General features: G+C 36.1%; 1 non-coding gene across 1 annotated transcript; it reads right to left on the bottom strand.

The window, feature by feature from the left end:
• Positions 1-36,795: 36,795 nt before the first annotated feature.
• On the bottom strand, positions 36,796-36,902 carry LOC128290949 (small nucleolar RNA R71). The gene has a single exon (XR_008280728.1). It is a non-coding gene; the product is annotated as a small nucleolar RNA R71 (small nucleolar RNA).
• Between the last annotated feature and the right edge of the window lie 35,187 nt (positions 36,903-72,089).

The raw sequence follows: 72,089 nt of genomic DNA, 5'->3' as shown, positions 1-72,089 counted from the left end.
AAATTTAGGTCTAATCAGTAATCTTGTTAAATTTTTTAATTTATTAATGTGATATTTTGAAATAAAATAACATTCACTTTACATTCATGTAATTAAAAATAATTATAATGAACTTAAATTTAACAAAATATTTTAAATAAAAACATAAAAATTAATATTCAATTCTTAAAATTAAAAATATACGGATTAAATTTTAAATGTAAGGAAAATATAGAAACTTATGATATTTTTAATCTTCATTAAATCTATACCTATAATTTAAAAGCATTCTCAAGTGGGGTCTCTTTTGATAAAGTTGCCGAGATTAGAAAATTATATCTTTAGGTTGAAAGTTTGAATTTCACCCTATATTATTTGTTTAATTACAAAGATCACCCTATCAATACTAGGCTTCTACAAGTTAAAGATGAAGTGTCTAATGATACAACACATGAAAAACTAAAGCGCACAACTATTGAAGAATTACTGATGATAGAACATAGGATGTCAAAGGTTAACTCTTTCGCATTATGTTGATATACAAATTCCAAGTTAAAAATACATAATATAACCTTTTATGTTATAATTTAGGATATAACGAAAGGCTAAATAATTGTTCTTGATCCAAGTAATAAATGGTGCTTGCAACGAATGTAAAAATCCACTTCAGTTGTGTGCAGAAAATTTTTGGTGTTTGAACCATTCCAACACCTCTGCTCAAATAAGTATATAGCTAAATATTATATTAAATAAAATAGTACATTGATTAATGATGTGATATACTTCTTGAAATAGCCATCGGTTTTTTGGTTGTTTGAAATAGTAGTCGTAACTGATATATTTTTTTTTCTCAGTTAAAATAAAAAATTATATTATGCATGGGTAAAAAACATTAATTTAATGCATGCAGAGAAGTTATAAAGATTAATTACGATTTAAATCACCATAGTTTAAAATAAATTATGTTGAAACTTCAAATTTTTCTTTTTTTTTTTTAAACGAAGGGTACGAACAGCTAGAAAGATTATCATATTGTTAAGTTATCAATTATTAAAGCTAACAACTTAGATTCTTCCCTTCATGCAAACTGCTTCTTAATTTTCTTTTCTTACAAAATGAACCAAAAAAGAATATGAAAGAAAGAAAATAAATAGTAGAATGAAAGAATCATATGCTTATATATTCTTTTACCATTGCTTCCCTTAGTCCCCAAGTCAGTCAGTACTATTAATACCCTTAATCATAATGTATCTCACTAACAGAAAATCCTTAGGTTTTATGTAACGTGACTAAACTTAAACAAAAAAATTTCTATTTAAATACTCATAAATTTCATTATATCAAACCTTTAACATTTTTAGGAGTGACATGGGTGGTGGTGTGACATGGGTGGTTGTGTGACTACTTGTATTCAAAAGGAAGTGGGTGAGCAACAGCAAGAACTCTCTAAGTTGCAAACAAATTTGGCTAGGAAGTTGGAAACTCGGTTCGTAAGTTTTCACGATGATTTTTGAGCAAAACTTAAATATGAGATTAAGGCTCTCTATGAGCAATATTTGGGCAAAGCAAATCTTGCTGATGGGTTCTGGTCCTCAGCACAAGGTTAAAGGCATTTTTAGGGTTGCTCCATCATGATTTCCTCCTCTTGGCCCTATTGCTCATGTTTCTTTCCTTCTTTTAGATGTGGTGGCATCTGGTTCAATTCAAAAGAGGCATAGTAGCTAGTAGTCCTCGTGTTTTCAAGTTGGATTGTCCCAAGTTCGACGATTCTAATTTTCAAGGTTGGTAGGCCAAGATAGAGCAATTATTTGAAGGAGATAGGTTCATTGATACTGCTAAAGCCCGAACAATCATGCTACATTTGGAAGGAAGTATTGGATATGGTGCCCTAAATGTAGTATATTCATTTTGTATACTTGTATTTTTTTTAAACAAGTTGAATTAATAGTAATATCCATTAATTACAATAATACCCTTCGTATATTGTCCTTAATGGTTTTGCATGCAAAGCAAAATGAAAGCAAATATTGGCTTACTGGTTATCTAGCGTTTAACTAATACTAAGTGGTATTATGTCGTCAGATCGTAATATGAAAAAATAGCTTGTATTAGTAGATGAACCAAAACATATTTTTAGTTTAATAGAAAATGAACAAACCGATTGAAAGATTGATATGTCGTCTATCAAGTCCAATTGGGGAGATGCTTTTTCTTAAGTACTGGAGTAGATGACTCCCAAAAGATAGAGACATAGATATGATTGATTGGACTGATAGTACATTGGATATGACCCAAGAAGAATAGATCCTAAATCCGTTTATGAATTTATGCACTTGTAACGTTCATAGTGTGGCATACCTTAATCATGAGTGATGATGAAACATGTATGTATGACTTGTATACTTTGACATAAGTAAAAGCCTAAGTTTAAATAGATAAGGAACCAAAAGCTGGTGCGTTGGGTATACGAATTCTACAGTATGTAGCATCATTTACAATAGTGGAATTCATAGTCCAACTATTGGGTAAATGAGATTCTCTCATCAATATTTCATGATAGATGAAAAGTAAACATGGCCACGGGTCGCTTATCTTTGTGATAAATGACTTGATTATTATTTGAAAGTAATTGACTCTTCGTGAAGGAAAATGTAATGGTTACCATAAGATCAAATAAAATCTTATTGGGAGTACATGTTTATCCCAAAGATATTAAGGATATCCTATGCGAGTAACACACTTATGAAAAAGTTATTGGACGAGCACTGATTGATTAACTTTAGTAATGAGATGTAATTAAAGGAGAGTTTAGTCACAATATTATAGTGGAATGACTTCGTGACTAAATGAGTTAATAATTAATAAGAAAAAAAGTTGGAACTTAATTATAAATCATTTGAGCTCTAATTATATATGTCCAATCAATCCTTCCACTAGCTCGTTCAAATTGAAAATAGATTGCATGTAGAACTAAATTAATAGAAATATTTGGAAATTATAAAGTTAAAGAAATTAGTCATATTCAAAAATTAATATGTTTTCTCACTAAGTATAGAAATAACTAGAGAATTAATTTAAGGTTTTCAAATTATTATTGAAATTCAAAAATTTAATTAAATTAATTCGTCATTTTAAATTAGTTGAATATGAAAATTAAATATATTTCCTCGATTATTTTACAAAGAAATTGTTATGACTTTAATAGAATTAGAATTGAGTTGAGAAAATTATTTAATTAGAAAGATCAATTTATCGAATTAAATTAAATAATAAGTAATATTTATATTAGGAAATAGAGAAACATGTATTGAGTTGGATTAAATTATAAAGTGTTAGGTTAAAAGTCTCAGAAGCACGTATAATTGGACCAAATACAAATGAAGCTTAATTCTACTCGTATTATATATGTGAGGGGCGACAACCTTAGTGCATTTTACTAGGGTGTCCCGCCCCATATTCTAGTTAGACAAAAAGACCAGTTTTTATATTAAATAAATATTATTTGTGTTTTACTAATTCAACTAGGATTCTTTTATCTCTCCCTATAAATAGATGCCACTGGTAGAGCTTTTTACACAAGTTCCATACAAATTTGAGATATTGTTATTCTGCTAGAAAGTAGAGAGAATTTATTTTCTAAAGTATAAATTCTATTTTCTAGGAATCACAATTGTATTGATTTCTATTGAGAAAGAATTACTTTCCTACTGAAAATAATAAATCATTTCTGGTTCGTGATTGCTCGAGCCCACACTTGAAGCAATTTGTGGTACGAGAATAGAGAAAATGGTCATTTAGTTAAAAGTTAGGAACGTCTAGGATCTGTCTTGCTCAAAACACAGGTACTTTTTAGGAAAAGTTTATTACTATAAATATCACAAACCAGCTTGATTTTCAAATTTTTAATTTTCACAGTGATAGGAAACCAGCTTTTAAATAGGATTTTTTCGATAAAAAGAGCTTTAGATTATTTTTCACTCAACAGCAAGGAGAGTTTCATCTCCTAACATGTGATCCCTATTTCAAAAACATGAGGGATCATTTTGGATCATATGATTTTCAAGACCCCATGGATAATCTTGTTTCCTTTAAACAAAAGGGATTTGTTGATTCCTACCATGATGCTTTTGTAAGTCTTTTGAATTAACTACAACTCTTAGAATCTTATGCATTTAGCAGTTTTTTCCAGTAATCTTAAGCCTGAAATTGGTCAGTATTTGAGGTTGTTTAAACCCAAACCAATTGTTTAAGGGTTTTTGTTAACTAGACAAGTAGAAAGTATTGTTTCCAATGGTCAGGGAAGGAGTTTTCCTTTTGTCCCTACTTTTTTTGCTAAAGTTCCCAAGTTGTTCCCTGCTCCCATACTTTTTCCAAAAAAATTAGCTACTTTAACTGGAAGTCAGACTTCTAGTGTGGCACTAATGTCTATAGTCACTTCTAACACTTCTAAAGCTGCTACTAAGTTGCCTTTTTCTGTTGAGATTGAGGAAAGGAAGAAGAAAGGGTTGTGTTTCTGGTGTAGTGCCAAGTACACTCATGGTCATAAGTGTCATGAACAGTTGAAAGATATCCCTTCTAATTTTGAACATGTTGATACTCCTATCCTTTCTTTGCATGCAATGCAAGGTTCTCAAAGGCTTTACACTATGTGTTTTATTTCTCAATTTGGCAAGAAAAAAGTTGTAACACCTTCTAACCCCAAACCGTAGCCGAAACAGGGTTCAGAACATTACCGAACCTATCGGAAAATTTAAATAAAATACCTATATTCAACCAATATAAACACATTTAAATATGCTCAAAACTTGCTAAATTTACACATTTTATATATTGTCCAATACTCAATTCTAATTACTTATCAAATATTGTCACTATTCAAAATGACACACATAAGACACCTTAGGTACATGCCATTATCAACAATTAACACGCTTTACCTCATTGAATTCGAGATCGGCCTGGGATGCTGATTCAACGTTCTAGCTTTAACTTATCCTGCACACGGAAACAAATCGTATGCTGAGTATGGATATACTCAATGATATTTCTATAATCTGAACACCAAATAAAATGAAAATATAACAAACATTTGAAATCATATAACAATTAGAATTATTCAATTATTTAATTTGTAGATAAATTCTTTATAACTTATTTCATTCTTTTTACTTACTAACCTGTATAGCTTTCCGTAATCCGTTCACACGTTATTTTAAAACAATAATATTATTCATTTCTCAACCACCGTTCTTTACTTATTCATTTTATTAACAGTCATTATTATTCATATTATATCATTATCTTGCTATTCCCGATAACTTCCACTATATACATTCGATTCATACATCTCAATTCACATTTCAATTCATCAAGGGGCATCAAATATCATCAATTCGAACTTCAATCATTTCATGTTCATATTTCAATCTCATATCCCAATTTCAATTATCATTTCATTTCAATAGCTCAATCAATCAAATTTATTCGATTTATCTCTTTATTTATTTACCCCTATTAACAAGACTCGGACCTTGACGGATACATGGATCCAACCAAACACACCAGATTGGCACCCAGTGCCTCATCGGATAGTTCGAAGCAATAGTTGACACCCAGTGTCTCATCGGCCTAGCCGAAGTAAAGTTGGTACCCAATACCTTATTGAATCTATCCGAAGAAATATAGTGACACCTAGTGTCTCATCGACTCGAGGTCGAAGTATCCCTGAACACTTCCAATCCTATGGCATGCCAACTATATCCGACCTAGCCCGAAAATGTTAATAGGGTATCTAAATCTCATTTAATCTTATTTCAATCACAATTTCTCACATTTTCAATTCAACCATTTTTCCACCTTTCAATCAATATTCAATCCATTTATTTACACATTTTTCACAATAATCATTTCAATTTCATCATATTCTCAATCATTAAATTTTTCAACATAACATACATTCAATATTAAATTTTTACCTCACTCACGTATATCATATAAATTCAATATAAATTAAATCAATAGAAATCCAAGAAATTCATTATATATCAAATCAATCCATTTCAATTATAAAACACAATAATTCTAACACTAACAATTTCTATATGCATTAAATAAAAATACAACAATTAAAGACTAAGTTCGATTATAGAAATACAAACCGTAATTTCCAAGTTAACTCTCGTCGTCTTTGCCTTTTTCCTTGCTTAGCCGAGGCTTCCAGCACAATGTTAGCTACAGTAATTAAAATAATTTTACTATTAATTACAGTATTAATTATAATAAATAATTAAATTTCTAATTAATTCTCACCTTATTCCCAATTTAATCCTTACAAGTTTACTCACTTTCCTAATTAAATTCACTCTTTATTTCCATTCAAATTTTATCCAAACTCAAATTTAACTATTAAATTTCTAGGATATTTTCATAATTTCAAATTTATTTCCATTTAATCCCTAAAACTCAAAACTTATAGCTCAGTTTACAATTCAATCCTTTATTCAATTCCAATCAAAATTTCTATCAAATAAATCCTCAATTCCATCATTCTATTCAACATGAACCATACTTAAAAATCTAATAACTTTCAAAATTTCCACTTAAAACAAGTAGTATTTATCTATAGGATTCCAAAACTCAAAATCATAAGAAAATGAGCTAAATTGACTTACCAAATTAACTTAAAACCTTTAAAACCTTATTTTTCCTTTTTTCTTTTCTTTCTTTCTCCTTCTCTATTTCGTCCCCTGCTATTATGTTTCTTTCATTCTTTTTATTCTTTTGTTTCTTTTATATATATAATAACTATAATAACTCTAATAAAATCTATTTAATAATAAATATTTATTTAACAATTGTACCAATCATCTTTTCTTTTATATATATATATATATATATATATAATAACTTAATAATATACTTATATAATAAATAAACATACATGTATTTTACAAATGTATGTATATTAATATACACATGTCATTATACATACCATACATTTGTCATTTTTTCTTTATTTATCATATAAATATCTTTTATAAATAATAATTATCTTTTAATAATTAAACACATGTATTACAATTGTATGTATTTTCATTAATACACTTGTATCCAATCATTACCATACATTTGTCTTTATTTAATTTATTTCATAATATAATATCAATTAAATAATGATAAATACATTAATATTTACTTAAATAATAAGTAAATACATGCATGTATTATAATTGTATGTATAATATTTATTACACATGTATTTTATTTTTACCATACACTTATCTTTCTTTTATTTATTTAATTTAGTAAGTATCTTTAACTTAATAATAATACCTATTAAATAATAATAATAATAATAATAATAATAATAGTTTAATATAAAACCATAATAATAATAATAATAACAATTATAACATTTAATATACATAATTCAAGAAAAATCTTGATTTTTCTTCCATTTTGATCCTTTTTATTTTCTATTACTTCAGAACTAAACTTTCACACTATATTCAATTTAATCCTTTTATCCAATTATCCTTAATTAAGCTAAATTTACTTAATTAAACTTTAATTAACCACTCACTTAACTTCGTAAATATTTTAATAAATATTTACGAATCTATTTTTCAGAAACGGTGACCCGAAAATGCACTTTTCCTATAATTGTAAAATTCAGGTTATTACAATTTTTCCCCGCTTAATAAATTTCGTCCTCGAAATTTTCCTTAAAAGAGGTGGGGATACAGAGATCTCACTATTTCTTTCGGTTCCCGTATTGCTTCCTCAATATTATGACTTCACTTCTCAAGCTAGTATCTCAATCGGTTCTTCTTTTTCATACTATAAATCAACTCAAATTCCAATATCCCTTGTCGAAATAACATGTGAATTATCTGATCTGCATCTTCTGAACGCCAAATCTTGGAAAGAAAACCCCATAAATTTCCTGTAACTTTGGAGGCAAATCTAATAAATATGTCAGCGATCTGAATTTTCTATAATTTTACATAGCCCAACAGAATGAGAATTTAATTCCCTTTTTTAACCTGATCTCAAAATTTTCTTCCAATGTAGAACTTTTTAAAAAATACTTATTGTCAACAGAATACTCGATATTCCGACATTTCAAGTTCACATATAATTTTTGTCTGTCAGAAGCTGCTTTCAATCTATCTCGATCACTTTCACTTTTCTTCGATTTTTTGAATCAAACAACTATGCATTTTTTTTCACCATATTCAATCAAATACTATGCAGTTTTTCATTCATAATCATATGAAGCTTCATACAGTGCTAAAAATTGTTATCGCGTACCCAGAACTTCTTCAACTTGTTCTAGAATCAGAATGTAAACCATGTATCTCAATCAGAAATAATAAAAACTGACATATCATGAAATTTGACAATTTCAGAAACCTATATTTCAGAAAATTATTAAGTAGAAAACTTATTCATACTGAGATAAAATATGCAGATTTTGCCATACCTTCGATGATTCTTCAGATATTATCTTTCCTTTTTCGCAAATAAAGATAATTCCAATTCAAATCTATAAGAATTCTATCCCATTTCCATTCTGATATCATTACTGACTGTAACAGTTCTGAATTCTTCAGTACAACTTCTATTTTTTAAATAGCAGACAATCATCAAATTCAATCTGAAATTTTCAATCAAAGTCATTTGTTCACTATATCCATTTAACCAGTAACTCATTATCACATTTCTGAACTTTGCAGACTTACTGTAGAGAAGTCAATTTAACTTTCATCTCAACTAGAATTGAGCCACCATCAGATGATAGCACTTGAATATTCATAGCTCATATCACAAATCAAAACTTTCAATTTTGAATATACATATCTTCATTTGTCTTTCTCAGATGATAATTAATTATCATATCTTGATCTTTTAATGCAAGAACAATAACTACCACTTTCGAATCAGGTATCAAATAATTCTTCCCATGTGATTCTAACCTTTCGTAACATAAACCATTAGTTCACTTTCTTGTATCAAAACACTGCTATCCTTGTAAATTACAACTTTCTTCACTGGATTTCAGGCTAAACCAGAAGTAGTGCTTCAGTTAACTGAGCTCTCAACTAATCAAAACCTTACTGACATTTATCAAATTATTCCAATGTCATATCTTTCTATAGAAAGGCTACAAGAAATCCTGAGTATGAGACTGAGTTGACTTGTAATCTTGAGAAAAAAGTGGTAGTAACTTGTGAAAGTTGAAAGCAAATTCTTCTGGTAAGATTTTCGGGGACGAAAATTCCTAAGCGGGGAGAATTGTAATAGCCCGATTTTGGGCCTAGTTGGAATAGTGGTTTCGGAACCACTATTTTGAGGCCAGAGAAAATTATTTTTATGCTATTTTATGTGTTATAATATGATTTTATAAGTGCATGTTAATTTTAGTAAACTAATTTTGCGATTTCTGGCTTAATTTCGAAAAATGGCTAAATCGCGAAAAGGGTAGAAGTTGTATTTTAGTACCTAAATGTGTTAAATAGCTAGATAAATAAAATTGAGGGCCTTTAAAAGGAAATTAGAACCTTTTTAAGAGTGTTGTCCAGACATAAGTGATAGAAAAATCAAATGGTCAAAAATATTAGGTGGATGATGTCATTTTTGGTGATAAAAATAATGTCTATGCCTAGCCTTCATCTTTTTCTCTCCATTCTCTTCTTCTTAGCCTAATTTTCCATCAAAAACAAGGGTTTTGAGCTTCAAAAACTTCCAGCCACTTTGAGCCCTCTCAAGTAAGTGATCTTTGGTTTTTCTTGATGATTTTTACATTTTTTGGAACCCCTAAAGCATAAGCTTTCAAATGAGAAGTCTAGTTTGCAAAATGATAAAGAGTCTAGGGTTTTTCCATGAATGTATATGTGTTGTTGCTGAGTTTTTATGGAAGAATATGAGTTTTAGTTGTCTAATAAACAACTTTTGTAAAGGAAATTTGCATGAAAATACCTTAAAAATGTTATTATGCAAAGTTGTAAAATGGGTTGCTAATGTGTGTAATAATGAATTTTATGAGTTGCCATAGTTATGAAAATGGTTTATCTAGGCTTAAAGAGTAAAGAAATTGAATAAAAATCTTGTTTCGAGCCTAGGGACAATTTGGTAATTTTGGCAAAATAGAAGGGCAAAATTGTAAATTTTTCCAAAGTGTGTCAATGGACTAATTTGATTAGTATATTGTTTTAATTAGCTAAATGTGATGTTTTAGTTGTTGAAAAATACGATTTGGGCCTAGAACGGGGAAAATCAATTTATGGACGATTACGTCTTTTTCACCTTTGTGGTATCGAGGGAAGTTCGTATGTAAATAATACCATGTTATACATGTATTTAAATGTTATCATCACATGATTTTACAAATACTAATGTGTTTGTGATTAATATAAATATGATGAGACAAAGCCTCGATAAGCGAGGAAAAATCCCATTTGAACCTTAGGAATAAAATAGGATACGAGTGACATGTCACTTGGAATTATGAGTCTAGATTACTAGCTCGAGAGTGAGTATTTAAATTTCATGAGATATGAGGTAGCTTTAGTTATAGTTGAGGCACTTATGTGAAAAGGTTTTTTTGAGTATCCAATTAGTATTCCAAGTGTTCAACGGGTAATCTGAGAAAAGAGTTGATGATGGTCCCAATGAGGTAAGTCATTGGTGAGTATGCACTTGAGTTATGTCACGAGTTGTGCAGGTATGTACAATAAGCCTATGAGAATGCCTTGGTATGTGATGATCTATGATGCATAAATATGTGTTCTTACCATGTTGGATGAAATGATGTTGTATTAAATTTGTGAACAATGATCATGAATGAGTAACTTAGCCTTGACAGATTTGAGTTACTGCAATAGTGTAAATTTGAAAAGACACTAAAAATAGTGGAAAATGAATTAGAAGCTGAATAAAATATGTAAATAAAAATTATTGAGTCTAGTTTCTTATAAAAGAAACCATGTAAGCAAAAGAATTTCCTATAATGAGATATTTGAAGTTGCATGGGACAGAGTTAGAATGACTTTGAAATCCCCTGTTCTTATTTAAGAAAATCATTATAAATTGTAAAAAAAATGGTTATGAGTTATTATTTATATTTTTAGAATCCTTAATAAGTCTAGTTTCAGGAGAAATATACGAGAACATTATTTGAGTCTTGTGCTATGATATAATTGAACTTTAGTGCAAAAGGGTCTGAACATCAGACAATGAATTAGGGGTAACTTTGAGGAATAAACTGTACTAATTGGATAAACCAAAAAAATCTGTAAATTTTATGGTAGAAATATACATGAGTCTAGTTGAAAGGAAAATTAAAAAAAATTAATTTGGAGTTTTTTAGCTCCATATATAAATAATTTAGTGACTGTTTCTCAGGAAGACAACTTGTCGTGAATTTGAGAATATGTTGTAAACATTGATAAACATGTTAATGAATTGCTTATTGTTTTCATATGAACTTACTAAGCGTAATGCTTACCCCCCTTTCTTTCCCATGTTCCCTAGGGTTGCCAGGTTAGCTCGGGTTAGAGGCCGTCAGAGATATTATCACACTGTCGAGTTAACGCTATCGACGTAAGTAAATCCTAGTGTTTTGAGTCTATGGCATGTATAGGGTTTTAATGTTGAGTATGTGATATTATGATTTAGCCAAAGGCATTGTCTTGTTATTAAGGTAGTATATAGTCATGTGAATTGGCCTATGTCAGCTAATGACGTTATGGGCCTATATGATTATTCTTATGCATGTTTGTTATTATCTCTTGTGATGTAGCTTACAACATGTATGCCTAGAGATTGAATTGAGATTCATTGATGAGTTAGTAACTGTTGCAAGATTAAGTGATTGGTAAATAGTTAATAATACCTTATGAATGGTTTTGAGATATGATTATGCATGCCTAGTGATGGACATGAGGTTTGTGATTTAATGATACTTATGGCAAGTATGTGGTAATGATGTGAGTAAATTCTATGATATTTATTGCATAAGAAATTGACATGAGCATAACATGTTTGTAGATGTTTAAGAGCTCATTTATGCCATGTTGTATGTTATTGGATAAGTATGTGTGCATATCTTGTGAATGTGACAAATGGCTTGGAAAATAGCCTTGAAATTTGTCTACACGGGTAGACAAACGAGCATGTGTCTAGACCATGTGTGACACACGGTCTGCCCCCATGGGCGTGTGTCATGGCCATGTTTTAAAGTTAGTATTGCACACGGGCTAAGGGCATGGGCGTGTCCCAAGCCTCACGAGCGTGTGTGACTACAGGTTTATATCCACACGGGCGTGTGGAGCCTTAAAGCATGATATTTTTCAAGTTTTTCTGAAGTTCTTGGTTTAGCCCCGAACAGCCTCTAATGCATGTTTTGGGCCTCGTGAGCCCGTTTAAGGGACAAAATGTATGTGAAATGAAAAATTTTAAATTGATCAAAATTTTACGGCCCAGTTTTATATAGTTGGTTAAGTTTAAGTTCGGTATCACTTCGAACCTTGTCCCGGCGTTGGATACGGGTGAGGGGTGTTACATGAATACCTTAATATCAAACACACAAGCAAAGTAAGTATCATAACCCTTTTCCAGCACATTTCTGTTTTGACATGATCAATATTTCAATAGGTAAATCATCCAATCTTCTCTGATTAAAAATAAAACATTTCATCATCCTAACTTTGCAATATAATATACTTTTGCTTGTAATTTACCACAGCAACATGCAAAATTAACCATTCCATTCTCAGAATCACATCAAACAATAATAACATCAAATCGATAAAAAAAAATAGTACTCTAGTGTCATTATCAAACTGTTCCTACAGATTTTATCAGCCAATAAATACTGTCCGGAAAATTTGCTTCTACCATAATTTAGTAAACTCAACAGCCAAGTCTTTAGCAAATACTGAATTCATGCAATCATAGGAATAAGTCAAACCAAGATCAATTTAAAATAATCATATCAGTGTCAATAAAAGAAGATAGTACCTGTAATGACATCCAGTAGAGATAAATCTTCTTATATACAATTAACATATGCCCTGGCTGATGTTCATTCTCCAGATTTTTCAGTGAAGTCCTTTGTCACGCTTTGACTATCACTCGTATGTTCGTAGTTACAGAGTAACCTACCTCTAATAGCTGTGTTACTCAGTCTTGAAATCTGAATAATATCTTTTTCAACTTTCTTCAAACAATCACTAAGATAATAATAAAAAGAATTATATTCAGCACATATTCCACTCTTTACTCTATATTTTTTGGCTTTATGTCTTCATTTAAACCGTCTTCAACCCATTTGTATTTCATAGTTTCTGTCAGAATACACCCTCTGGTATATTCATTCAACCAGACAAATTCCCTTCATACACAATTACAGTCATATAACTCTGTTTAAGCTTCAAGAATTCTTCACATCTCTAATCAAGAAATATCTGGCTGATATATATATATTTCTTTCAGAACTCATTTCGGAAAATTTCCAAATATCCCTTTTATAGTCACAACATAAATCAATATTTCCACCACCGGTAAGCTGAATCTTTTAACAGAAATATTATACATTTCTAACATTTATTCGATCAACAAAACAATTCATTTAAGACCTTGGTAATGTTCTTTAACCAAATTTCAGTTCTTTTAAGATCATTTTCAGCTGAAATTCTCAATTGTTCCACCCTATATTTACGGAGTATTAACAACAGATAACTTACCTGTTCAGACAGGCTCTGTACCTTGAAGCACTTCGGGAACTGATTGAGAAATAGGAGGGGTAGATGTCGTAGCAGGTATAGTTTCTTTCTACTCACTGAAAAGCATGAGTTATAGTTCTAAATAATTGTGTATCATTTCTTTCTCTATTATTTCATCAGTCAACATTCAATAATTAATTACTTATTGAGTTAATACTCGATATTATTGATTCAGTTTTCATCTAATTCACGAGACTATTCATCTCTAGTATACATTTCGTAATTAAAACCATCAGTATGTTCATCTAGCATTTTCAACTATAAAACAATACCAAACAAATATATCAGCATTCGATCTCGACTTAATTTCGACTCAACTATGGCATGTACATCTAGACTCAATTTTGAGCTTGATTTAGTCTGAGAATCGGCTAAACCTGATAGCTCTGATACCAACAAATGTAACACTCCCAATCCCAAACCGTAGCCAGAATATGGTTACAGAGCATTATCGAACCTATCGGACAATTTACATAAAATACCTATGTTCAACCAATCTAAACACATTTAAATATGCTCAAAACTTGCTAAATTTACACATTTTATATATTATCAAATACTCAATTCTAATTAATAAATCAAATTCATACTAAATTAACCAAGTCCTATTATATACCATTACCAAAATCTAAATCTACTTATTTCACTTTTACATTCACCATTCAAAATTACACACATAAGACACCCTAGGTACATGCCATTATCAACAATTAACACGCTTTACATCGTTGAATTTGGGATCGGCCTAGGATGCTGATTCAACGTTCTAGCTTTAACTTATCCTGCGCACGGAAACAAACCATACGCTGAGTAAGGATATACTCAATGGTATTTCTATAATCCGAACACTAAATAAAATGAAAATATAACAAACACTTAAAATCATATAACAATTAGAATTATTCAATTATTTAATTTGTAGATAAATTCTTTATAACTTATTTCATTCTTTTTACTTACCAACCTGTATAGCTTTCCGTAATCCGTTCACATGTCATTTTAAAACAATAATATTATTCACTTCTCAACCACCGTTCTTTACTTATTCATTTTATTAACAGTCATTATTATTCATATTATATCATTATCTTGCTATTCCAGATAACTTCCACTATATACATTCGATTCATATATCTCAATTCACATTTTAATTCATCAAATGGCATCAAATATCATCAATTCAAACTTTAATCATTTCATGAACCTTTGGTTCATGTTTCAATCTCATATCTCAATTTCAATTCTCAATTCAATTTCTCATTTCATTTCAATAGCTCAATCAATCAAATTTATTCGATTTATCTCTTCATTTATTTACCCGTATCAACAAGACTCGGACCTTGGCGGATACACGGATCCAACCAAACACACCAGATTGGAACCCAGTACCTCATCGGATAGTTCGAAGCAATAGTTGACACCCAGTGTCTCATCGGCCTAGCCGAAGTAAAGTTGGTACCTAGTACCTTACCGAATCTATCCGAAGAAATATAGTGACACCTACTGTCTCATTGACTCGAGGTTGAAGTATCCCTGAACACTTCCAATCCTATGGCATGCTAACTATATCCGACCTAGCCCGATACTGTTAATAGGGTATCTAAATCTCATTTAATCTTATTTCAATCACAATTTCTCACATTTTCAATTCAATCATTTTTCCACCTTTCAATATTCAATCCATTTATTTACACATTTTCCATAATAATCATATCAATTTCATCATATTCTCAATCATTAAAATTTTCAATATAACATACATTCAATATTAAATTTGTACCTCACTCACATATATCATATAAATTCAAGTATAAATTCAATCAATATAAATTCAATAAATTCATTATATATCAAATCAATCCATTTCAATTATAAAACACAATAATTCTAACACTAACAATTTATATATGCATTAAATAAAAATACAACAATTAAAGACTAAGTTCGGATTATAGAAATACAAGCCGCAATTTCCAAGCTAACTCCCGTTGTCTTTGCCTTTTTCCTTGCTTAGCCGAGGCTTCTGGCACAATGTTAGCTACGGTAATTAAAATAATTGTACTATTAATTACAGTTTTAATTATAATAAATAATTAAATTTCTAATCAATTCTCACCTTATTCCCAATTTAATCCTTACTAAGTTTACTCACTTTCCTAATTAAATTCACTCTTTATTTCCATTCAAATTTTATCCAAACTCAAATTTAACTATTAAATTTCCAGTATATTTTCATAATTTCGAATTTATTTCCATTTAATCCTTAAAACTCAAAACTTATAGCTTAGTTTACAATTCAATCCTTTATTCAATTCCAATCAAAATTTCTATCAAATAAACCCCCAATTCCATCAATTTATTCAACATGAACCATACTTAGAAATCTAATAACTTTCAAAATTTCTACTTAAAACAGGTAGTATGTATCTCTAGGATTCCAAAAACTCAAAAATCATAAGAAAATGAGCTAATTTGACTTACCAAATTAACTTGAAACCTTTAAAACCTTATTTTTCCCTTTTTGTTTTCTTTCTTTCTCCCTTTTCTATTTTATCCCCTCATTGTTTGCTTTCTTTCCTTCTTTTATTCTTTTGTTTCTTATATATATATAATAACAATAATAACTATAATAAAAATCTATTTAATAATAAATATTTATTTACCACTTGTGCCAATCATTTTTATACACTTGTTTTTCTTTTTTATATATATATATATAATAACTTAATAATATACTTATATAATAAGTAAACATACATGTATTTTACAAATGTATGTATACTAATATTACACATGTCATTATACATACCATACGTTTGTCAGCTTTTTCTTTATTTATCATATAAATATCTTTTATAAATAATAATTATCTTTTAATAATTAAAGACATGTATTACAATTGTATGTATTTTCATTAATACACTTGTATCCAATCATTACCGCACATTTGTCTTTATTTAATTTATTTCATAATATAATATCAATTAAATAATAATAAATACATTAATATTTACTTAAATAATAAGTAAAACATACATGCATTATAATTATATGTATAATATTTGTTACACATGTATTTTATTTTTACCATACACTTGTCTTTCTTTTATTTATTTAATTTAGTAAATATCTTTATCTTAATAATAATACCTATTAAATAATAATAATAATAATAATAATAATAATAGTTTAGTATAAAACCACAATAATAAGAATAACAACAATTATAACATTCAATATATATAATTCAAGAAAAATCTTGATTTTTCTTCCATTTACCGCCTCATTTCATGGGTATGGCTTAATTTCCATTTTGATCCTTTTTATTTTCTATTACTTTAGAACTAAACTTTAACACTATATTCAATTTAATCCTTTTATCCAATTATCCTTAATTAAGCTAAATTTACTTAATTAAACTTTAATTAACCACTCACTTAACTTCGTAAATATTTTTAATAAATATTTACGAATCTATTTTTCAGAAATGGAGACCCGAAAATGCGCTTTTTCGATAACTGTAAAATTTGGGTTATTACAAAAGTAGTGGTTCTTTTGGATTCTAGGTACATATACAACTTCATTGACAGTGTTTTGGCTTGTAGCTTGGCCTTTCTAAACTGGCAATAATTTAGACTAAGAGTGACTATGGTTGATGGAAGAATAGTGTTCATTAGTGGACTATGTAGAGATATGGTATAGGAGATTTAGGTACTCATTTCAACACTGACTTCATGATCCTTCCCTCGAAAAATATGATGTGGTCTTTATCATCCCGTGGTTGTTGGCTTTAGAACCTATAGTGTGGGATTTTTCTACTTTAACCATGCAATTCTAACACAATAGCAGCACCTATTTTCTTCAAGGTATTGCTTCTGGTGCTATCCAATTGTTAAAAGGGAAACAAGCTTTATGTTGCTTACCTTTGGTAATGAAGGAGATGAGACCTTGCTCTTTGGTTATGGCTATCAAGGATCAAGCTACCTTGAAAGTTCCAACTGTTTCTCTTCAATCAGATTTGAAGCTCCTCTTAACAGAATTTAATGATGTTTTTCAAGAACCTATAGGCTTGCCCCCTTCAAGATTGCAAGATCACAAGATCCCTTAGAAAGCTGAAACTCAAGTAGTGAAGGTAAATCCTTACAAATATCCTGTTGTTTAGAAGACTAAGATTGAAAAGAAGATTCGAGAGATGTTGCAAGTTGGCATCATTTGAAACAACAACAACTCATTTTCCTTTTCGATTGTTATGGTTAAGAAGGATAGCTTATGGAGATTATGTGTTGATTAAATAGACAACTGAACCAACTCACTTACAAAGATAAATTCCCTATTCTTGTGATAGAAGAGTTGTTGGATGAATTGGGGCAAGCTACTTATTTTTCAAAACTTGGTCTAAGGTTATGTTATCATTAAATAAGAATGTGGGAGCTAGATATTCACAAAACAAATTTTAGAACTTATGAAGGCCACTATGAATTCTTTGTGATGCCCTTTGGTTTCACTAATGCTCCCTCTAGTTTTCAAGGCCATATGAATGTTGTTTTTAAGCCACTCCTAAGGAAGTCTATATTGGTATTTTTTATGACATTCTAGTTTATTCTACCAATTGGGAGGATCACTTTTCTCATTTAAGGAAGGTCATTAAACTGTTGAGGACACACCGATTGTATGCAAAGCTGAGCAAATGTAGCTTCGAGGCTTGTGAGGTTGAGTTTTTAGGCCATGTCATTTTCAAAGGTACTATGGCCATAGACAACTCCAAAGGAAATTGTATTGCTCATTGGCCTATTCTAAAATCCATCAAGGAACTAAGAGCCTTATTAGGAATATCAGGCTATTGTCGAAGATTTGTTAAACACTATGGTACATTGACCAAATCTTTGATAAATTTGCTCAAAAAAAATTAGTGGAGGTGGACTGAACAGGCCACTCATGCCTTTCAATAATTGAAGAAGGCAGTTTGTGCAACCCTTGTGCTGGCTTTACCTAATTTTCTATTTGAATTCTATGTAGATACAGATGATGTGCTTTTCAAGGATGAGATGTTTTGCATTAAGGAGAAAGACCTATTACCTTTTTTCAATAAAGCTTTAGCCTCTAAACATCTATCATTATCCATATATGTAACACCCCAAACTCGGCCTAGACGTTATGACCGGATCCGACGTGCCACATCAAAACGTTAAAACATTTTTTCATTCTACATCCAGATAATCGTACTTGATGTTCAAAGGATTAATTCATTAAGGGTTAAAGTGAATGGAAGCTGTGCACCAGGTAGGAAACCGAAAAAGAGGAGGTGAGTCCATCGGACAGCTTAAGTACCAAGCTCTTTCGGATCCAATCCTAGACATGCACACCGCCATTGCCATAGTCTAACATCGCGTATATTTTTAGGTTACCATTGTAATTATGTCTATTTTAGAATAAAACATATTTAAATTTGGAAAACGTTATCATAGCAGAAGCCTTGTTTGTAATCGTGTTACTTTGAAATCAATTTATGTTTTTGGAAAACGAACCCAAGATCTAGCCCATTTTGATAGTTAATATAATTTAAGATCATTATGATAAGTTATAAATCAAAACCCAAAAAAAATAATCATAAGCGGCCTTATTACATAACAAAACCCAAATCATCAAAGTAAAGAAAATTGAAGTCCAAATCACCGAAGAAATCCATATTGCGTAAGCAGTGGCCACTCCAATCCTCGCGACTCCAAGCCCACTATGGTTAGGGATTACTGCATGGATGAAAATAGGGATGAGTTTGGGGAAACTCAGTGTGTAAAATTAACCCAACCATAGCCCATATCGGTTCAAACCACGTAAATGTAATAAATTGGCCTTAGCCGAGCATGAATATAGAATTAAGCCCATAGGCCCATAATGAATCGATCGATATTTGATGTATATGCAAAACCCAACACATAACCAACCACATACACCCCTTACCAACCTTTCACCATGTGGGAGACTACTCGACCCACCCAACCGCTACACGCCACGTAATTATGCAGCATGGTCGCTGGAATGAATAATGTGACAGAGTCACCAGATCTGTATAATCGTGGCGTAACCACGAATAGATATATGTGGCAGAGCCACCAGATCAGATAATTGTGGCATAGCCACCAGAACGCTTCCTTCATAATATAACCCATGCCCCCATGCAATAAATATTCATTCATGGCATACATCATACAGATTTAAATCAACATGTTTTTCAGACAAAAGTAACCCTAGGGGCATATTGGTCATTTACACCTAGGGGTATCATGGTAATTTTCCATACATAAGGGTATTGTAGTAATTTAGCTACTTTTAGGGTTTTCATGCATATCCTATCCATTTACGTACTATCGAATACTTTCACAAGATACTTACCAAATTGAGCCCGTTGGCCCATGAACCTGATTTTTGGCCCATTAAGCCCAAGTTATCAAAATGCACGAATTGCACGTACTGTAGTGTATTACCTTCAGAATACCAAATATACAAACCCAACTATCTTACGAGCATTCGGACACTCGTAAATTCCCAAAATACCAACTTTTCGGCATTTCAGCTTTTCGGCTTTTGCCGATCTAGTCTATGAGAGGGTGTCAGTTACACACCTGTTTTATGACGATTCGTTGACGAGATCCAGGCACGAACTGCCCACAATTATAATACTACCACGTTAATCTTACTACTGAAATGAACTACATATTAACTTCTTACCATATTCGGCCAACAACACCTTAGGCCTTAGCGTTCTTACCTTTGCCGAAAATAGCGTCTCGATCCAGATCCGTTCGCTCCACTTGTCCAAGCCCTTGATCAACAGCCTCTTAATCACACTATTACCAAAATAATACTATTATCACAACCCCTTATGGCTACAAATCCAAAAACGACAACCTCCTTAACCTTTTAGAGATTCTGACTTTTCTTAAAATACGAAAGATAGACTAAGTTGGAAAGACTTACCACCGATTCTTTCAGTCAACGTTCCCCCTTAGTTCCTACTTGATTCTAATGCAGTTCTAAGCCCTCAAATGATAACAAAAGTCGACCCTTCAATGATCTCAGTATTCGGCTATGTCTCTAGGATAGTGTGAGAGTTTCGGCTTTTTGCAAAAGTGTAGAGAAAGATAAAATATGAGGGTTTTTACTTGTGGTATTATCGACAGAAACCTGGGGTTTAGAGGTTGAGAGAATCGGCCAAAGATAATGAGAAAAATAAGAGATTTGGCTAGGGAAAAATCGGTACAAAAGGAGTCAACTTTTCAGGATTTCGGGATTTGAGGCAATCAGCTATAGTCTTAAAAATAATGGAATGAAGGTGGTATAGAGTAGGGTGGTTGAAGGATTTGGCTATGGGGAAAAGAAGAAGAAAAGAATAAGTGGATGGAGAGAAGAGAAAAAGAAAATAATAGGAGAATAGTAAGGAAACGACACCACTTACCACTAATGTCAAATTTATACTGGCACTAACCCTAGCCGAAATTTGCCCCCCTAAAGCATCCCTTGGCCGGCCAACTCTTGCTCTTCAAGAGTCCACCATTCGGCCAACACAGTTCACCCTAATCAGCTCCTAAATCCTCTCCCTAATCAGCACCTAAATCCTCTCCCTTATCAGCTCCTAAATCTTCTCCAGACAGACTTTTACTTCAGTTCCACTGCTTACCTTTTCTGTACATAAAAATTAATATCATTAATTTGCTTACCTTGTGACTCGAACCTTAGCCCTCCTTGGTCATCCACATGCCACCTCTAAAGCCCCTAAGTAGCGTCACATGCCAACTTACCACAGGCTTCCTTGTGTCCTCTTTTACCCAGTTAATACTTAAAAGCCCAGTTAACTAGAACCCCTTTTTCCCTATGGATTAAAATCACCTAAAATTACTGGATTTTAACCTAAGCTTGGGCCTTCTAGAGGCCCCCTATCATAATTAAACCTTCATCAAGCAGACAGAACACAAAATTTTAAATTTTACCAATCATTCACAGAATTCTCGAAAATTGGGGCGTTACAATTCTACCCTTCTTAAAGAAATTTCGTCCTCGAAATTTACTTGGTCCAAACAGATGAGGGTATTGCTGCTGCATCGCCTCTTCTGGCTCCCAAGTAGCTTCCTCTCTGCCATGGTTACGCCAAAGCGCCTTCACTAAGGGGACAGATTTCCTTCTCAGAACTGTAACATCTTGATTCAATATTTGCACCAGCTCTTCCTCGAATGTCAAATCAGTTTGAACGTCAATTTCTGCGACTGGCACGACACGAGCAGGATCAGAATGATAACACCTTAACATGGAGACATGAAAAACATCGTGAATCCTGTCTAGTTCTAGAGGAAATTCCAATTGATAAGCCACTAGGCCTACTCACTTCAAAACCCGATAAGGCCCAATGAACCGCGGACTCAACTTGCCTTTCTTACCAAACTTCAATATCTTCTTCCAATGAGAAACCTTTAAAAAGACCATATCCCCTACTGAGTACTCAATCTCCTTACGTTTCAAATCTGCATACGATTTTTGCCTATCAGATGCTTCTTTCAAATGGTCCCTAATTATTCTGACCTTAGCCTCAGTATCAGCCACCAATTCCGGTCCAAGAACTTGTCGCTTCCCTAGCTCCGTCCAACAACTAGGTGTACGACACCTTCGACCATACAGTGCTTCATACGGTGCCATTCGAATACTCGCTTGATAACTGTTATTGTATGCAAATTCTGCCAATGGTAAGTAGTCCTCCCAACTACCTCGAAAGTCAATCACGTATCCCCTTAACATGTCCTCCAGAATCTGAATGACCCTTTCTGATTGACTATCAGTTTGGGGATGGAAAGCCGTACTGAAGTTCAACCGCGTCCCCAATGCCTCATGCAACTTTTTCCAAAACCGAGATGTGAATCTGGGATCCCGGTCAGAGATAATCGAAACTGGGACTCCATGAAGTCGCACAATCTCTGCCACATACAGTTTGGCTAACTTTTGAAGTGAAAAGTCAAGACGATCGGTATGAAATGGGCCGATTTGGTCAACCTATCCACAATCACCCATACCGAGTCTTTCTTCAATGGTGTCAATGGCAACCCACTCACAAAGTCCATGGTTACCCTTTCCCACTTCCAAAGTGGTATCTTCACCTACCGTAATAAATCCGTAAGGTAATTGATGCTCACTTTCACTTGTTGGCATGTCGACATTTTCCTACAAACTCCGTTACTTCTCGCTAAGTCCAGCCACCAAGACAATTCTCGCAAGTCGTGATACAACTTATTCCCTCCAGGATGCATGGCACATAGTCCCCCGTGAGCTTCCTTCAATATTGTCTGCCTTAGATCAAAGTCCTTCGGAACACAAATTCTTCCTCGGAAACACAGAACTCCATCACCATTTAAACTGAACTCAAAAGTTTCCCCTTCCTTAACTTGTTGAAAACGAGCGACCAAAGACTCATCTTTCAACTGCTTTTCCTTAATCTGGTCCACCCAGGTTAGCCTTACTTGCAATTCAGCCAACAAACTGCCATCATCATACAGACTCAAACGAGCAAACATTGCTCTCAGATCAGATACGGTTCTATGACTCAAAGCATCGGCTACCACATTAGCCTTTCCTGGGTGATACTCGATTGAATAGTCATAATCCTTAAGCAACTCAATCCATCTCCTTTGCCTAAGGTTCAGCTCCTTCTAAGTCAACAAATACTTAAGACTCTTATGGTTTGTGTATATAATACACCTTTCTCCGTACAAGTAATGTCTCCAAATCTTAAGTGCAAAGACCACTGCTGCTAATTCCAAATCATGAGTAGGATAGTTCCCCTCGTGAGGCTTAAGTCGCCGTGGACGATATGCAACCACCTTACCTCCCGCATTAACACGCAGCCCAAACCTACATATGATGCGTCATCAGACACAAGAAAATCCTTCCCAGACTCTGACTGAATTAACAAAGGTGCTTCAGTCAAAACTTTCTTCAACTTTTCAAAAACTTCCTGCTGGGTCTCAGTCCATACAAACGGTACCCCTTTCCTTATGAGTCTAGTCAGAGGTGCAGCCAACACCGAAAAACCTTCCACAAACCTTCTGTAGTATCCTGCCAATCCTAGGAAACTCCGTATATCTCGATATCGACCTAGGCGGCTTCCACTCCAAAATCGCTTCAATTTTTCGAGGATCCACCTTAATCCCCTCAAAGAGACCACATGTCCTAAGAAAGTTACCTCCCTCAACCAGAATTCACACTTGCTGAACTTTGCATAAAGTTCCTTCTCCCTTAACACTTGTAGTACTATACGGAGATGCTAATCATGCTTTGCTTCCGTTTCAGAATATACCAGAATATCGTCAATAAAGACGACTACGAATTGATCTAGAAATGGTTGAAACACCCAATTCATCAGATCCATAAATGTCGCAGGAGCGTTCGTCAGCCTAAATGGCATACCCAGAAACTCGTAATGACCATACCGAGTCCTGAATGCCGTCTTATGGATATCTGTCTCCTTGACCCTTAACTGATGATATCCAGATCGAAGGTCGATCTTAGAAAATATAGAAGCCCCCCCTAAGCTGGTCAAATAGATCGTCAATCCTTGGCAGTGGATACTTATTGTTAATTGTCAGTTTGTTCAACTGGCGATAATCAATGCACATCCGCTTTGTACCATCCTTCTTCTTCACGAATAACACCGGTGCTCCCCATGGAGACACGCTTGGCCTAATAAAGCCCCTATCCAACAACTCTTGAATTTGTGCCTTTAGCTCCACCAACTCCTTCGGTGCCATCCTATACGGTGCGATAGACACCGGCGCCGTTCCAGCAACAAGTCGATTCCAAACTCCACTTCTCGGTTGGAGGTAATCCCTAAGCTCCTCGAAAAACATCTTGAAACTCCCTGCACGGCCCCGACCTTATCCACTGTCAATCCTTTCTCTTCCGACTGGCTTACAAATGCCAAATAGGCCTCACAACCTTTTCGAATCCACTTTTCAGCCCTCAATGCGACACCACATTAGACAAATAATCCCTTCTCTCACGGTGAGCCACCACTGGTAAGCCTCATCCCATAGCAACGATACGGCTCCCTTCAGTTTCTATTCCACAGAGCAATCCAAGTCATCCATAATTCGTTCTGTGGCCTCCAACCAATATTCTGCCACATTCAGGGCGATACCAGACACACCCCTAAAAATCTCCGCTCCGTTGGCCCGGAGTCATTCCGAAATGGACCCTTGAACTCCGTTGCCCGTACTTGCCCCGACAACCCTTTTCAGAACACGAAGCATTGCCTGGGACAGGGCGTCATCCCCGGCACCACGATCATGTGACTCTACTTCCGTTGCTGATGGTACCGGTGCATCTGTCGCCAGCATATGTCCCGAAGATGAAGATACCGCTCGAGCCCCTCCTCGGCCACGTCCACGGCCTCTTCCACGAGTGGCTCTTGTACTCATATCGTATTATCTGTTTACGAATTTTATGCATTAACCCGGTATTCTAGTGATTATTACAGATGTTTTATGAATCAGACAGTATTTCAGAGATTGTTCTCGCAGAATCGAAGTCTAACACGGTTTCAGTCTCTTATCAAATTTTCCTAGGGTTTTAGTATCATTCTATCTAGAGCATCCTAGCAGAGTTTCAGTACAGATAAATAATCCAGAAAAATATTCAGAGAAATTCAGAATGATACTTACAGGCTTGGGCCGGAGATTCGGAATGCCACCTTTAGAAGTCTAGATTTTAAAAACCGATTTTTTTTTAAAAATCTTCGTTTTTGTAAACCCATTCCACAGCCGAGTTGTTGTAACTTGGCTCTGATATCACTAAATGTTACACCCCAAACTCGGCCTAAACGTTATGACCGGATCCGACGTGCCACATCAAAACGTTAAAACATTTTTTTATTCTAAGTCCAGATAATCGTACTTGATGTTCACAGGATTAATTCATTAAGGGTTAAAGTGAATGGAAGTTGTGCACCAGGTAGGAAACCGAAAAAGAGGAGGTGAGTCCATCGGACTGCTTAAGTACCAAGCTCTTTCGGATCCAATCCTAGACATGCACACTGCCATTGCCACACTCTAACATCACGTATATTTTTAGGTTACCATTGTAATTATGTCTATTTTAGAATAAAACATATTTAAATTTGGAAAACATTATCATAGCAGAAGCCTTGTTTGTAATCGTGTTACTTTGAAATCAGTTTATGTTTTTGGAAAACGAACCCTAGATTTAGCCCATTTTGATAGTTAATATAATTTAAGATCATCATGATAAGTTATAAATCAAAACCCAAAAAAAAAATAATCATAAGCGGCCTTATTACATAACAAAACCCAAATCATCAAAGTAAAGAAAATTGAAGTCCAAATCACCAGAAGCAATCCATATTACAGAACGAGTGGCCACTCCGAATCCCTCGCGGCTCTAAGCCTATTATGGTTGGGGATTACCTGCATGGATAAAAAGAGGGGATGAGTTTGGGGAAACTCAGTATGTAAAATTAACCCAACCATAGCCCATATCAGTTCAAACCACAGAAACAGAATAAATTGGCCTTAGCTCAGAACAAAATACAGAATTAAGCCCATAGGCCCATAACAGATCAGATCAGATATTTCATGTATATGCAAAACCCAACACATAACCAACCACATACACCCCCTTACCAACCTTTCACCATGTGGGGAGACTACTCGACCCACCCAACCGCTACACGCCACAGAATTATGCATCATGGCTGCCAGAACTGATAATGTGATAGAGTCACCGATACAGATAATCGTGGCAGAACCACCAGAACAAATATATGTGGCAGAGCCACCAGATCAGATAATTGTGGCATAGCCACCAGGACGCTTCCTTCATAATATAACCCATGTCCCCATGCAACAAATATTCATTCATGGCATACATCATACAGATTTAAATCAACATGCTTTTCAGACAAAATTAACCCTAAGAAGATATTGGTCATTTACACCTAGGGGTATCATGGTAATTTTCCATACATAAGGGTATTGTAGTAATTTAGCTACTTTTAGGGTTTTCATGCATATCCTATCTATTTACGTACTATCAGAATACTTACCGCGTATACTTACCAAATTGAGCCCGTTGGCCCATGAACCCGATTTTTGGCCCATTAAGCCTAAGTTATCAAAATGCATGAAATCGCACGTACTGCAGTTTATTACCATCAGAATACCAAACATACAAACCCAACTATCTTACGAGCATTCGCACACTCGCAAATTCCCAAAATACCAACTTTCTGGCATTTCGGCTTTTCGGCTTTTGCCGATCTAATCTATGAGAGAGTGTTAGTTACACACCTATTTTATGACAATTCGCTGACGAGATCCACGCACAAACTGCCTACAATTATAATACTACCACGTTAATCTTACTACCGATAACTACATATTAACTTCTTACCATATTCTGCCAACAACACCTTAGGCCTTAGCGTTCCTACCTTTGCCGAAAATAGCGTCTCGATCCAGATCCGTTCGCTCCACTTGTCCAAGCCCTTGATCAACAGCCTTTTAATCACACTATTACCAAAATAATACTATTATAACAACCCCTTAGGGCTACAAGTCCAAAAACGACAACCTCCCTAACCTTTTAGGGATTCCGGCTTTTCTTAAAATATGAAAGATAGACTAAGTTGGAAAGACTTACTACCGATTCTTTCAGTCAACGTTCCCCCTTAGTTCCTACTTGATTCTGATGCAGTTTTAAGCCCTCAAACAATAACAAAATTCGAGCCTTCAGTGATCTCAGTATTCGGCTATGTCCCTAAGATAGTGTGGGAGTTTCGGCTTTTTGCAAAAGTGTAAAGAAAGATAAAATATGAGGGTTTTTACTTGTGGTATTGTCGACAGAAACCTGGGGTTTAGAGGTTCAGAGAATCAGCCAAAGATGATGAGAAAAATAAGAGATTTGGCTAGGGAAAAATTGGTACAAAAGGAGTCAAGTTTTCAGGATTTCGGGATTTGAGGCAATCGGCTATAGTCTTAAAAATAATGAAAGGAAGGTGGTATAGAGTAGGGTGGCTGAAGGATTCGGCTATGGGGAAAAGAAGAAGAAAAGAATAAGTGGATGGAGAGAAGAGAAAAAGAAAAGAAGAGGAGAATAGTCAGGAAACAACACCACTTACCACTAATGCCGAATTTATACTAGCACTAACTCTAGCCGAAATTTGCCCCCCTAAAGCATCCCTTGGCCGGCCAACTCTTGCTCTTCAAGAGTCCACCATTTGGCCAACACAGTTCACCCTAATCAGCTCCTAAATCCTCTCCTTGATCAGCTCCTAAATCCTCTCTCTTATCAGCTCCTAAATCTTCTCCAGATAGACTTTCACTTCAGTTCCACTGCTTACCTTTTCTATACATAAAAATTAATATCATTAATTTGCTTACCTTGTGACTCGAACCTTAGCCCTCCTTGGTCATCCACACGCCACCTCTAAAGCCCCGAAGTGGCGTCACATGCCAACTTACCACAGGCTTCCTTGTGTCCTCTTTTACCCAATTAATACTTAAAAGCCTAGTTAACCAGAACCCTTTTTTCCCTATGGATTAAAATCACCTAAAATTACTGGATTTTAACCTAAGCTTGGGCCTTCTAGAGGCCCCCTATCATAATTAAACCTTCATCAAATAGACAGAACACAAAATTTTAAATTTTACCAATCATTCATAGAATTCCCGAAAATTAGGGCGTTACAATATATGATAAGGAGATGTTGGTTATTCTATTAGTAGTGAAAAATTGGAGTGCTTATATGGTGGGGAAGCATTTCAAGATTAGAACAGATCATCAAAGCTTAAGATTTTTGTCAGAGAAGAAAGTTATCACCTCTTTTCAATAAAAATGGGTGGCTAAGATGTTGAGATATGACTATGAAATTGTCTATAGAAAATATATTCACAATGTTGTTGTTGATGCCTTGTTCAAGAAGGCAATCGGTCATTGTGTGCAATTGAACCAGATGAGTGAGAGTTCATTAGTATCTGAGTTGCTATCCAAATTCCAAGGTTCTCTACAATTAGATGCTAAGCTAACAAAGATTTGTACTGATTTGCATATGAATCCCACTTTGCATCCAAAGTATTCTTGGGATGGGAAGCTCCTAAGTAGAAAAGGGAATATCATTGTAGTAGCCAACGAGGAATTGAGGAAGGAGCTTTTTGACCACTTCCACAAAGTGCCTAGGGGTTCATTTTGCATTTCATTTCACAAGAAGTTGTTTATCTAGTTTACTTTATTAGAAAGACATCTCCAATTATGTGAAGGAATGGGTGAAGGAATGTATGGTGTGCCAATGATGCAAAAGTGATCATATTGCCAAACCTAGATTGTTTCAACCTTTTCCAATTCTTGAATGAGGTTAGGTTGAAATCAACATGGATTTTGTAGAGGTCCTGCTAGTTTCAAAGGGCAAAGACAAATTTTGGCTGTAGTTGATAGATTGACCAAATATGCTCACTTTGTGGCTCTCTGACATCCTTTCATAGCAGTAAGAATTGCTTAGGAATACCTTACCCATGTCTACAAATTGTATGGAGCACCAAAATCAATTATATTAGATAGGGGCAAGATATTTTTGTCAACATTTTGGCATGAGCTTTTCAGAAGATTGAAGACTCGGTTGAAGCTTTCTATAAATTATCATTTTGAGACTAATGGTCAGACAGAAGTTTTGAATTAGTGTTTAGAAGGTTAATTGAGATGTATGTCAAGAGAGAAGCCTGATGATTAGGTTTTCTGATTTCTTTTGGTCGAATGGTGGTACAATACTTCTCAACATTAAGAAATTGTAACTACCTTATAGGAAGCTCTATATGGGCAAGCTCCTTCTATACATCTTCCTTATCTAGTTGGCATGTGTAGCATAGACATTTTAGATAGGAGGCTTCAACATCGAGAAGTAGTTAAACAGATGCTTAACTTTCACTTTCAGAGGCCATAAGATTGAATGAAGCATTTGGTTGATCGAAGAAGAAGTAGCAGGGTCTTTGAGGTGGGGACATGGTGTACCTCAAGCTTCAACCATACAGGCAACATACTTTGAGGAAAACTTGGAAGTAAAAACTTGCTCCTAAGTTATTTTGGTCCTTTTTGTGTGGAAGCTAAGGTAGGGAAAGTGGCCTATAGGTTAAATTTACCTGTAGGATCTCTTATTCATCCAACTTTCCATGTGAGCCAACTTAAGAAACATGTGGGGAACTTGGTGGTGAAATTTGATTTACCTATTGTGGGTACTAAGAGGACCATGATTAAGGAGCCTGCTCGGATTATCGATCCTCGAATGGTGAAGAAAGGCAACAGGATAGTGAATGAGGTTTTACTTAAATAGATGAACGCCTTTCTAAATGATGCTACCTAGAAGAGCTGCAGAGGAGATTTTCTTCTTTTCATCATTGAGGATAAGGATGTATGAATGGAGGGATAATTTTTACAGGATTAAAAGTTAGTTAAAATTCTATTAATAATAAGTTAGTGAAATGATGAGTTTTGATTTATTTAATGAAACGATGAGTTTTAAGTTAAATGAAACATGGCGTTTCATTGGGTTGTTAAGATTAAATGATATGGTGCATATAACTTGTTACACATAATAACCATTAGTAACAACTTAGGGGAGTCTGTTGTCACTCCCTTCTTTGATTGGTTTCTTAAAACCAATTTGGTAAAAGGCTATGGGAATTAAGAAACTACTAAGTCAAATACCAGTTTTCTCTTCTCTTTCTCTCTTGTTTTCTCCTCTCTCTTTTTTCTCTGAAAATTCTTATTTTTGTATCATATCTCATCTGAAGATCTTGATTTTGGAAATCTATTTTTGCATTTTCTTCCTCTATAACACTCCAAACCCGGCCTAGATGTTAAGGCTAGATCTAGAGATGTTACCATAAATGGTTGAAAATCTAGATTTTGTATTTTCAAAATATCATAAACACTTATCAAACAAAAACCCAAATTATGAAAAGCCTAACTTACTTTGTTGTTTTATTGAAAACGTTGTTTATTTATGTTCTCTAAAATCATACAACTTAGCAGCAGAAATTCTTAGAAAGTTGATTTTTTGGAAAAACACTGTTTGTTGTTCAAAATCCATTATTTTTGTAGAAAAGTGAATTTTGTTGATAAAATTTTTAAATGGTATTATATAAAATATAGAAATAAAGTCCAAAACCCAAAACAGTCCAAAATGTCCAAATAGTCCAAAATTTACAAAACTCTTAACCCAAATTTAATTAAGTCAAATATACAAAAATGTGGTTATAATTAGCTCTCGATCTTCACCTGACAACACAACAAAAATATTAAACAAACTAAAACCCCAATTCCAAAGGAAAGATCTTAACACACTCGTAAAACCCTAACACTTTGAAAAATTCATAACTTACCAAAAATTCAATTGCAACAACCACCACCCAAAAACATAGATGGAAGATAAAAGATGCAAGTAATGGCAAATTAATCCAAGGAATTTAATCAATAAACAAAGTATAGGCAAAAATTACGGATTGAAAGAAAAAGAAAAAGAAACTAAGAAATAGAATAATAAAACATGGAAAGAAGCTGAAGGTGTGAATATGGGGTTTTGGGAAAAACAAACATGAAAATATTGAAGTGATTTTAAGGGGAAAATAAAATAAAACAAATTTAATTTAATTAAAAATTATTTATTTTATCTAAAAAACAAAATAAACAAGTCATATCCTACTAATAAATTAGAATATTTTTATGTAATTGAATTTCATAAAAACTTAACCACTTGAACAGCACAAGGCATACAAAATTTTCCACTTGCTCACATTGGAGATCGAACACGAGACCTCTATCATGTAATTAAGGCCTTTAACCACTGAAACATACATTTTTTAATGGCAAGAATCAACAAATAGAAATTCATATTTTTAGGGTGTTACAACTCCCCCAGTAAAAGAAATTTTGGCCTTGAAATTTACCTAATTCGAATAAATGTGTATATTACAGATGAATTGAACCCTCAAGTTCCCAATTGACTTCCTTAGTGCCATGATTCTGCCACAGAATCTTAAACAAAGGAACAGATATCCTCATCAAGACTTTAACATTTCTATCCAAAATTTGAATCGGTTCCTCTTCAAAAGTTAAATCTAGTCTAACCTCAATCTCCTCGACAGACACAATGTAAGATGAATCTGACATACCGCCTCAACATGGAGACAAGGAACACATCTTGAATACGGTCCAACTCTGGAGGTATCTCCAGTTGATAGGCGACCGATACCACAAGTTTCACATTTTGAAATGACCTAATGAACCTAGGGTTCAACTTGCCCTTAAGTTCGAACCGTACAACCTTCTTCTATGGAGACACCTTCAGAAGGATAAAATCACCTATAGAATATTTGATATCCTTCATTTTCAGAACCGAATATGACTTCTGTCTATTAGAAGTCACCTTAAGATGATCCCAAATCACTCTAACATTATCTTTAGTCTTAAAAACCAATTCGGGACCCAAAACCTGACAGTCACACAAACCAGTCCAACACAATAGAGTACGACACTTACAACCATATGGAGCCTTGTAAGGTGCCATCAGAATGCAAACTTGACTAATGGGAGAAGCTCCTCCCAACTATCTCAGAAGTCGATCACACAACTCCATAACATATTCTCCAATATCTGAATCACCCTCTTAGATTGTCCATTTGTTTAAGGATGGAACGCAGTACTGAAGTCCTAGGACCCAGAGTTTCATGAAGCTTCCCCCAAAATTGAGAAGTAAACTTGTATCCCTATCAGAAATAATCCATTCCAGAACCCTATGAAGTGTAATGATCTAAAAAACATAAAACTTAGCCAGTTTCTGAAGGGAGTTGTATGTCCTGAAAGGAATAAAATGGGTAGACTTGGTCAAACGATCTACGATGACCCACACAAAATGCTTCTTAGTGGGTGTTAAGAGAAACCCACTAACAAAGTCCATAGTTATTCACTTTCATTTCCAAAAGGCAATCTTAATTGGTTGAAGCAAACTCGAAGGCAGTTGGTGCTCAGCCTTAACTTGCTGGCACGTCAGATATCAAGAGACGAAGTCCATTACCTCCCGTCTCAAACCAAGCCACCATTACAACTTTCAGAGATTCTGATACATTTTATTTTCATTGGGATGCATAGCATAAGGGCTACTATGCACTTTTCAGAGAATAGATTGCCCAACTCAGAATCATTAGGCATACAAACCCGACCTCAAAAGCACAAAACCCTATAACCTTCCTCAACCTTACAAAATCGATGAATAAGAGAATTATCCCACAACTGTTTACCCTGAATCTGATCAATTCAAGTTAGCTTATCTTGAAACTTGGCTAACAGGCTCCCATCATCAAACAGAATTAGGCGAGCAAATATCACCCTCAAATCAAACATTACTCTATGACTAAAAGCATCGGCCACTACATTGGCCTTACCAGGATCATACCTAATAATACAGTCATAGTCCTTAAGCAACACAATCCATCTACGTTGCTTATGGTTCAAATACTTCTGAATAAAGAGATCTTTGAGGCTATTGTGATCAATGAAAATGATACACCTCTCACCATATAGATAATGCCTCTAGATTTTTAAGGCGAACACAACCGCAACTAACTTAAGATCGTGCGTGGGATAGTTGCCTTCATTTGACTTAAGCTGTCGAGATGCATAAGCCATTACCTTACCGTCTTGTATCAGAACACAACCCAATCCAACGTGTGGTGCATCACTATAAACTAAGAACTCCTTATGGATTCAAGCTATATCAATACAAGAGCCTGAATGAAAACAAAATTGAGCTTTGTAAAGCTTGATTGCTGCTCATCAATCCAGATAAATAGTACATTCTTACGCAACAACCTAGTTAGAGGAGCTGCGATAAGTAAGAACCCTTCAACAAACCTCTGATAATAACCTGTTAACCCAAGAAAGATGCGAATCTCATACATATTTCTAGGCTATTTCCACTCAACCACAGCCTCAGTTTTCTTATGATCAACTTGGATCCTCTCGATAGAAACCACATGGCTTAGAAAGTGACTTCCTTAAGCCAAAACTCACATTTGCTCAACTTAACATAGAGCTATTTCTCACGAAGTATTTGAAGAACTACTCTAAGATGTTCATCATGATCATTTCCAGTCTTAGAGTATACCAGAATATCATCGATGAAAACCACGAAGCTTTGATCTAGATATGGCTGAAAGACCTGATTCATAAGGTCTATGAATGCAGCTGGAGCATTCATCAAATCGATGCACATGACTAGGAACTCATATTGTCCATAACGACTCCTAAAAGCAATCTTATAAACATCGACCTCTTTAACCTTAAGTTGATGGTACCCAGAATAGAGACCTATCTTGGAGAATACAGAAGCCCCAATAAATTGATTAAGCAAATCATTGATCCCAAAAGTGGGTACTTATTCTTTACTGTCAATTTATTCATCTGATAGTAATCAACACACATTCTCATTGTACTATTTTTTTTCTTTACAAAGTTCCTGAAATTGAGCTTTCAATTCCATAAGCTCCTTCGGTGCCACGCGATAGAAAGAAATAAAAACCAGAGTTGCACCCGGTAGAATCTCGATACAAAATTCAACTTCCCTATCTTAAGCAATCTTAGAAAATTCTTAGGAAAGACATCCAAATATCCCCATCAAAAGAACTCACGAAAGTTGAATCATACACAAAGGCAAAAAATGTCTCACAACTGTTACGAACCAACTTTTCAGCCATAAGAGCAGAGATCACATTGGATAGGTAACCTTGACACTCGTCGATCATAACCACCTCCAAATCATCCATAGACCTCAGAATCACTCTCTTAGTCGCATAGTCTAGGCTGACTCGATGCTCCACAAGCTAGTCTATTCTCAGAATTAAATTAAATTTTCTCAATGGCAATTCTATCAAATTAGCTAGAGATACCTCTTGTATCTCTATTAGTACCCTCCTATAAATTTTATTAACTCGAACAATCTAACCAAGTGGACTAATCACAATAACCTCACCAGAAGTACTCTCAACAAAAATACCCAAGTTCACAGCAGAACTAGCTAAATAGGAGTGTGTTGATCCTATATCTATCAATGCAAAGTATGGAGCAGTATTAATAAAAAATGTACTATCAATAATGTCTACGATGTCTTGCCACATATACCAGTGTAAGCTACCTAGCTTTAATCTGATTAACACCTCTGCCCAGTGCTCTCTGACCTCGACCTATACCATTACCACCCCTAGCAGGACCACGGCCACTAAGTGGCTACTGAACTACACGCTAAAGCTGAACTAAACCAGGTTCTGGAGCTTGGAAATTTTTTTATGCGATGTTTCATCGACCCACATTGTAAGCAAGCTCCCAACCTCCGCCAAAATTCGCCCGGATAATGCCTATCACAATCTCCATATGTTTGAACCATAGTGGAAACAACAATAGCCTATACCTTCAGAGGTCCGTCAAATTTTGCCCATTTCTTAGGCCTCTTAACAGAATTGGAGGGCTCCGAATCCCCCTTATTCCTACCCCTCTCATGGACCTGTTTTCGCACTCAGTGCGCTTAACCTCCTCAAAAATTCTCTTATTGTCCACCAAGATGTCAAAAACCTACTCCCTCTACGGAGCTATCAGAACCTTGAGGTCATACCTCAACTCTTCCTTGAAGGGGACACATTTAACATAATCATTCGACACCAACCCACGAGTATATCTACTCAGTCTTAGAAATCTGACCTCATACTCGACCATAGTTGGGTAATAAAAGTGAGTGTTGAGTGCAATGCCCATGTAAACTCTAGACATATAGCCTAACCTTTTATGATTTAGAGGTTGGGCCTTAGTAGTAGTTGCTAATCCTGAGCCTATAGTCATAGAATGTCTTAGGGGATAGTAACCCTAGGTCTTGCTTTCGAAAGAGGTAAACCACATTAGTACCCAACCGAATACCAAGTTTGCCATAGTTTTGCCACAACATTGCACACAGGTTAGAACAAATCCCTTAGTAATCCTAGTATTTACGACTAATATTCCAACCTTGCTAAAATCCTTAGTACTCTTATTTGATTTGTTACAATGGTAACCTCTGCTAGTATCCTTCATTACTCTCACTTCAATGTGTTAATCCTATTTTAATTTCATTAAACATCATTCTATACGTTTATCTTTTCTATCCAATTATAATAACTTAGAGAAAGAGCATTCATCCAATCATCATAGGAACAATACTCATCACTTTATTACTTGATTCAACATGTACACTTGCATAATTCGCACATCATATTCACATGCGACAAGTTTTTGGTGTCGTTGTCAGGGATTGGCGATTGGTAACTTTGGTTTTTGTTATTATAATTTTTATAGTTTTAGTTGCTAATTTGTTTGTTTCGTGACCTTAACAGGTCTTTTACTAGTTGTATGCATAGAGGCACTCTTGCTGAAGGACTCTATCTCTTAGATCCAGAAATTGAAAGGACCTTGCTAAGAAGGAGAAGAGAACAAAGAGTAATAAATCAAGAAGGTAACAATCCACCTAGTATGAATAAGTAACTTAATCACGAGCTTTGAATATTATTCCTATTGTTGCTCAAATGTTTGATGACTGAGATAGGCCAATTTGAAAGCATGTAGTGCCTATCTTAGATAACCTGAGTCCTGGAATAGTCAGGCCACAAATTCAAGCTTCCCACTTTGAACTGAAACCTGTAATGTGTCAGATGCTTCAATCAATTTCTCAATTTGGTGGTTTGCCAACTGAAGGTCCCAAATTGCACTTGAGACTTTTCTTGGAGGTCTGTGATTCTTTCAAATAGCAAGGTATCCCTAAAGATGCCTTAAAACTCAAATTGTATCTCTATTCTTTAAGAGATCCTACTAGAACATGGCTCAATGCTTTACCATCTGGAATAATAGAATCATGGAATGATCTCTGTCAAGATTTTTACTACAATATAACCCACCCAATATGAATGTCAAACTTAGAAATGACATAACATCCTTCAAGCAACTAGAGGATGAAATACTGTTTGAAGTATGGGAAAGGTTCAAAGATTTTCTTAAAAAATGTCTTATGCATGGATTTCAGCATTGGACCCAAATAGATATGTTCTATAACGGTTTGAATGTACAAATACAAATGGTGGTTAATGCTTCAGCTAATAGAACTTCGTTGGATAAGTCGTACAGTGAAGCCTACGAGATTTTAAAGAGAATCACCAATAATGATTATCAATGCCCCACAACAACAGCTAGAAGTGGTAGGAGAGTGGTTGAATCATTTGAACTTGATGTTATTTCCTCATTTACTGCTCAGCTATCTTCTTTAGCTAACATGATAAAGACCATGCAGAACCCTAGCGAGGAGAAAGAACTGAAAGCAGCTGAGTTATCTTGTGTTTATTATGGTGAGGATCACATGTTTGAAAAGTGTCTCTCAAACCCAACATATGTCTGCTATATAGGCAACCTCAATAGGAACAACAATCCTTATTCCAATACATATAACCCTGGTTGGAAACAACACCCAAATTTTGGGTGGAGTAATTGATGAGCTAGAAATTCCAACATGGCTATTAGACCTAATGCCATGAATGTTTTACCTGGTTTCAATCAGTCTATACTGCCTCAACAACAAGTTCAAACAGGATAGACATCATCTTCTTCCTCATCTATTAAGTCTCTACTGAAGAAGTATATAACCAAGAACTATGTAGTGATCCAGAGCTAAGCATCACCATTACGAGTTTTAAAGAATCAAGTAGGATAGATAGCTAATGCTTTGAACTCAAGAACACAAGGAACTTTACCTAGTGATACCGAGAATGCAAGACCACATGGGAAAGAACATTGTAAAGTAATCACTCTTAGAAGTGGCATACAACTAGATAGAGTTGTCAAGAATTTTGATCCTAAATCAGTGAATTCAGAAATAATTACAACCAAAACCCTTGAACAACATGGGAAGAGCACCACAACTGAGAAAACTAGACCGAGCAATGTCGAAGCAAACTCAAACAGCACTGTTGAACACAATTCCCCGAAAAAATAATCATTACAACCTAAAGTTCACCTACCCCAACCATTTCCCCAATGTTTTCAAAATCACAAACAAGACCAACATTTCAAGCGATTCTTGGATGTCCTTAAGCAACTTCACATCAATTCACCTTTAGTGGAAGCCTTGGAGCAAATGCCTAACTATGTCAAGTTTATGAAAGACATACTTTCAAATAAGAGGCAATTGGGAGAATTTGAAACAGTCACACTCACTGAAGGGTACACTGCTATGTTGACAAATAAATTGCCTTCACAGTTGAAGGACCTAGGAAGCTTCACAATACCTTACTCAATTAGCAACTAGTATGTTGGGAAGGCCTTATATGATTTAGGACCGAGCATAAATCTTATGACCATGTATGTGTTCAAAAAGCTAGGAATTTGTGAAGTAAGACCTACCACTATAACCTTACAATTAGCAGATCGGTTATATGCATACCTAGAAGGTAAAATCAAAGATGTCCTAGTAAGGGTAGATAAATTCATTTTTCCTATTGATTTCATTGTGTTAGACTGTAAAGTTGATAAAAATGTGCCTATTATTGTTGGTAGACCTTTCCTTGTAACAAGTAGGATTGTAATTAATGTTTAAAAAGCAGAATTAACTATGATGGTGAACTATCAACAGATCATTTTTAATGTTTCCAAGGCTCTAAAATTACTAATGATATCGAAGAGTGTCATGCTGTCAATTTATTTAGATTCACTGTGAAAGAGGAATTTGAGAAAGAATACCATGAAAAAGAGCATAGTGAATCAGATTAAGTCGATATTGATGATGAATAGCCATTAAGACACCACAATAAGTTAATGGAATCCAAACTAATTGTCGATATACTTAGAAAGAGGTTTGACAAATTAGATTTATCTCCTCAAACTTTTAGCCCTTCTAAATTGTCCATAGAAGAACCACCTACCTTAGAGTTAAAACCTCTACCTTCACAATTAAAATGCGCATATTTATGAAAGGATAACATGCTACTCATGGTTGTGTTTGCTAAGCTGGCTGATGAGCAAGAGGTTAAGTTGTTAACCGCACTTAAGAAATTCAAAAAGGCATTAGGTTGGGCAATCGATGATATTAAAGGAATCAACCCCGCACTCTACATGCACAAAATTCTATTGAAAGAGTGCCATAGAAATTTTATTGAATAGCAAAAGAGGTTAAACCCTATTATGAAAGAGATGGTGAAGAAGGAGGTAGTCAAATGGTTGGATGCTGGTATTGTCTACCCAATCTCTTATAGCTCTTGGGCGAGTCCAGTCCAATATGTGCCAAAGAAGGGAGGTGTAACCATGGTCAATAATGTCAATAATGAGCTTATACCTACATAAACTGTCAAGGGATGGCGAGTCTGTATGGACTATCGCAAGCTTAACAAAACCACAAGGAAGGACTATTTTCCACTATCCTTCATTGATCAAATGTTAGATCGATTAGCTGGAAAGAACTTCTAATTTTTCTTAGATGGATACTCTGGGTACAATCATATTGCAATTGCCTTAGAAGATCAAGAAAAGACAACATTCATCTGTTCATATGGTATATTCGCCTTCAGAAGAATACCCTTTTCTCTGTGTAATGCGCCAACAACATTCCAATGTTGCATGATTTCTATATTCTCAAATATGGTTGAGAATTTTCTCAAAGTATTTATGGATGACTTCTTGGTATTTGGGAATGCTTTCGAAGGTTATTTGTACAACTTATAATTTCAACTTTAACACTGTGAGGAAACTAACCTCATCCTAAAATGGGAGAAGTTTCATTTTATGGTAAGAGAAGGAATTTTCTTAGGGCATAAAGTTTTCCATAAAGGAATCGAAGTTAATAAGGAAAAATTGAAGTGATTTAGAAACTGCCACCTCCAATGAGTGTTAAGGGAATTAGAAGTTTCTTAGGGTATTGTTGGATTCTATAAGAGATTTATCAAAGACTTTTCCAAGATCTCTAAGCCCTTATATGCCTTGTTGGAACAAAATAAATCTTTCATCTTTTATGAACCTTGTTTGTTAGATTTCAAGGAGTTAAAAAAGCAACTGGTGGTTGCACCAATTGTAATAGCTCTTAAGTGGATATTGTCTATCGAGCTCATGTGTGATGCCAGTGATTATGCCATGGGAGTAGTATTGGGCAAAGGAAAGACAAACTATTTCATGCAATCTATTATTCCAGTCAGACTCTAACTGATGCACAACTTAATTACACCACCACCAAAAAGGAATTATTGGTTGTGGTATTTGCTGTAACGCCCCAAAATTTGAGTTTTATTACTAAGTCATGTCAATAAATATGTGTCTGCTTCTGTGGTTGTGTGTCATGTTTGTTCACTTGAGATTGGAGAGTTAAGTCGTATAAATTTTAGAATTTTGTTAATTTCTTTATTGAACTCTTAAGTGAGGATTTCTTGTTTATGTTTACTTCTGTGCCATTTTGTGTCAAGAATGAGCCTGTTGGTTCAATGGTTAAGCATTTGTTTGTGTCAGTGGTTCCGTGTTCGAGTCTCCTTAGGTGCAACAAGGATTTATTTTTTCACTTTTCCATAAAACTGATCTAAATTTTAAATGCCCTTTCCTTTAATGTTTGGATATTTCTTTTTTTTTTCATTTTCTTCTCAATGTTCTTCTTCCTTTCTTTTCTTCTACTCTATTTGTTTTACATCTTCTTGGAATCTCTTTTCATTCTGTCCATTCTGTGATACTGCTTACTCTACTGTGCTTTACGATAAATTTTGGCCAATTGTTTTGTTATATTATGTTGTTGAGTGAATTAGGAAAACCGTCAAAATCTTAAGTTGTGGTTAATTTGTTGTTGTTGTGTTCCACTACGCTAGGGGGCTCAAGAGATGCCTAACACTTCTCGTTTTACTTGGAAACTGGGTGTGTAGTAGGAATTCACGATAAATAGACTCTCATTCATTTGTGTAGTGAGTCGAAGGTTTCGATAAGAAATTAATTGTTTTCAATTGCATTTTTATGAATGTTTTATTGAATTGGATGTTCAGAACATATTTTAGGCTTGGAATTGGCATTGGGGTGTTTCTACAGTGTTGCATAATAGGTGGGTATTGAAACCCTTTCTTTTTCTGCATTTTTTTATAAGAAATGGGGCTTTCGACGGTACACGGCTGCTAAACGGGGTTGTCGATGACACACAAGCTGCCACACGGGTGTGTGTATGTGTAGGCCGTGTACGTCACACAGCCAAATGAGAGCCCGTGTGGTGAACCGTACAACTCCTTGAGTTAGAATTTAGGGTCACACGGGTAAGACACACGAGCGTATGTTAGACTATGTGTGAGAAGCAAAGTGCAGGGTTCACATGAACATGTGTCCAGGCCGTGTAACTCTCAGAGTTAGGATTTAAAGTCATATGGGTAAGACACATCGACGTGTTTCCAAGTCGTGTAACTCTCTGAGTTTGTATTTGGAGACACACGAGCAAGAGACACTAGCGTGTGTCTAGGCCGTGCAACTCATTGACTTCAGATTTAAGGCATAGGGGCATGTGTTAGGCCGTGTGTAGCCACACGAGCATGTGGGCCAACAATACAGAATTTTGTTAGTGTTGAAATTGATGTGCAAGGCAAAAGTAAGCCGTCCATCAGATGTGTTTGAATTGAACTGAATGATATGGGCTAATTATCATGATTTCTAGTGGATTCTACATATCGGTATGAGTTAGATACTAATGATATCGACACCTTGTTATATTAGAAATGTGTGATCATATCTGCAATTGCATTACTTATATATAAATGTTTGTTATCTATTCTGCAGCAACATAGGGTGGAAGTTATGAATTTGTGGGAGTATTCTGTAGTGAACTAGTGGTCAAACCACCCATGATATTATTTGATCTGGCAGTGAGATTGTAAACACTACTATTCATCATGCCGACACTATGAGGTATGTAGGATGGATGGGTATTATATACCTATTGGTGTATAGGGTGGATGGAGATGGAGTGTAGTGAATGGAATAGGAAATTGCGTTTGTATCTATACCGTATGACATATGCATCTGATCGTATTTGTGTTATATGTGTATTTGTACTAATATGCTACTGTAACATTTCGAATTAGGGCCTAGTCAGAATAGTGGTTTCGAGACCCCAAATCTAAAATAGAAATAATTATTTTATGATTCTCATGAGGTCTATGATATGGTTGCATACTTGTGTGAAAGTTTCATGAAGAAATTCTATGCATAAAATGTCTAATTGAATTTTAAGGACCAAATTGAATATAATGTAAAACTTGCATTCTAGAAGCTTTAAGCATGAAATTGCTTTAGATTATGAATTAGATGGTCCTAATTAGTAATTTGACCAATTTCTATAATTTTGGACAAAAATGGACATTTATAGGAAAAATTTGAAAGAAAGACCCTAAGGGCATTTTGGTCATTTGGTAATTAAAAGAATAAAAAGGGAAAATCAAAGCAAAAATGTGTTCATCTTCTCCAAGTGCTAGTTGAATTTCTCAATAGCCATAGCTAGGGTTTTGTTCAACATTTCCGAGCTTGATTGTAAGTGCTCCCTAGCCCTGTTTTTAATGTTCTTTGTATTTTCGAAGTCTTTGAAGCATGATCTACCCATTTCTAGCTATATTTTGAGCTAGGGTTCATGTATGAAAATTTGACCCATGTGTAACATGCATGTATTTTTTTTGATTAATGGAGGAATATGAATGTTTGATGCATGATAAACATCTTTTACTAGGTGATTTTTAGTGAAAACACCTAAAAAGGGGACTTCTTTGTAAAAGTGTAAAAGTGGGTAGTAAAAATGTGAAATAAAGGCAATTTTACCAAAGTATGAATTATGGATTTATTTGAATAATGAGATTAATAAACAAGTTAAATTTGGCATTATAGATCAAGAAAAAGGTGATACGGGTCTTGATCGAGGGAAGAATAAAGTATATGACGATTAGGCTCGATTACTATCAGTTTGTACCGAGGTAAGTTCATGTGTAAATATTGCAATGATATATCATGTTTTTAATATTTTGTTAATGTATGAGTTTATATGATTACTTATTATGTCAAGTGTGTGAATGATGTTGTAATCTATGAGCACGGGATTGTGAATGGATTCGACGAAAATGAGATATCGAGAAAACCCTGTTTGAACCTTAAGAATAATTTAGGACACAATGTGACATGTCACTAGGAACTATATGGATATGAGCTCATGAACATATGTGTAAATGTGATATATGAATCCGGGTGCTGGTCTTGTACGTCCTACCAATAGCTGGGTAGCGCGACATGTGTTGTGCGTACCCGTCAGCTTGTGTGAGCAGCCCGAGTAGTTACGTCCTGACTATCATCTTGTGTGAGCAGGACTGTGATTAGCTCGTGAGCGAGCAATATGTGATTGTGATATGGGGTAGCACGTGGCTACGTTTGAAGCACTATGTGCAAGTCTTCCGTATATCCAATAATATTTCGAGTGCTCAACATGTAAACTTGTGAATCAATCGACAAGTAAATCAATGAAGAGAGAATATGACATTATGATTTGAGTTGGTATAGGTATGTATCATAAATTGTAACACCCCGAATTTGGGCCTAGAAGTATTGGGCCTTGAGTGTGGGTCCGTAAGGAGGTTTTATATAGGTATTTAATTGTGTAATGAAATGACACAATTAAATGTCCGCTTTGGTGGTTAATGGCCCTGAGAAGTGTTAGAGAAATCTTGGGTTCAAACTTGGGCTTTAACAAAAATTTTGGTATTAAGTGAAAAAAAAAACCTGGATGCTTGGATGAGGGTTTTTAAATTATTGTGTTAAATAAATGACACAAGGAAGCTTGTAGTCTAGTGGTTGTGGTGTCATTAAGGTTGTATGGGAGCCTGGGTTCAAGCCTTGGCTCTTGCAATTTATTTTGTTTTTTTAAAAGGAACACGGACTTTGGCCTTTAGACCTTATAATTAATTGGGGATAAAATATGACACAAAAAGCCTTGTGGCTTAGTGGCAAGTAGCGTGTGGAGCATTTAAGGGAGGCATAGGTTGAATCCCATGGCAAGCAAAGAGCATTTATTTTGCTAACAGTGGCAAGAGTTGGTGTTGAATTTAAACTCTAATATTGGAGGGATCCCACATCGAAGCTAATATAAGAGTGGTTGTGAAGCTGGCTTTAAATAGAGGGAAAATCGGCAGGGGGATTATGAGGGTAGTATTTCGCACTTAGGGTATTGTTGGTGCCGCTTTTCTTCGCTTTTACACCTTAGGATTGTTCTTTTCTCTCTTTTCCTCTCTAGCCAAAACTACCACCTCCCTACTCTTCTTCTTCTATTTTTCTTCTTCAAACTATTCATCATACCTACTATTCATCAATCACTGCCGAATCCATAAAAGCCGAAATCCCGTGATCACTACTTGTGCCGATTTCTTTAAAGCCGTGTTCTCCTATATTCTTTTACTTTTATTAATTTACAAATTATCTTTTCTTAATCTCGGATTCTCGACCGCAATTCTACTTCAAGGTTGTAGCCCGCATTATCATCTCCTTTATCACACAAAAGCGAAAAACCATAGAATTGGGGGCTTATAGCGAAACTTCGAACTCCGGAGTCGAGTTTTTACCATCGTTTGAAAGATAAATCTGCACAGTTGCGTGGAGATCAAAAAGGAGTAAGGGTAAGTGTTCATCATCTCGGATCTGGTTATATTTTACAAAGTTAGAAAAGTCAAGTCCCTAAAATATAGGAGGTGTCGATTTGGGCATATGGCCTTAAGGGATTGTAACTGATGTTTTCTTTCGGTGACTAGAGTCTTCTTAAACGTTGAATTAAAGGCGTGGTTCATTGGAGCAATCAGATTCGGAGCTAGCTATTGATTTTGGCAAAAAAGTAAGGTTTCGAAGGCTTTTTAGGGATATGGTTCGATCATAGATAAGTAAGTTTTGGGGGTTTAGTGATTATGGTTTGTAAATAAGAAATATGCTAATCAATTGTAGGACATCGGAAGTGATCTCAGTAGCAGTCGTCGCGAATTAGGTGTGTACCGGACACCCTTCTTTAGTTCAATTCGGCAAAAGCCGAAATACCGAAATTCTGGCATTTCATGGTCATGTGGGTATGCGAATGCTCTCAAGTCATAGAATAATTGTTAGATCTGGCACCGTAAGGTGGTAAGCACGTTCGCGTGACGTTTTAGCGTATTTTCAGAAAAAGGGGCTCGATGGGCCAAAACTGGGCCCAATGGGCTTACGGACCAATATGGGTAAGAGATGGGCAAATTAGCCTGTTAGGTAGATGGTGGAATCAAATTGCATAAAACTGATAAAAATTACTGAATTAGCTTGTACAACAGCGTAGATCACGAAATTACCCTTAAAGAGCAAAATTACCAAAATTACCCCTAAAGAGCAAAATTACCGATATACCCCTAGGGTTTTAAAATTGGCTGAACTGCTTGATTGATTACTACTGTATTTTGCATGATATGCATTTATTAATATCTGTTGCATGGGATTGGGGTATTAATGGAGGAAGTCTTGAAAGTGGTCATTCCACGTCTTGGAGGCTTTGCCTCAATCGACTGAATTTGAGCGGCGTTCTTTGCAACTGGTGTGTGTGAAATTTGGGTGGGTTGAGATATTCCCACATGGTGTGTAGGGTTGGTGCAGGCGGTGTAGCGGTTGGTGGGTTGAGTAGTCTCCCTGGATGGGCTTGCATTCATTATTCTGTTGTTACTCATGCTATTGAATCGGGCCTATGGGCCACACTGTTATGTAAAAAGGGCTAAGGCCTTGCATTGTGATTCAAAAGGGCTTGACCCTCTGTAATTGTTATCTGAATAGGGCTTAGGCCCAATGGGCTCGAGCTGATTTGGGCTTTGGATGGGTTTTCAGATACACCGAGTTTTCCCAAACTTACCCCTTTCCTCTTTCATCCTTGCGGTGAGCCCTAGAATTGGTGGACTTGGAGTCAGGCGAGATTCAGAGTGGCCATGAAGAGTGATTGCCGACTTTAAATAAGTTTAGCGTTTATTTTGGATTATTTTTATTATGCTTAAAGTTGTAATAAGGCCGCTCTTTTTAATTGATTTTATTTTGGGGATTATTAAACTGGTTAGCACTAGGGTTCGATTTATAAAATCTACTTGTTTTTTTTAAAGATCACGATGACGCGCAAAGTTTCCGTAAAATAAATGTTTTTCCCAAGAAAAATAAATATTTTTAAGCAAACGTTTGCAACCTTAATCATTTTCTTAAGATGGTCATAATCAAACGGTTTTCTCAAAGTTATACGAGATGTTGGAGTGTGGCAATGGCGGTGTGCATGTCTAGGATTGGATCCGAAGGGAGCTTGGTACTTAAGCAGTCCGATGGACTCACCTCCTCTTCTTCCTGGTTTCCTACCTAGTGCACAGCTTCCATTCACTTTAACCTACTTTTAAAAGTGTCTTCTACAACACCAACTAAGTTTTCCAACTAAGTAATACGGAATGTTTTGAACGCTTCGATGTGGCGCATCAGATCCGGTCATAACAACTAGGCCGGGTTTGGGGTGTTACATAAACTCACATTTATAAGCTCAATATGTGATGAATTATTGGTAAGATTGAAAATGTGTAAGTTATGTTTACAAATTTGAGTTATATCTATGAGTTCAGAATAACACATAAGTAAATCTATGCTATGTCACTAATGTTTATATATATATATACATATCTATGATTATTGCTGCTATTTATTTGCATGTGAACTTACTAAGCTTCATGCTTACTCCCCTCTCTTTTCCCATTTTCTTATAGTATTACCAAGCCAACTCGGGGATCGAATAAAGTCGGAGGCTCGATCACACTATCAACTGGACATTTGGGGTATAGTTAGTCTCAATATTTTGAGTATGGCATGTATAGGGACTTGGTTTTTTTTTGTATGTCATATTGGTCTAGTCAAATGTGTTGGCTTATAGAAATATTTTATTTATTTTGTATATGGCCATGTAATAAGGTCCACATTGATCATTTGGGTTGTAACCCTAATCAATTATACATGCATGCAATGTTTTTATGTTTGATGTGTTTGTTTGTGAATGAGATGTGTGATGAATGGCACATGTGCTAAGTGAATAAATCATGGTTAATAAGTACGCTCAATCTATAGTATAATTAGGTAAATTAAAAGTAGGTTTAGCATAATGAATGAATATGAAATTGGTGTGGAATGCCATATGAAAGTATGATGTTTTGGATAAGCGACATGTTCTCATTACAAAGGCATGGCATAATCGCATTTATGATTCTTTAAGTCACCAAATGCACTAGGTTGCATGTCATCTTAGATGAATGAGTAAATGAGCATTTAAGGGTGACCAATGGCTTGGAAAATAGCCTAAAAAAGTCCACATGGGTAGAAACATGAGTGTGTGTTTAGGCCGTGTGTGACACACAGTCTGCCCCAGGGGCGTGTGGTTAGACCATGTGTCCCCTGCACTCTAATTATTGCAAACAGAATGCCCAGTCATAAACACATGGGCAGAGACACGGCCGTGTGTCTCAGCCGTGAGACACGGCCATGTGTCTTAGCCGTAAGACACGGCCGTGTGTCTCAGTCGTGTGACAGGCACGGCCTTAGGACATGGGCGTGTTCCCAGGCCGTGTGAAGTCTGCACTTAATTTCGAGAATTTAATTCGCCACATGACCTAAGCACACGGGCGTGTGACTTGGCTGTATGACCCTAATTGTATGATGACGTCATAGTCAGAGAGTTACACGGGCTGAGGACATGAGTGTGTGTAACCACATGGCCTATCCACACGGGCGTGTGACTCCCAAAGTAGGAAAATTTTGCTAAGTTGCCCTAAAGTTTTCTAAGGTCCTCGGTTAATCTTGAATCATCTTCAGTGTATGTTTTGGGCCTCGTAGGCCCTTATAAGGGACAATTTGCATGAAATTGAAAAGTTTTAAATTTGAATGAAAATTTTTATGGCCGATTTTGTGTGAATGTTAATGTTTTAGCTTGGTAATGCCTCGAACCCTGTCCCAGCGTCGGATACGGGTAAGGGATGTTACAGCTACCATATGACATGTGCATCTGATCATATTTGTGTTATACGTGCATCCGTATTAATCTGCTACGTACCGGGACTGTTTTGTCTCTAGATCCATTTTAGGTTATTAATCTAACTTAGGAGATCAAATTTTTATCTGAATAATCAATAATATCTGATTTCTTATACATAGGCTAGTCTGTTTATGTTAAGTTCTACAATGCAACACACTAACTAATTGAATGAATTTCAGGGAACTCACAGGAATAAGTGGTCGGTGGACATGGGACTCGATCATCAATCGGGCTTAATATATATATGTGTGTGCGAACCTATGCTTTAATTTCTTATCTTTGAATTTCTACGATTTGACTATGTTTCGGATAATGGATGTTTTCAAAAATTAACAATGGTGAAAGGCTTCATCTAAGTATGACTGTGTTTTGGTAAGATAACGTGACCTTCTAACTTGGTTTTTCCGTCTAGATTGGGTTTAAGGTGTTACATTTGCATTCGATAAATTTCAATCATATTTAGTTGGTACCAAAGTCACAGTTTACACAGACCATTTTGCCATTAAGTATTTCGTGACTAAGAAAGATGCAAAACCAAGACTGATTCGGTGGATACTCTTGCTGCAAGAGTTTGATTTGAAGATTCGAGACAGAAAAGGAACTGAAAATCAAGTGTCAATTCATCTATTAAGATTAGAAATTGGAAATGAAAATGGCAATATCAAGCTTATTAAGGACAATTTCCTAGACGAGCAGTTGTTAATTGCCACGTCATTGCATTGGTTTGTCGATATTGTAAACTTCTTAGTCAATGGATTGTTGCCACCTTATCTGAATAGCCAGGGAAAATGAAAATTCTTGAATAATGCAAGATTCTACTACTGGGATGAGCCTTATCTATATAAGCAATATGCTGATCAAATAATTTGAAGATATATTCCTGATGAAGAGATGAACATTGTATTGCAACATTTTTATTTAGCCCCGTATGGAAGGCATTTTGGGAGAGTAAGAATCGCAGAAAAGGTACTCCAATCTTGGTTCTATTGGTTGAATTTGTTCAAAGACGCCCATGAATTTTATAAGACATACGATCATTGTCAAAGAACAAGCAACCTATCAAGGAGACACGAAATGCCACTGCAAAATATTCTGGAAGCTGAGTTGTTCGATGGTTGGGGGATAAACTTTATGGGTTCATTTCCACCCTTGTTTGGCAATTTATACATACATATGGTAGTAGATTATGTCTCCAAATGGGTAGAAGCCATAGCTCTACCTACCAATGATGCCAAGTCAGTGATGAAGTTCTTGCACAAAAACATCTTCACGAGATTCAATACGTCTCGGGCCATCATTAGTGATGAGGAATCTCACTTCGATTGCAAGCTAGTTGCCAACGCCCTGCAAACGTGTGGAGTAAAACAAAAAATTGTCATGACATATCATCTGCAAATGAACAAGCAAGTTGAAATTTCCAACAAGGAAATTAGGTGGATTTTAGAGAAAGTTGTTAATCCAAATCATAAGGATTGGTCCTTAATAATGGACAAAGCTTTATGGGCATATCGCACTGCTTACAAAACCCCGTTAGGAATTTCACCATTAAAGCTCGTCTACAAAAAACCATGCCATTTGTTGGTTGAGTTAGAGCACAAGGGATATTAGGTTGTAAAGCAATTGAACATGGATTCAAAAGCTGTTGGCAATAGAAGATTGCTGGAATTAAATGAAATGAGAGAATTCAAGGCACAAGCATACGAGAATGCTAAACTTTATAAGGAAAAGACCAAGTGCTAGCATGATAAGAGAATTATGTCACGACAATTTGAACCAGGACAACAAGTGTTTTTATTCAATTCAAGGTTGAAAATATTCCTTGGCAAACTGAAATCCCGTTGGTCAGGTCCCTTTGAAGTAGCCAAAGTATACCCTTATGGAGCAATGGATGTCTAGGATATGCAGACGAAGGTCACATTTAAAGTCAATGGGCAAAGTTTAAAGCACTACTCGAGTGCTCATATAAATCGATACAAACAATCCATTGACCTTACATATGTTTAAGCTTAACATCTCTTTCATGTCTTTATTTTCTTTATTTGTTTTACTTTAATTTTGTTTTTACGGTTTCCATCTTTAATTACTTGATGTTATTTTCAATTCTAGTTATATTTTTTATTAGTGTACAGATTTTGCAGGAATTACAGAGAAAGAATGAAGGTGCAAGCCTGATGATGTAGTAGCAGTAGGTGTTTGCCTAAGCAATCCAGAAGTAAATTATGCCACAGAAAAGTGGGCAAATGGACATTGAATTGAGAGAAAATATGGGTTGAAAAGAGAGAAGAAGTCCAAGAAAAAGATTTTGAACAATTGGAACCTATCCTAATTGGGAGGCCCATTAAGAAAGTGCCAAAAAATTTTAGGGCCAGGTCATTCTAAGGTTCCCTCCAAAACCCTTTTTACTTTCCCCTCTTCCTTCTTTTTCACACTACTTACCATGTAAGTTTCTACAAACCACCTAACCCATTACCCTCATTTCCATCTCTCCAATTGCCAACACTCTTTCATTTACCCATAGTTACATAACGTTTCCCTTTTCATCTTTCTTAACCTCCATTACGTCCCTTTTTGAACTCTAAACTTCCTCCCACTAACTTCTCTTTAGTAGTTTCGCAAACCATTTTCCTATTTACACTACAGAAAACTCACAAAGATTCTTCAAGACTAATCAATGGCAATAGTCAAAACAACTTCTAATGGTGCCAAATCTTCTTAGGTAGGTGCCACTCAACCGAAAAATTTCTTCAACAGTGCTGCTACATCAAAATATGACAACAACATTTCCAAGAGACCATTCTACTTTGAGCAAGGCCTTTTTTTTAAGGATGAGCCACGCATGAGTTATGACAAGTCAGTTTCATCTATTGTGGAAATGCACTACAGGCAAATCTTTTGCTTGCACCTGAACGATGTCTTGGGAAAAGTTGTTCGAGAATTCTATGCACATATAACTTCCCCTAATAACCCCTTCATTTATGTTTGAGGAACATCAATCCGATTTGATGAAATAGAATCAATGCGCAATTTTGGCTGACAGATATTAAAGACGGGCATACCCTATTCACTGAAAGCATCAATGCTGAAGGCTTAAATCAGGTGTTAAAGGACTTGTGTGTTGAAGGAACTCAATGGATTGTATCCAGCCAAGAATGTTACACAGTCGAGAGGACTTCACCAAAACCCATTTGTAAGGTTACTCGTTCAATCGGGGTACTCTCCCTCACGGTGATCCACCATCGGTATGCCTCGTCTCGTACAACGACACAACCCCCTTCAACTTTTGCTCCACAGAGCAATCCAAATCGTCCATAATCCGCTCTGTTGCCTTTAGCCAATATTCGGACACATTTGGGGCTACTCCAGATACGCCGCTAAAAACTTCTGCTCCGTTAGCCCGGAGTCGCTCCGAGATGGATCTCCTATTTACTGTCCCGGTGCTAGCTCCAGCAACTCTTTCTAAAACCCTTAACATTGCTTGGGACAAAGCATCATCCCCCGCAGCCCGATCATAAGACCCAGTCTCAGTTACCTGTGGCACAGATGCCTCCTCAGCTGGCCTATGCCCTAAGGATGAAGATTCAGCTTGCACCCTTTCGCGACCACGTCCGCGGCCTCGTCCACGAGTTCCTCTTGTACTCATATCGAATTATCTGATTACGAATTTTATGATATTAGTATAATGTTCAATTGTTTATTACGAGATGTCTTATGGAAATATAGCAGTTCAAGGAGTCGTAGCCTAGCTACAGTTCTCACTCCTACTTTTTTACAGTTCTACCCTATCTAAAGTATCATAGTAGGGTCTCAGTTCTATTCATAACAGCATATAAATATCACATAACGTAAAAGAGAGTATACTTACAGACTTGGTGTCGGGGATTCATTGTGCCACTTCTTTCTCCAAACCACTTAAAACCACAAACCATGTATTTAGTCACGGGAAAATAGAATTTCTTAAAATTTGAAAAAAAAAATACCTTTGTTTTAAAATTCTCGATTTTAGACCAGTAAAAACAGAAATAACCTAAACCATTTTATCATATATACCTTGTAAAATATCTTTGAAAAGAACTTTTCAAAACCATTTCCAAAAATACCCTTCTTGGTCTAAGTTTGATTTTTTTCGAAAAGTTTTTCGAACCCGATCCATAGCTGAGTTATTACAACCGGGCTCTGATACCACTAAATGTAACACCCCAAACCCAATTCAGACATTACGGCCGAATCTGACGTGCCACATTGAAGTTAAAAATCCACGTTTCGTTTTAGCACTTTAAAACCAACTTTTGTTAAACTTAACCAAGTGAATGGAAGCTGAGCACCAGGTAGGAATCCGTAACAGAGGAGGTGAGCCATGAAGGCTGCTTAAGTACCAAGCTCTTCGATTGGATCCAATCCTAGACATGCCCACTACCATTACCACACTTGGTTATAACGAGTTAGGATTTCTTTGAGTAGATATCTTTGAAAAATCGAATAACCGTGACGTTGTGTTATTTTGAAAATAAGAATCGTTTTGAAAACGCGTCCTAAGTCTAGCCCATTTAAATTATTATCAACCGGATTACAGTTATTAGAAATAAAATAGTTCCAGAAAAAAAAGAAAAATAATAAAGTTAAAATGGCCTTATTACAACCCAAAAATAAGTAATAAATAAAATAACTAAGGAAAACCAATCACTTATGTCGAAAGCCCAGAAGCGATCACTGTGGCCACGTTGAATCCCCTCCGACTCCAAGTCGCCAAATCAAGGCTCACCTGCAAGGTTAAGGAAGGGAGTGAGTTTGGAAACTCAGTGTGCAACAAGCCCTTTTGAGCCCAAAACAATATCACTCTTGGCCTAAGCCCAAATTCAATCTCAAAGATATATCTTTGGTCAAGCCTTTACATATTCATATCATCGGGTCAAGCCTTTTCATTATTCATATCATCGGGTCAAGCCTTTTCATTATTCATATCATTGGGCCGAAGCCTTTACTGTAACAATATGGCCCATAGGCCCATTTCAATAATACATGCAACATCAATGCACATATGCAAGCCCATTTGGGGAGACTACTCAACCCACCAACCGCTACTCTCCACCCGTACCAACCAAACTCTCCATGTGGGGAATAACTCAACCGACCCAACCAAACTCTCCACTGGCAGCATAGTTGCTTTATCATATAACTGGAGGCCTAGCCTCTTTTAATAATTAGGGCAAAAGCCATCTTTGATAAACTTAGGCAAAAGCCCTTTTCGGTAAACTGGGGCAAAGCCCTTTTCGGTAACTAGGGCATAGCCCTTTTGCACTTCCTCCATCCATATAAACCCAACCCATGCATAAATGAATACATCATGTGCATATCATACATATCATGTGCATATCGTATCAAATCATATATACTTCAAAATCTCATGCATCAAACTCATAATTATACCCTAGGGGTAGAATGGTCATTTTTACCTACGGGCAAAACAGTCATTTCTATATTATAAGGATAATTTCATAATTGTACCAAATATTAGGGTTTTCCATGTTCATTATCAGTTACTAACAATTTCATGCGTTTTGACAGCGATTCTAGCCCATTCTTAGCGAAACCGAGTTATTGGGCCAAAAACCCCTAATGGGCCCTACATAGCCGTATTAGTCATCTAGGCCCATTTAGCCCATCTACCATAATGGTCTTAGCCGTATTAATGTGCAATCTGACATGATTCCATTTTCTACCAAATTTACCCAAATGGGTCCGGAAGCCCATTAGGCCCGATTTTAGCCCCTCGAGGCCCAATGTACCATCGTGCACCAAATCGTGCCCTTACCTGTTCTAACGATCCCGATCATCGAACTTAGCGAATCTAACTAACCTATGAGTGTTTGCATGCTCACGAGTCCTCAAAATGCCAAAATTTTGACATTTCGACTTTTTGGCAAATATCAAGTTATGCTACGAAAGAGGGTTCGTTACACACTTGATTTGCGATATTGCTTGAAAAGATATCCTACACGATTCCCCCTATAATCAACTGCTTATAGATTAGATCATTCTAGTAATTAAACCAAATTGAAGACCCCTATTACCAACACTTACATATTCGGCCACCATCCACAATGGCCTTAAAACTCATACCTTTGTCGAAATTGATGACTAGATTTAGTCACTCTGATGATCCAAGCTAATCCAAGTCGGTACCCTTCGTCTTGCTGCTCCTCCAATATGCAAACCATAAAAGATTAAAAGAAGAAACCCAATAAGGCCTATACCCACATTCGGCCACCTCCCTAAACTATAGGGGTTTTGACTTTTGTCAATAGTTACTATAGAAATCATTTTGGAGTTCGAGCACTTTCCACAATCTCTCTTCTTGAATCCATTTAAGCCTAGCAGATAAGGGAATTGGCCACCAAAAAGTGAAAAGAAAAAGAGGGTTGCTGGTCAATCAAGAAATTGGCACCACAGGTTTCGGCTTTTGTGACTTTTCGGCAAAAGTAACGATAAGGAAAAAGTGGTAGATGAACGGAAGGGAATAGTGAACAGGTTACGAAAGAGAATAGGAAGGAAAGGTGGATGGAAGGGTGGTGGTTCGGCTAGAGGAGAAGAAAGAAAAAGAAGAAAAGAGTAAAACCAAGGTTACAGAAGAAAACGGCACAGCTAAACTCCTAAATGCCGAAATACCCACCTAATATCCTCTCTGCTGAAATCCCCTCTCCATACCCCCCAAACTAGCTAAACTCTATCTCCTTCTTAATCCCTAAAATCTCTCCCCTTACCCCTCCTTAATCCATGCATTTGACTGATTCAAACTCCCTCCCACAGAGTTCCATTCGGCTACAACTCCTACATGCTCAAAGCATAAAAATTAGCATCATATTTGCCATCACAGGGAATCGAACCCAGGTCTTCCCTCAACCACTTACACGCCACCTTTTTAGCTCCCTAGTGGCAACACTTAGCCACTTTACCAGAGGCTCATTTGTGTTACATTTTACCCACAATTTTTAATAAGACCTCCTGTCCAAAACCCCTAACTTCTTAAGTCCAAAATTCAAAAATTCTTTCTGGTTTTGGCCAACACATGGGCCTTCCATAAGCCTATTTACACCCTCCAATTATGAATTTCACAACCAAATACCTAATTTTAAACACTTTACCAAAATATTGAGAATCACGTCAAAACCCAAAAATCAGGATATTACAACTCTACCCTCCTTAAAGAAATTTCGTCCTCGAAATTTTTACCTGCTCCAAACAGTTGAGGGTATTGCTGACGCATTGCTTCCTCGGTCCCCCAAGTAGCTTCTTTTTTGCCATGGTTTCTCCAAAGTACCTTCACTAATGGGATTGACTTCCTTCTCAGCACCTTGACGTCGTGATCAAGTATTTGCACAGGTTCTTCTTTGAAGGTCAAACCGATCAGATTTCGATTTTCGCAATCGCACGATATGAGTTGGGTCAAAACGATATCGCCTTAGCATGGACACATGAAAAACATCGTGAATACGATCCAGCTCTGGAGGTAACTCTAACTGATAAGCCACCGGCCCTATCCGCTTAACAATTCGATAAGGCCCAATAAACCGTGGACTCAACTTGCCCTTCTTACCAAATCTCAATATCTTCTTCCAAGGCGAAACTTTCAAAAAGACCATGTCCCTAACCGCATATTCAATATCCTTACGCTTCAGATCCGCATAAGACTTTTGTCGATCCGCTGCCTCCTTTAACCAATTCCTGATCACCTTAATTTTGTCTTCAGTATCTGCTACCAACTCTGGACCAAGTACTTGCTTTTCTCCAAATTCTGCCCAACACGTAGGCGAACGACACCTTTACCCATATAGTGCCTCATAAGGAGCCATCTGAATACTTGCTTGGTAACTGTTGTTATAAGCGAACTCTGCCAATGGAAAATAATCCTCCCAACTGCCTCTAAATTCAATAACACAGCCTCTCAACATGTCTTCTAAGATCTGAATGACCCTCTCTGACTGCCCATCCGTCTGAGGGTGAAAGGCCGTACTGAAATCCAATCGCGTTCCCAATGCCTCATGCAATTTCTACCAAAACTGATTTGTAAACCTTGGGTCTCGTCAGAAATTATTGATACTGGCACCCCATGCAACCGCACTATCTCCGCCATATACAACTTGGCCAGCTTCTGAAGTGAGTAGTCGATTCGGACAAGTATGAAATGGGTAGATTTCGTGAGCCTATCCACAATTACCCAAATTGAATCCTTCTTGGAAGGTGTCAATGGCAACCCACTTACAAAATCCATAGTTACCCTTTCCCACTTCCAAAGTGGTATCTTTACTGGCTGTAATGATCCTGAAAGCAGTTGATGCTCGGCCTTTACTTGTTGACACGTCAAACATTTCCCCACGAATTCGTTCACTTCTCGCTTAAGTCCAGGCCACCGATATAGCTCCCGCAAGTCTCGATACAACTTACTCCCTCCTGGATGCATAGCACAAGGTCATTATGTACCTCTTTTAAAATCATTGATCTCAAGTCAGAGTCCCTCGGCATACAAATTCTTCCTCAAAAACAAAGAACCCCATCATTATTCAACCCAAAATCTGGATTCTCCCCCTTCTCAACTTGCTAAAACCGAGAAACCAATGACTCATCCTCCAACTGTTGCTTCTTAATCTGCTCCACCCAAGTCGGTCTCACTTGTAACTTTGCCAATAAGCTTCCATCGTCATACAAACTTAAACGAGCAAACATTGCCCTCAATTTTGCCACAGTCCTTCGACTTAACGCATCAGCCACGACATTTGCCTTACCTGGATGGTACTCAATCGAACAGTCATAGTCCTTTAACAACTCTATCCACCTTCGCTGTCTAAGATTCAGCTCCTTTTGAGTTAACAAGTACTTAAGACTCTTGTGATCCATATAAATAATGCATCTCTCCCCATACAAGTAGTGCCTCCATATTTTAAGCGCAAAAATCACTGCTGTCAACTCCAAGTCATGCGTAGAGTAGTTTACCTCGTGAGGCTTAAGCTGTCATGAGGCATAAGCGACCACTTTACCTTCTTGCATCAACACGCAGCCCAAACTTACATGTGACGCATCGCTGTACACAGTGAAATCCTTACCAGACTCTGGCTGAATCAACACTGGCGCTTCTATTAAAACCTTCTTCAGTTTCTCAAAAGCCTCTTGCTGCTTATTCGTCCAAACAAAAGGTGCTCCCTTCCTTATAAGTTTTGTTAACGGTGCTGCCAACATAGAAAATCCTTCCACAAATCTTCGATAATAACCTGCCAACCCCAGAAAACTTCAGATTTCTGTTACTGACCTCGGTGGCTTCCATTCCAAAATTGCCTCAATCTTTCGAGGGTCCACCTTGATTCCCTCAGCAGACACAACATGCTCCAAGAAAGTGACTTCCTTCATCCAAAACTCGCACTTACTAAACTTTGCATAAAGTTGCTTGTCCCTTAGCACTTACAGCACAACATGAAGATGCTCATCGTGCTTCTCTTTCGTTTCCGAATACACCAAGATATCATCGATAAAAATGACCACAAACTGATCCAAGTACGGCTGAAACACCTGATTCATTAAATCCATGAATGCTGCTGGTGTATTAGTCAAACCAAAGGGCATAACCAGAAACTCGTAATGACCATATCGAGTCCTAAATACCGTCTTATGAATATCCACTTCTTTGACTCTCAACTGATGATATCCTGATCGAAGGTCGATTTTAGAAAATACCGAGGCTCCTCTTAATTGGTCTAACAAATCATCAATTCCTGGCAGAGGATACTTGTTCTTGATTGTCAGTTTATTCAACTGTCGATAGTCAATACACATTCGCATGGTCCCATCTTTCTTCTTTACGAACAACATTGGTGCGCCCCACGGGGAAACACTTGGTCTTATAAACCCTCTATCCAACAGTTCATGAATCAGAGCTTTCAATTCTACCAACTCCTTTGGTGCCATCCTATAAGGCACAATGGACACAGGAGCCGTTCTAGGTAACAAGTCGATTCCAAACTCGACTTCTCTGTTCGGAGCTAATCCAGGAAGTTCCTCTAAAACTACATCTTGAAACTCTTTAATAGTCCTAACCGACTCCACAGTTATCCCCTCAGGTTCAACTTGACTTACAAATGCCAAGTACGCCTCACAACCTTTCCGAATCAACTTCTTGGCTCTTAAAGCCGAAACAACATTGGATAAATAATTCCTTCGTTCCCCTATGACCATTATCTCCTCATCTTTGGTAGTTCTTAGTACCATTCTCTTAGTAGCATAATCCAACGTCGCCTTATCCTTAGCTAGCCAGTCCATTCCCAAGATAAGATCAAAATCCCCAAATGGCAGCTCCATCAAATCTCCTACAAATATCTTATCTTGTGTCTCTAAAGGCACCGCCCTAAAGAGTTTATCTACCTTAACCGAGTGTCCTAAAGGGCTTATCACCGATACCCCACTCACTGTCTCCTTGGAAAGCACTCCCAAAGCCCCAGATACATCACAAGCAACATACGAGTGAGTGGAACCTACATCAATCAAAGCAGTGTAAGGCGTGCTATGAATGAAGAATGTACCGGTTATAACATCAGGAGCGTCACCATCCTCACGGTGTCGTGCAGCATAAACCAACACTGGCTATCGAGCTTCAGCATGCCCAGCACCCCTGCCAGGTGCCCCACGTCCTTGTCCATTTCCATTGCCACCTCTACCTTGCCCACGACCTCTCTGTGGTGGTGGTCCTCCTCGCTGTGGTTGAACATCCATTTTTTCCGCAGTTAGTTCCTGAGCTACTCTCTGAGGACATTCTCTGAACTTATGCTCCTTTGACCCACATCGAAAACATGCTCCAGTACGCTTCCAGCACTCCCCCATATACACCCTACCATAGTCCCTACAAGCCTGCGGTCTAAAAGTATTCACTGGAACTGCTTGAACCGGTCCTTCCATTCTAGCTCTTTTAACATACCTACTTGTAGCACTCGAGGGTCCAGAATCCCTTCTAAGTCTGGGTCGATCCTTCTCACGATTCTGCCGTTCAGTTCTCTTTACTTCCTCAGCTATCTTAGCCTTTTCCACCAATGCAGCGAAATCACGCTCCCTCTGTGGAGCTATCAGTATCCTAAGCTCATCGCGGAGGCCATCCGCAAATCGAACATCAGACTCATATTCAACAGAATTATCCATTGGCGATCGACTCACCTCGTGAATTCCACCTCATACTCCACAACAGTCTTATTACCCTGAGTCAGATTCAAAATTCCTTTCGATAGGCATCCACATAACTAGCTCCAACATACCTCCCCTTAAAAGCAGTCTTGAACAATTCCAAGTTTACTCGTTCAATCGGGGTACCCTCCCTCTCGATGATCCACCACCAGTATGCCTCGTCTCGTAGCAATGGCACAGCCCCCTTCAACTTTTGCTCCACAGAGCAATCCAAATCGTCCATAATCCGCTCTGTTGCCTCTAAACAATATTCGGACACATTTGGGGCTACTCCAGATACACCCCTAAAAACTTCTGCTCCGTTAGCCCGGAGTCGCTCCGAGATGGATCCCCTATTTACTGTCCCGGTGCTAGCTCCAGCAACTCTTTCTAAAACCCTTAACATTGCTTGAGACAAAGCATCATCCCCCGCAGCCCGATCATAAGACCTAGTCTCAGTTGCCTGTGGCACAGATGCCTCCTCAGCTGGCCTATGCCCTGAGGATGAAGATTCAGCATGCACCCTTCTGCGACTATGTCCGCGGCCTCGTCCACGAGTTCCTCTTGTACTCATATCGAATTATCTGATTACAAATTTTATGATATTAGTATAATGTTCAATTGTTTATTACGAGATGTCTTATGGAAATATAGCAGTTCAAGGATTGTTTTCGCAATGTCGTAACTTAGCTATAGTTCTCACTCCTACTTTTTTACAGTTCTACCCTATCTAAAGTATCATAGTAGGGTCTCAGTTCTATTCATAACAGCATATCAATATCACATAACGTAAAAGAAAGTATACTTACAGACTTGGTGTCGGGGATTCAGTGTGCCACTTCTTTCTCCAAACCACTTAAAACCACAAACCATGTATTTAGTCACGGGAAAATAGAATTTCTTAAAATTTGAAAAAAAAATACCTTTGTTTTAAAATTCTCGATTTTAGACCCGTAAAAACAGAAAAAACCTAAACCATTTTATCAATATACCTTGTAAAATATCTTTGAAAAGAACTTTTCAAAACCATTTCCAAAAATACCCTTCTTGGTCTAAGTTTGAATTTTTTTCGAAAAGTTTTTCAGACCCGATCCACAGCCGAGTTATTGCAACCGGGCTTTGATACCACTAAATGTAACACCCCAAACCTGGCCCAGACATTACGGCTGAATTCGACGTGCCACATTGAAGTTAAAAATCCACGTTTCGTTTTAGCACTTTAAAACCAACTTTGTTGACCTTAACCAAGTGAATGGAAGCTGAACACCGGGTAGGAATCTGTAACAGAGGCGGTGAGCCATGAAGGCTGCTTAAGTACCAAGCTCTTCGATTGGATCCAATCCTAGACATGCCCACTACCATTGCCACACTTGGTTATAACGAGTTAGGATTTCTTTGATTAGATATCTTTGAAAAATCGAATAACCGTGACGTTGTGTTATTTTGAAAACAAGAATCATTTTGAAAACGCGTCATAAGTCTAGCCCATTTAAATTATTATTAACCAGATTACAGTTATTAGAAATAAAATAGTTCCAGAAAAGAAAGAAAAATAATAAAGTTAAAATGGCCTTATTACAACCCAAAAGTAAGTAATAAATAAAATAACTAAGGAAAACCAATCACTTATTTTGAAAGCCCAGAAGCGATCACTGTGGCCACTCTGAATCCCCTCCGGCTCTAAGTCCCCAAATCAAGGCTCACCTGCAAGGTTAAGGAAGGGGGTGAGTATGGAAACTCAGTGTACAACAAGCCCCTTTTAGAGCCCAAAACAATATCAGCCTGCTGGGCCTAAGCCCAAATTCAATCTCAGCATATACTGGGCCAAAGCCTTTACATTATTCATATCACTGGGCCGAAGCCTTTTCATTATTCATATCACTGGGCCGAAGCCTTTACTGTAACAATATGGCCCATAGGCCCATTTCAATAATACATGCAACATCAATGCATATATACAAGCCTATTTGGGGAGACTACTCAACCCACCAACCGCTACTCTTCACCCGTACCAACCAAACTTTCCATGTGGGGAATAACTCAACCCACCCAACCAAACTCTCCACAAGCAGCATAGTTGCTTTATCATATAACTGGAGGCCTAGCCTCTTTTAATAACTGGGGTAAAAGCCCCTTTTGATAAACTAGGGCAAAAGCCCTTTTCAGTAAACTGGGGCAAAGCCCTTTTCAGTAACTGGGGCATAGTCCTTTTGCACTTCCTCCATCCATATAAACGCAACTCATGCATAACTGAATACATCATATGCATATCATACATATCATGTGCATATCGTATCAAATCATATATACTTCAAAATCTCATGCATCAAACTCATAATTAAACCCTAGGGGTAGAATGGTCATTTTTACCTAGGGGCAAAACAGTCATTTCCATATTATAAGGATAATTTCGTAATTGTACCAAATAATAGGGTTTTCCATGTTCATTATCTGTTACTAACAATTTCATGCGTTTTGACAGCGATTCTAGCCCATTCTTAGCGAAACCGAGTTATTGGGCCCAAAACCCCTAATGGGCCCTACATAGCCGTATTAGTAATCTAGGCCCATTAGCCCATCTACCATAACGTTCTTAGCCGTATTAACGCGCAATCTGACATGATTCCATTTTCTACCAAATTTACCCAAATGGGCCCGAAAGCCCATTGGGCTCGATTTTAGCCCCTCGAGGCCCAACCTACCATCGTGCACCAAATCGTACCCTTACCTGTTCCAACAATCCCAATCATTGACCTTAGCGAATCTAACTAACCTATGAGCATTCGCATGCTCAAGAGTCCTCGAAATGCCAGAATTTTGGCATTTCGACTTTTCGGCAAATAACGAGTTAAGCTACGAAAGAGGGTTCGTTACACACCTAATTTGCGAAATTCCTTGACAAGATCTCCTACACGATTCCCCCTATAATCAACCGCTTATAGATTAGATCATGCTAGTAATTAAACCAAATCGAAGACCCCTATTACCAACACTTACATATTCGGCCACCATCCACAATGGCCTTAAAATTCATACCTTTGCCGAAATTGATGACTAGATTTAGTCACTTCGATGATCCAAGCTAATCCAAGTCGACACCCTTCACCTTGCTGCTCCTCCTCTATACAAACCATAAAAGATTAAAGGAAGAAACCCAATAAAGCCTATACCCACATTCGGCCACCTCCCTAAACTATAGGGGTTTCGGCTTTTATCAATAGTTACTATACAAATTGTTTTAGAGTTCGAGCACTTACTACAATCTCTCTTCTTTTCTTGAATTTGTTTAAGCCTGTAGATAAGGGAATTGGCCACCAAGAAGTGAAAAGAAAAAGAGCGTTGCTGGTCAATCAAGAAATCGGCACTACAGGTTTCGGCTTTTGTGACTTTTCGGGAAAAGTAACGATAAGGAAAAAGTGGTAGATGAACGGAAGGGAATAGTGAACAGGTTACGAAAGAGAATAGAAAGGAAATGTGGATGGAACGGTGGTGGTTCGGCTAGAGGAGAAGAAAGAAAAAGACGAAGAGAGTAAAACCAGGGTTACAGAAGAAAACGGCACAGCTAAACTCCTAAATGCCGAAATACCCACCTAATATCCTCTCTGCCGAAATCCCCTCTCCATACCCCCCAAACCAGCTAAACTCTATCTCCTTCTCAATACCTAAAATCTCTCCCCTTATTCCTCCTTAATCCATGCATTTGACGGATTCAAACACCCTCCCACAGAGTTCCATTCGGCTACAACTCCTACATGCTCAAAGCATAAAAATTAGCATCACATTTGCCATCACATGGAATCGAACCCACGTCTTCCCTCAACCACTTACACGCCACCTTTTTAGATCCCTAGTGGCGTTACTTAGCCACTTTACCATAAACTCATTTGTGTTACATTTTACCCATAATTTTTAATAAGACCTCCTATCCAAAACCCCTAACTTCTTAAGTCCAAAATTCAAAAATTCTTTCGGGTTTTGGCCAACACATGGGCCTTCCATAAGCCCATTTACACCCTCCAATTATGAATTTCACAACCAAATACCTAATTTTAAACACTTTACCAAAATATTGAGAATCACGACAAAACCCGAAAATCAGGATATTACACTTGAAATGGTGATTATTTTATTGCATATTTACTTTTAATTGCTTATGGAAAGGTTTTGTTGTGGCTGAATGACAAGTTTAAGGGAGAACGATAGCAGAGGATGGAGGTTTGTTGAGGCATTATGAAAGGTTTCCATGGCAATGCTAGTGAAGAAAATGGAAAACACTCAGTCAATAATGAAAGCACTCAACATTTGGTCCCCTACATGCATGTGTAATAGAGAATATTCACCTCAAGATTAGGCAAAAATCAATCATTGGATGATGAATTTTACCCTAGAGGACAACTTAAGTATAAAAGGCAATAAAAAGGGAGAGAGAAAAATAAAAGAAAAAAACAGTAATTTTTCTAAGCTTGGATAGAGGTCTAATTATGGCAAGAAGGGCAAGTTAAGCTGACTGTAAACTTCGGTGAAGATGAGCAAAAAGACGCCGAGTTTGGGGATTTGAGTTTTTAAACCCAAATTTCTTTATCTTCATTTTGTTTCAATTCTTTTAGTCTAAACTGATATTTTGGGATATTGAAGATACGAAAACAACTTGAATTTGTGTTAGCCTAGCCATGGGCTAACTTAATACGACTGAGGTTTGCTTTGGATGATGTTTTAACTTCGATTAATGTTTATGGATTAATATGGTTTATATTACTATTTTACCTAATGGTTGTTTTTTCTTAAATGCTTAAGAGAGTGTTGATGAATGCTCAATAAGTCTTAAGGTAGCTTGACACCGACAGGATTAGATTACCTAGACCAAAGTTGGGTAATATAAGTGAGTGTTGAGTGTAATACTCATGTAAACTTTAGACATAGAGTCTTACCTTATATGATTTAGAGGGTTGAGATTTAGTAGTAGTTGATAATCCTAAGCCCATAGACATATAATGCACTAGGAGTGTGTAACCCTAAGTCTTACTTTCGTCATAGTTTTGCCACGACATTATTCACGAGTTAGAATAGACCCTTTACTAATCCTAGCCTTCACGACCAATATTCTAACCTTTCGAAAGTCCAAAGTACTCTTGTTTGATTTGTTACAATGGTAAGCTCTACTAGTGTACTTCATTACTCTCACATCTAATATGTTAATCCCATTTTAATTTCACTAAACATTATTCGATACATTTATCTTTTCTGTTCAATTGTGATAACTTAGACAAAGAACACTCATCCACATCTACACTTGCACAATTTACACATCATATTCACATGCGACAGTTGTACCCATGGGTACTGCATCCACGAGTTCCACGTGTAGTCATAGTTTGTTTATCTATATTATAGAGTTTTATGTATCAGTTCTGATGTTTATTAACATATTTTTTATGCTTAGGATATTATCAGAAGAATTTACAATATTTCGTTTCAGTTTAAATATTTCAAAATAGTTCTAATGGTTTCAGAGTTTTCTAAATTAAGAGTTTAACTAAGTCAGAAGTACTTACAGGATCAGTGCCGAAGATTCAGTATTTCATAGACTTATTTTTTTTAAATCAAAATAGAAATGGGTTTGTTTGGAAAACAATTTTCACAAAATTTTAAACCCAAAATTTCACAGCCTGAGTTTTATAACCTCACTCTAATACCACTAATTATAACACCCCAAACCCAACCTACACATTATTGCTAAATTTAAAGGTGTTACCATAAATGGTTGAAAATCTAGATTTCGTATATTTTCAAAACGTCATAAACTCTTATAAAAAAACCCGATTTATGAAAAACCTAACTTAGTTGTTTAATTGAAAACGGCGTTTGTTTATGTTTTCTAAAATCGTACAACTTTGCAACAAAAATTCTTAAAAATTTAAATTTTTGGAAAAACATTTTTATTGTTCGAAATCCATTATTTTTTTTTAGAAAAGTGAATTTTTCGATAAAATGTTTAAACAATATTATGTAAAATACGGAAATAAAGTCCAAAAACTAAAATAGTCCAAAATTTCCAGACAGTCCAAAATTTACAAAACTCTTAACCGAAATTTAATTAAATCAATTAAGTCAAATATACAAAAATGTGGTTATAACCGAGCTCCAATTACACCAACCCACCTATGTCTGAGGGTTACTTGAAAGTGGTAGACAAACGAAAAGTGAGTTTTCACAACTCAACGTGTAACTTTGAACCGAACAGAATTTCTGATTTAATTTCAAACTAATAACACAACAGAGCAGACACAATACGTATATCATATACAAAATCAGAATCAGATGCAAATTTACAATCCTACCCCCATTCGCTACACACCATCTCTAGCCGTCCCTACACACCATATAGGGTATTAAATATCCGTCTAGCCCTACACACCATCTAGTGTTGATATGACACTTTTTAGAATATTTGAAGCAAAGCTGTCAGTGTATTAGGCACATTATTACTGTTTACAGAATCATATAAATATATGTGGCTGAGTCACCAAATACAGCAGATTATTACTTTGCCCACACTTCTTCCATACATCAACCCCATTCCAAATGCAAATTCAATACTAACATATAACATATATATTTACAAAGTACATGCTTAGAATAACAGATACAGAACATGAATAACATTTTTCAGATTATACATAACATGCTACAAAATTTTACTTATCTTATAAAATTTCAAACAGGCATATTTATATCAAAGTCATGTTAATGGATTGCAAGAACTCATGTTTTATAGCTTAATTATAACATACTGACCCTTTGGAAGGCTTACATTCGATCCAAACAATACTTATGGCCCTAGAGAAAAATTCAAAATTTTGGGCCCACACGATCTCACACACACCCATGTCGTCCACATGGCCCAAATAGCACAGACCAAGTGTCCCAGAAAGTCCATCACACAGCCTTGTGTCACACACGGCCTACCACATGGTTGTGCGGCATCGACTGTGTAGTATTTTGACTTTCGTCATTCACTATTTTTCGTATTTTTCGTTACACACCTGATTTGATTTTGATGTGAAAGCAACCACGAGACTCTAATTTAACACACTTAATTTTAGTAATGAGACACTAATTTAATCAGGAATCAAACATAACAAACTCACTCCACATTCCAAGAAAATACATTCGTACCCTTACCGATAAACGAACAGCACTACATGAAACCTATGATGTTGGATGAACACCCAACATCTCTCGATCTTCACCTGATAGCACGCAACAAAAAGATTAAACAAACTAAAACCCCAATTCTACAAAAAAGATCTTAACACACTCGAAAGTTCCCAACCTTTCGAAAAATTCACAACTTACCATACGGTTCAATTGCAACAACCACCACCCAAAAACGTAGATGAAAGATAAAAAACGCAAGTAATGGCAAATTAATCCAAGCAATTTAATCAAGAAACAAAGTATAGGCAAAAATTATGGGCTAAAAGAAAATGAAAAAGAAACTAGGAAACAAAATACTAGATCATGGAAAGAAGCTGACATCGTAAATAGAGAGTTCTAAGAAAAATAAACGTGAAATTATTGGAGAAATTTCAGGAGAAAAAGAAAATAAAAATTTTAATTTAATTAAAACTTATTTATTTTATCAAAAAAACAAAACAAAACAAACAAATCCGCACTACATGAAACCTATGATGTTGGAGGAACACCCAACATCTCTCGATCTTCACCTAATAGCACGCAACAAAAAGATTAAACAAACTAAAACCCCAATTCTACAAGAAAGATCTTAACACACTCAAAAGTTCCCAACCTTTCGAAAAATTCACAACTTACCAAACGGTTCAATTGCAACAACCACCACCCAAAAACGTAGATGGAAGATAAAAGATGCAAGTAATGGCAAATTAATCCAAGCAATTTAATCAAGAAACAAAGTATAGGCAAAAATTATGGACAGAAAGAAAATGAAAAAGAAACTAGGAAACAAAATACTAGATCATGGAAAGAAGCTGATAGCGTAAATAGAGAGTTCTATGAAAAATAAGCGTGAAATTATTGGAGAATTTCAGGAGAAAAAGAAGATAAAAATTTTAATTTAATTAAAACTTATTTATTTTATCAAAAAAACAAAACAAAACAAACAAATCCTATCCTACTAATAAATCAAAAAAATTTTAGGTATTTGAATTTAATTAAAACTTAACCTGAATAGCACAAGGTATAAATTTTTTTCACTTGCTCATGCTAGAGCTCAAACACGAGACCCCTATCACATAATCAAAGCCCTTAACCATTAAAACAAACACTTTTTAATAGTAAGAATCAACAAATAGAAATTCATATTTTTGGGAATTACATTCCCCTTTATTTTTGAACCCAAGCTTTGCAAAGCTTTACAATTCTTTGATCCTCAATATCATACAATGAATTAACTTTTCTTGTTTTGATTTTGTTGATCACCCTATTCAACTGATTTTCACTCTCATCCTTCTCAAACGAATAATGTCTGATAAAAAGGGCGAGGATCTCTAGTCAATTCTTCTGCAGTTACTTTCTCATGGTAAAAAGGGTCAACAATTTTCTCCTTCACACTATTTAGGGTGAGTTTAATATTTTTTTTAAGAACATTTTTGAAAAAAAAAGTATTTTTAAACAAATTATCTTTTGAGATAAAAGTACTTCTCCCAAATTGAAAATTCATCCAAAAATAATTTTTTGAGAAATTAAAAATTTTAACTTCTCTTCAAAAATATTCTTTTTCTCATAAAGTACTTTTAAAAAGTATAGTTAATCTTGGGTAAGAGTTTCCACCCCAACATCATCACGTGTCCTACCCAATGATGAGTCCATGCCACTAATATTAGCTAAAGCCTGTGGAGATACAAAGATAGGATCAACATCTTCAAACTCAGGTTTTTTACTTAAATAAATTTAAAAAATAAATACTGAAATAGGTTGTCAGGTGGATTATATATGAAAATGGTATTTTTTTTGGGTCGCGCCTATCTGACAAGCGCAACACCTTTTTTTATATTAAAATATTTTTTTATTTTTAAAATAAAATATTATTATTTTATTTTTATTAGAAATATTTAAATATATATACAGGTCAAAATACAGTCAATGGATCAAAATATGAGTTAAAAGTACCTGAAACACGTCATGCCTGTTAGATAGGTGCAACTAGTTGTGCTCGACAGTGCAAAGGCCACATCGGTCCCACATGCCCCCTTTGTGCCCCTCTGCTGCCCTCTACCGCATAGCCTCCCTTGGCCCCTCTGTTGCACAACACTACTTGGCAGTGTGTAGTCCTTTCACACGGGAAAAAAAATTGTAAATAAGGGACCTTATAAGCATGGTCCCCCAAGTTCAGGCACCCATCGGAAGAGAGAAAGAGATGAGAGAAAGGAGAAGAAAAAATGAAGAAGAAAGAAAAAAAAAGAAAAAAAAGATAATGTATTATTTTAGTAAATAATTTTGTTTTATAATTTAAAGAGTTTAATTAAGATGTTGTGAATTTTTTTGTTATTAATTATTATTTATAAATTGTTTATGTTTAGTGTTTATGGTTTTGGGTTAATATTTTGTAACATCCCGAAATAGGGCCTAGTTGGAATAATAGTTTCGAGACCACAAATCTGACATCAAAATATTTATTTTATAATTATTGTAAGGCCTAGAATATCAGAATGTGCATGTGTTAAAATTTTATGAAGAAACTCTTTGAGTAAGTGCCCAATTGGAAAATTAGGGACTAAATTGAATAAATTGCAAAACTTCTATTCTAGAAGCAATTTGCATGAAATTGCTTTCGATTATAAAATAGAAGGTCTTGGGGAGCAATTTGCCCAATTTCTAAGTTTTTGAACAAAAATGGGCTTGCATGGATGAAACTTCAAAGAAAGGGCTTAAGGGCAATTTGGTCATTCGGCATATTAATGAAATAAAACGAGAAAAAGAAGGAAAAAACCAGCCATTCTTCTCCATTGTCCAGAAAAAATTCCTAAGCCACCATAGCTAGGGTTTCCAAGCTTTTCAAGTTCATTAGTAAGTGCTCCCAAGCCCTGTTTTTAATGTTCTTTATAATTTTGAGATCCCGGTAGCTTACTCTCTCCATTTATACCCATATTTCATGCTAGGGTTTATGTTTAAAAATTTACCCATGCATGAGTTACTTGTATTTCGATGTTTTATGGAGGAATATAAAAGTTTGAGGTGTGTTAAACAACTTTTCTTAGGTGATTTTCATGAAAAACCCCTAAAGGGACCTTTTTGCAAAAGTTGTAAAATTCATGGTAGAAATGTGAAAATAATGGAAAATATGGGCTACCATAAGAGGGAAAAGTGTTCAGCTAGGCTTGAATAAGGTAGAAATTGCATGCGTTTCATTATACGATCCTAGGGACTAAATCGTAAAAATGTCAAAGTTAGGGGTAAAACGGTTATTTGGACCGGGGGTGGAATTTAGAATTGAAATGTATAATATGGAGTGTTAATGATCTATTTTTATTTTTATAGACCCCGAGGAACAAATTCCAGAGGTCGATCAAGGAAAACGAAAGATTTCAGAATAACCGAAACACAGAACCGAAACGATTACCAGGTAAGTTCGAATGACTTAAAGTAAAGTTATAATATGCAAAATTTTATGATTTATACATGTATGATAGTTGCATTTATTGATAACATGAAATGCATCCTTATTAATGACATGTTGATAAATGTCCCGGTTGAGGTTAAAAAAGGGATTCGATGGATAAACCATAACTGATATGTGAATCGAGATCCTGCATGTGTTGCAGTAAGGATTTAGCCCAGACGGGTAATCCGTGATCTCAAGTACAGAAAGGATCTAACCCGAACGGGTGTTCCTTGAATGATCGAGCCACCCGAAGAATACATGTGCATTATGGATTTAGCCCGAACGGGTAATCCGATAAGGGTCTAAATTTAGCCTGGACTGGTAATTCAGATCTGAGCTCATTAAAAGTGTTTTTCGCAATAAGGGATTTAACCTAGACTGGTAATCCCGACATCACCTTATGAGTTTGTAAAATGGGGGATTTAGCCTGGACTGGTAATCCCGCCATAAAATGTGAGGTTTGCGGGAGTGCATATCTGAAATGATCATTTGTATGAATTTATGGCTAATGGATACTCCATCGGGATTATCCTGAGATATATGCGTAAAATGAGATACTAAATTATGAGCTCATCTAAGATAAGTTAAGTGATGCTTTGTCATGTGGCTAATTCATTGGTTGAGTGCATGTGATAGGGAACCATTTCATACACGTTGGTTTTCTTATCTATTATGGATGTATGCTAATTATTAGGTAAGTTTACTTTCCGATTATTCGAGCTTATTAACCATGTAAATGCTTACCCCTCTCATTTTCCCTATTTTTTAGAGCCTAAAGACTTGTGAGGATTGGAAGACGGTTAGAGAGCCAGCACACTATCAAATAGGACAGTGGTATATAGACATTTCTATTTTGTTCAATGGCATGTATAGGGTTTTGAGTATTTTGTTATGTGTCATTTGATTTGCCAAGTAAAGGCATGTAAAGATGTACCTATCTTTTTGTATATGGCCATAGGAATTGGCTTATTTTGAAGTAGGCTATGACCTACAATTCCATTTTTGCTTGTTTTTACATATGATGGTTTATCATAGTTGGCAATGAGTCACAAGAACAAGCCAAATTTTGAATGTGTTATATTGACATAGAAACCCATAAATACAAGATGGGAACAATAATCTAGCACGCATGAAACCAATGATATGAGGTTTCCAATGCAATAAGCTTTGAAAAGAGCATTCCTAAGAGTATAATTACGTTTTGCCTGGTATTTGGTAAACATTAAGTACAAGTAGTAAAAAGGGTGACTAAAGGCTTGGAAATTAGCCTATTAGGGTCCACATGGTTAGGCACACGGGCGTGTGCCTAGGCCGTGTGTAACACACGGCTTACTCCCATAGGTGTGTGCTATGGTCGTGTGTCCCTGCACTTAAAATACTAGGTCAGTGTTGAACACGAGCAAGCCACACGGACATGTACTTTGGTCATGTTTAAAAGACAGTATTGAACACGGATAGGCCACACGGGTGTGTGCCATGGCCTTGTTGAAAGATCAGTGTTGCACACAGGCTAAGACCATGGGCGTGTCCCAAGCCACACGGGCGTGTGGAACCTTAGGGCATAAAATTTTCCCAAGTTTTTCTTAAGCTTTTGGTTTAGTCCCAAACTGTTTTTAATGTATGTTTTGGTCCTCGTGACCCCAATTAAAGGATACAAAGTATGTAATTGAGAAGGTTCAAGTTAAATGAAATTTTATGGTCTAGTTTTATATGTGATTGCCTGAGTTAAGTACGGTAGCACCTCGAACCTAGTCTCAGGTCAGATACGGGCGAGGGGTGTTATATTTAGTGGTATCAGAGCTACGGTTTAATCAGTTCTAGGACTACCGTAGAGGATATTAAAGATTACTATACATGCCATTATTCGAATATTGATAGTGCGACATCTCCTAACTGTTTAAACTGTTTTAAATATAGTAAATCTCTTCCAATCAAGCACAATATGATTCCGAGGGAGCCGAGATCCATGCTCCAGCTATCGTACAGCGAGCTGTATCTAGTAGTAGAAGACTTATGTCTGAAGGCCGGGAAGAGGCCCGAGCTGTCTTCTTTGATATGATGGATGAATGGTTTGGGGATTACCTGAGGAATTGCCCCAACATACCAAGACTTCCCCCACTCCCTAACCAACCTAATGATGATGTGCCACGAGGTATGGCACCAGTAAGAATTGGTAAAGCCCCCGTAGATAAACTTAGAAAGTATGGGGCTGAGGAATTTAGAGCCAAAATTAAGGATGATGCTGAAAGAGCCATGTTCTGGCTCAAAAATACTATACGGGTGTTAGATG

Source organism: Gossypium arboreum, chromosome 3 (genome assembly GCF_025698485.1).
Source record: "Gossypium arboreum isolate Shixiya-1 chromosome 3, ASM2569848v2, whole genome shotgun sequence".
NCBI lineage: Eukaryota > Viridiplantae > Streptophyta > Magnoliopsida > Malvales > Malvaceae > Gossypium > Gossypium arboreum.
The sequence above is the reverse complement of the archived record's forward strand: the minus strand, read 5'-3'. Positions and strand labels throughout refer to the sequence as shown.